The sequence below is a fragment of the Pelmatolapia mariae genome, linkage group LG9, assembly GCF_036321145.2.
Source record: "Pelmatolapia mariae isolate MD_Pm_ZW linkage group LG9, Pm_UMD_F_2, whole genome shotgun sequence".
NCBI lineage: Eukaryota > Metazoa > Chordata > Actinopteri > Cichliformes > Cichlidae > Pelmatolapia > Pelmatolapia mariae.
This window is the reverse complement of record NC_086235.1, coordinates 5,344,331-5,411,984: the sequence shown is the minus strand read 5'-3', so window position 1 is coordinate 5,411,984 and position 67,654 is coordinate 5,344,331. Positions and strand designations below refer to the sequence as shown.

Genomic DNA, 67,654 nt, shown 5'->3' with positions numbered 1-67,654 from the left:
GCTCCTCTCGAGTTAACAATAGCTGAGGCGAGGTCTGTTAACTCAGGTTTTGCAAATACTAAGACTGTGCATCCAATCACTGTTGTTGAGGTTAAGGGCAACAAGTTACTGTCCGTCATGTGTAAACTGCTAGGGGAGCTCAGGTTGCCTGTTCCTGAGTTAGTTTCGCACCCAGTTGCTTCAGACACCACCTGTGTTAACTTCCCTACTCCTGTACCTGCTGAGTATGAGACTGTGAATGGTGTTTCTTGACTCCTGGACTGTGTTGCTCACCAGCCTGCATATATAGAAACAGTCTATGTGAATGCTCCTATCTCTATAACGTCTCCTTCTGAGCCAAGGATTACAGACTCTAACTTTGCTAAGCCTGGATCCATCTGTAGAATGACTGTTTTAAAGACTGCTACTTCTAACATGGACAGATTAAGAACAGCAGAGTTGCTAAAATTGGCCTGCCATAAATCTCTGTTTTCTGAACCTGTGTTTGGCGCCATTAACTTGGTTTTCCCAGTGTCTGTTACTGCTCCTGGGCTCAGCTCTCCAACTCAAGTTCCTGTACCCAGGGCAGCGTGGGCCCAGCTTCCCCTTGCACCCGTATCAGTTCCTCGGGTGAGGGTGGCTGAGGTCCAGCTGGTCCCTGCTTCTGTCCCCAGCCTGACAGAGGCTCCGTTCACCCCGGCACCCGTACCTGCTCCTCGGGTGGGGTTGATGGACACCCAGCCATTGCCTGCACCTGTTCCGGCTCCCCGGGTGAGGTCAGCTGTGACCCTGCCAACTCCTGCACCCGTCTCAGTTCCTCGGGTGTGAGCAGCAGAGGCCCAGCTAGCACCTGCACCTACACCGGCTCCCAGGGTTAAGGCAGCCAGAGCCCAGCTCGTCCCTGCACCCGTATCTGTTCCTCGGGTGGGGATGGCTGGTGTTCGGCCAGGCCCACTACCCGTTCCTATTCCCCGGAGGAGAGCAGCCAAAAGTCAGGCACCTGCTCAGTCACAAGTCCAACCACCTGCTGTTCCACCACCACTACAACTTGCACTTTTGTCCATAGCGCAGTCATTAGCTCAGTTAGTGGCACGGTCTCCTGTTTTGTCACCAGCTCAGTCTCCAGTACAGTTATCAGCTCCATCACCTGCTCGGTCATCCACTCTGTTACCCCCTCAGTCTCTTGCTCCACTGCCTGTTCGGTTATCAGCTCAGTCATTAACTCTGTCACCAGCTCAGTAAGTAGTGCAGCAACCCATTCAGTCACTGCCATCCTCTGCTGGAGGCACTTGTGAGCTCGCTCAGCCAGTTAAGGACAGCGTCGTGCTGGCAAAACTTGGACAGACTGTTTGCACTGCACAGCCCCAGCCGTTGCATTCTGAGCCGTCTGTGTGCCCTGTGCAGCTTCAGTTGGCGTCCCTTCTGCCAGAGATCTCCGTACCAGCTGGCGCTGTGCCTGTCTCGTCCGCTGGAGGGCCCGGGGAGCCCGTCCAGCAACCTCCCTCGTCAGCTGGGGGTTCGGGAGAACCGCACCAGCCTCATGCCCCGTCCGCTGAAGGGCCCGGGGAGCCCGTCCAGCAACCTTCCTCGTCAGCTGGGGGTTCGGGAGAACCGCACCAGCCTCCTGTCTCGTCCACTGGAGGGCCCGGGGAGCCCGTCCAGCAACCTTCCTCGTCAGCTGGGGGTTCGGGAGAACCGCACCAGCCTCCTGTCTCGTCCGCTGGAGGGCCCGAGGAGCCCGTCCAGCAACCTTCCTCGTCAGCTGGGGGTTCGGGAGAACCGCACCAGCCTCCTGTCTCGTCCGCTGGAGGGCCCGGGGAGCCCGTCCAGCCCCGCGCCTCGTCAGCTGGAGGGCCCGAGGAGCCCGTCCAGCCCCGCGCCTCGTCAGCTGGAGGGCCCGAGGAGCCCGTCCAGCCACCACCTGCAGCTTCAGCTTCAGCTACGCCGTCGCCTGGTCCAGCCCCAGCCTCCTCGCCTGCAGCGCCTACACCTTCGCCTGGTCCAGCCTCAGCTTCGCCGTCGCCTGACCCGGCTTGGCCCCCGTCTGGTCCGGCCTCTGCATCGGCTCCGGCTTTGCCTCCGTCTGGTCCAGCTCTGTCGCCTGTGCCCGCCACGCCACCGTCTGGTCTTGCCTCTTCTGGTCCAGTCTGGTCTCAACCGGTGCGCCCGACGCTGGAGGGCCGCCGTCTTCCGCGCGGCCGGCCTCCGGACCCGCTCTGTAGCCGCCGTCTTCCACGCGGCCGGCCCCCGGACCTGTTCTGCCGCCACTGCCACTTTTCAGGTGGCCGGCACCCAGAACAGCCAAGCTGAACTTTTGTGCTGTCGCTCCCCCGGGGTCGACTTTCTGTTATATATGGACATTGCTTCCCTGTCTTGAACTGTTTTGTGTATTTGTGGACTCGGTTTTGGTCCCCTGCTCCTTGTGTTTTTTTTTGGTTTTTGTTCCCTCTGTCCTGGTCCCCCGCCTCCCGCCCTGGGTGGATTGTTTTGTTTTTCTTGTCTTTTGGTTCTTGGGTTTCGGCTGTCAGGAGCCAGCCCTTGAGGGGGGGGGGGTGGTGTCATGGTCCTGGGCTACGTTGGCCCAGTATTCTTAGTTTTTGTGCATTTTGTATTCTGCTCTTTATTTAGGCATTGGTTTCTAGGTTGCTCTGTGAAGATGTCCCTTATTTGATTACCCCCTGTGTGCTCCTCTCTGTATCTATGAACCCTCGTCTCCCCTCGTGTTTTATTCCATGTTTCCCCAGCCCGCTATGCCTGTGCTCTCCTGTCTCTCTCTCCTCCTGTCTGCACCTCTGTACTTCCTGTTTTACTTTGACAGTCTCCCGTCAGTGTCGTGTTTCTCCTGCCATGTCTTGTTACGATTATCTGTGTCAGCTGTGTTCCCCGTGTGTCCCCACTTCCCTCGTTAACCCTCTGTGTATTTATGTGCATGTCTCCCTCAGTTCAGTGTCGCTTCGTCAATGTCTCCTCCCCGAACCTGTGTGTCTCTCTGTGTTCCCTCGGTCCTCGGTTTAGTTTACCCAGTTTAGTTCTGTTACTTTGTACGACCTGCAATAAAGCAGTGTTTTTTGAGTTCAACTTCTGTCTCTGTGAGTTTTGCGTTTGGGTCCTCATCTGCCTCCACACAGCCGGTTCATGACACAGAGTTTGTAACTGCAGAGAAATACTCCATTTATTTTGCACATTTAATTTACAACCTGGAAGCTCAGAAAACCGCTGGGAGCTTAACAAGTTAAATATGTCAGTGAACTTCAAAAAAGTTTCAGTTTCTGATTAAATAACCAATACAGTAAATACAGAGACAAATGTCCCCCACTAAAAGGCAGCAAGATCCTTAATTTAATCTTTGTTTGGTCAGTGACCAACTCTATTATTTACCAGAAAATAATATGCAAGAGAATTATTTGTCCAGTTATATATAAAAAATTAGTGTTGTCAAAATTAATGCGTTAATGCAAATAAATCCATCATAACGGTCAATGCGCTTAAAAATTTTAATGCAATTAACGCATCTGGAGAACAGAATGACTCAAAATCCGTGAAATGTTTCTGTCAACGCATTTCGGGCAGTTTGTCCAAGTAGAGTTACCTTCGCACATGCGGAAATGGGCAGTTAATCTGGTAGTGACGGGCATCTAATTCAATCAACTCAATTTCAAAGATCATAAACGCACACTGGCCTTCTTGATGGAAAATTTTAGTATTAAAAAATAGCAAGACAGAGCAGATGACAGACTTCGGCTACATTCACACTGTAGGCGAAAGCTCATCACCTTGCTTTCAAAAACCCACACTCCTCAGTCTGAACCCACACAACCCAGAGAAGAAAACACACCTGAAGACAGTCGGGAGAAATGGGTAAAGAACTTTTCAGACCAGAATCTCACTGAACCTGAAAAGAGGGTTTTAGCCAAAGGACTCAATTTCGCCATTTCGCCGCAACAGTTGCCCATAGTGGACCTCATCACAGCCACAGAAACCGCCATACGGATTAATAAATTATCACAGACAGAAGCAGAGCAAATCAGGATGAAAGTCTCAGCCACCCTCTCCAGTGCGAAAGTCCCTCCGTCTAACCTTACATTACAAGAAAAGAAGGCCGTCGCGTCCCTGAGCAAAGACCACAACATCACTATATTACCAGCGGATAAGGGATGGTGCACCGTGGTCCTAAACACAACAGATTACCACACAAAGATCACTACTCTCCTCAGTGACAACAACACCTACGAAGCTTTAACGCGAGACCCCACAAGCAGCTACAAAAAGAAAGTTATAGCTTGCCTTCAAGACCTTGAAAAGGACAAAATCATTGACCGCATTACATATCACCGGCTTTATCCAGGGGATGCCATACCCTGCATTTATGGACTTCCTAAAATCCACAAGTAAGGGGTCCCACTCAGACCCATAGTCAGTAGCATAAACTCAGCCACTTATAACATTGCGAAACACCTGGCTACCATCCTTGCACCTCTCGTGGGGAATACCCCACACCACATCAAGAACTCCACCAACTTCTCCGACAAGGTCCAGAAACTTACCCTGGACCCAGATGAAACCATGGTGTCCTTTGCTGTAGTCTCTCTCTTCACTTGCATACCCACCACGGAGGCAGTGGAGACTGTCAGAAAACGACTACAAGAAGACAGCTCCTTGGAAGACAGGACCAACTTCACACCCGATCAGATCTGCACACTGTTAGACCTCTGCCTTACCACAACATACTTCAAATACAACGAAGGCTTCTACAGACAAAAACATGGCTGTGCCATGGGCTCCCCCGTGTCACCTATTGTAGCCAACCTTTACATGGAGGAAGTGGAAAGGAAGGCTCTTGGCTCTTTTAAAGGGAGAGTACCCAGCCACTGGTACAGATATGTAGATGACACCTGGGTCAAAATCAAGACACAAGAAGTGGAATCCTTCACTGCGCACATTAACGCTGTGGATAAGAACATCAAGTTCACCAGGGAAGACACAAAGGATAACTGTTTGCCGTTCCTGGAATGCGCTGTGCACATTGAAGAGAATGGCAACCTCAACATCGAAATTTACCGGAAGCCCACACACACGGACCAGTACCTCCTCTTTGACTCCCATCACCCTCTGGAACACAAACTTGGAGTAATCAGGACCCTACACCACCGGGCAGAACATGTTCCCTCTAAGCCTGAGGGAAAAAAGAAGGAACACACACACGTAAAGGAAGCACTCAAAACATGCGGTTATCCTAACTGGGCATTCATAAAGTCAGCAAAGAGGCACAGAAAAGAAGATCAGACACCAGCGAGGGAGGATAAGAAAGACAGACGCAACAACGTTGTCATCCCCTATGTAGTCGGTGTATCAGAGAAACTCAGGAGAGTTTTCTCCAAGCACGACATCCCAGTGTACTTCAGACCCAGCAACACACTCAGACAGAAACTGGTTCACCCGAAAGACAAAACTCCAAAACACAGACTCAACAACGTGGTGTATGCTGTACAGTGCAGCGAGGAATGCCCAGACCTCTACATTGGAGAGACCAAACAGCCACTTCACAAGCGCGTGGCACAACATAGAAGAGCCACCTCCACAGGACAAGACTCAGCAGTCCATCTGCATCTTAAGGATAAAGGTCACTCTTTCGAGGATGCCAATGTTCACATTTTGGACAGAGAGGACAGATGGTTTGAAAGAGGAGTGAAAGAGGCCATCTATGTCCACTGTGAGCGACCATCTTTGAACAGAGGCGGTGGTTTACGACACCAACTGTCTGCCATTTATAATCCAGTTTTGAGTTCCCTCCCCAGACGCCTTAATGCCCACTCACATCCTGGGCCATCTGACCTCAGGAATTCACATGACAAGGTGGGGCCAGGTTTCACAATGAGCACACCCGAAACCCTGGCTGATTAGGTCCCACATCCACTTTCACACCTTGGCTCATGTGATTAGAGGATCACCAGGGGGTCCTTTGTCCCTCTTTGGGGGGATACTCCCACTTGGTTTAAATCTGGGACTCTCGGCCATTTGACCTTAGAACTGAAGAAGCTTCTCGGATGAGAGGTGAAACGTCTTCAAGCAACTTAAAGAAGTCCAGACGCTTTTCTTTGCAACTCCTTTGACTACGATGACCTGGATGACTGAGAACCTTCACAGACTCATCAGATCCAACTTTTTTGACCCTATGCGACCCATATCCGATCATAGTTTGACAGTTTGAATGGCACAAATCCGATATTTTCAAATCCAACCTGGGTCACTTTGGTATGTGGTACTGAAACCGATACATATCTGATGTTTTAGAAAGCGACTGGTGTTTGAATGGTCATGTCGCATTAAATCCGTCTTTTACGTCACTGACACAAGACAGAAGGCAATTATCAGCGCCAGAGAAGACAAACAAGAAAGCATGGCGGCGGAAACTGGAGATGGATCGAGTCAACGGACAGAAACTGAGGTTTTGGACTTGATTAGCATATGGGAAGAAATTGATAGACTGCTCCAACAACACCTGTAGCCGCCATTTTTACTTCCGTAAACAGAGTGTGTTGTGTGTGACGTCTTCTTTTGGGCATTCGGGGCCCTTTGAGGGCCGTGAACTGTTCACGCTAGAGTGTGTTTGCTGTCATATTTTATTTGTAGTGTGAACAACCAGACTAAAATAAATCAGATTTGATCAAAAAATTGGAATTGAGCATTAAGACCTGCAGTGTGAACGTAGCCATAAAATACTATGCACATTGCATAATACTTGTTTTTTTTTACATTTCAAATATTGTTTTACAAGACAAAACTGTAAATGTGAACACATTTTTCTCACTCTTAACTAACTAAAGCCTTTCATTGAAGTACCAAATAAACACATTGATACTCTCATTTTGGCCAGACATGTAGCAGCACTTCTGCTGCACTACAGGGGTGGCTGTAGCTCAGGTGGTAGAGCAGGTCATCCACTGAGCGGAAGGTTGGTGGTTCGATTCCTGGCTTCCCCTAGTCTACATGCCAAATATCCTTGGGCAAGATACTGTCAGCAATAGTAATATATTATGCTGCTATTATTTGCTGCCATTTTTATAATCATTATTACTATTCCATTAAGTATTAATATTGATATTGCATTTATATGTTTAAACATATTGGCACCCAATTAAGCTTTATTACAGGTCCAGTAAGAACCACTTTAAACTGTAGAGTCGAATCTATAATTCTAAATGCTTTTCAATGCTCCTATCATCTTAAATGTTTCTGTGCAAAAGGAGACAGGAAACGCCATGCTTTGCTAAAGTGAAACTGAAAGCAGAGTCTGAGTGCAAGTATTTTGAGTAGGATATGAACAATCAGGTTATTCTTTAGTATCTTTTATGTATCTATATCTTTTGATTAAGCTTTTAGTAGAGGTTAAGGACGAGGCACACACACACACATATAGTTTCAGTTGTGTACGTGCTGGCCTTCTGTTTGCTGGAAAGGTTACAAGGTCTAGCTGGGGAGCTGAGAGGTGAAACAAAGTGCAAGCAGAAGCTGACACACGCATACACACACATGCACTCACATATTAGATAGACTCAGTTATATAGGTAAAAGTTAATCATGTTTTGCTTGCGACTGCAAAATTGTGCGTGCGTATGTGATAGTTTGTGCAGAACGTGTGCCTGATGTTCCAGACAGATAAGCGAGCGTCCGGGGACAACAGGAAGACACCTGGATGGAGACGAGACGATGTTCTTTTAAACTATGTTAAAAGTCATTGTGGTTTTGATTTGACGTATGCATGTATTGTGTTTATTTGACGCGATGAGGGGGCGTCCCTAAAATATACCCTGATGCATAAATACTGTGTTCTGACTATGGTAAGACAGTTCAATGCTCAATCTTCACAGTGCTGAACTCCATGCATGTAACCAATAAATCTTCGCTTTGATCATACCTCGTGGACCAGAGTTGTTATTACCTGAAAGCCCTCCGTACTCCTTTTCTCCAATTTTTGAATCTTAACAATACTAACCCCAAATTTCTCTCTGATGCGTCCATCGGAGTATGAATGTGTGTGAATGTTAGCTATGAAGCACTTAGAAAGATCTGCTTGTGCGAATGGGTGTGAATGGGTGAATGCACAAGTTGTGTAAAAGCGCTTTGAGTGCTCAGATGAGTAGAAAAGCGCTATATAAGAACCATTCCATTTACTTCTGCTATAATTTTGTTCATATTTAACAAAATAAAAATGCAGACATAAGGGTACACATTAGTGAAAACTGCTAGTGAAAACTTTTCTTTTTGTTTGTACTCTCTTGTTACCTCAGCCAGGTCCGCGCCGTCAAACAGTAGTAAAGGGACCTCTGGCTAATACATTGGGTTCTGTGTCGGGCTCATAGCCAAAAACTAGCTTTATTGTCTGGGTCAACTTTGCTAGTGAGAGACAGAGAGAGGCGTTGAAAGGCTGCTCCATCTGAACCAACCATATGTCGTGGGGTCCTCTCCTAAACTTCTCCCGAACAAATGCAGGCGTAGTCAGGAAGTGTTCAGTGTGGATAGTTTATTCTGCCGGCTTCCCAGGTGCACATAAGATTATTTACAAAGAAAATAAACAACTAACTTAATTTAAAACAAAAACAAAAACATATATGCAAAACACAAGTGGCTGAGCCAGTCTGCATGTTACCCTCACTGTAACATTTCACAGAATGCCCAAGTAGGCCCTGACGGCCTCCTTTTATACCCCACTGCCACTCCCACTAGGCACAATATTAATCCTTTTATCATTTCTTTCTCCAAAACACTCATTTTTCCTCTGCTTATTTCCAGCTGTATTCCTACAATACATATATGGCCACTTCCAGACAGCCTACAGTGTTTCACAATAACAAAAAACACAAACAAAAATAATTCAGTTCATGTGACCTTACCAAGCGCGCAAACCCACTATTTGAACCCCGGAACACCATACCATCAGCTTGCATAACCACTCGCATAATCGGCGATCATGGAGTGTCTTCTCGACCGTCTTTATTAAAGTTAAGCAAAAAAATATATATACACGTTGGCCACCCTCAAAATATACCTCTCACCCCTTTTTGTTTATTTGCCCGGTCGACTAAAAGACACACAGGCACGGTAACCCAGCGCGACAATTATAGAAACTCAATGCTGAATGTCCGGTCAGAGACACGAGATGATGAAGACTTTTATTTATCGCTGCCATGCATTAATCACACACTCTAGCTGACGAGCAGGGATGTGGTTCTGAAATTGATACAATTAGGAAACAATATAAACATCTATCATTCAGCATCACTTTAAAGTATTTAATTCAATAACATAATAAAATATAATATTAATCCTTTCGTGTTCACCTCCCGCCCCTTACTTTAGTGTTCCCGGTCAAAATTGACTGGTCTGTTTTAACTGCTCTTAAATGAGCACAAAAACCATTTTTCACTACCAAATTTTTATTCACCATTCTTTAGCTGTGAAAAATGTCTCAAAGAAGTGTTTAACATGAATTTATAGAATCATACATAAAATAACTGCAGTGAAAATACAAATAGACACTGAAAATGTATTACAAAATGAAAATGTAATTTAAAAATAAATGGAAAACCAAAGACCAAACTCAACATGAAGTGTGTGTGTGTGTGTGTGTGTGTGTGTGTGTGAGACTTCATGCACATGAGTGGCATGTGACACAAGGGGACACAAGCGTGGGAAAGAGATGGGTAAAATGGGGAAAATGCCTGCATTTCTGTAGGACTGTAATATTTTCTGTAATATCAATCTGTGTCACTGAAATTAAGTGACGTGTCTCCCACAGGTCATGCAACACTTTGAAGCTTCGTCCTCTGACTACATGCAGATGCCAACAAAGGAGAGAAACACTCTGACAAAGCACTTCTACCTGTTTCCAGGTTAGTTTACAGCTTATCTTCAATTTTAATTTTGATGTGATGTGTTTTTAGCATATTTTGGGGGGATGTTTTATATATATATATATATATATATATATATATATATATATATATATATATATATATATATAGATATAGATATAGATATATAGATATAGATATAGATATATATATATATAGATATTTATAAGATTGGATTAGTATTTAAGACTGGAATATGCTCTCATGTGCTAAAATATTTTGAATAATATAGCAAGATTTTCTTCTCTCTAAGTCCCATTCTGGGGATGTATTAGTGAATATGATTGTACACAATATTATATAAATCAGGCTTTCTGACACATAAATTAAAGTAAATATTAAGATTAGCAACGTCTTGTATTTGTATTGGTCTCTTTGAACTGCATCAGTAAGATGCATGGTAGTTAACACCACACACTAAGATGACAACAAGATGTAATCCACAACATATAAAGTGTCATAATGGCTTAAAATCTAGTATAGTGGAAGTAGAAAGCAACATGACATACAATAGTAAACGTAAATTAAAACTGCTTAAGTAAATGTCTGACGTTACTGTTCTTATGCACATAATCTTCCACTGTAAGATTAACAGTATAGTGCTCATGGAGCACTCATGGAGTGTTACCAGGGTAATCATATTTCAGGGTTCTATGTGATCTCATACATTCTCTCTGGATTTACATCTGATTGTTTGAACTGTATTAAAATCTTTATTTGGTTTATTTTTTACAGACAGAATTTCAGTCATTATCCTTGGCAAAGGGGAGTTGTTGAAGAAAGCTCTAATAACCAACATCCTGGGCAAAGATTTATCAGAGCTATCCAACAAAAAAATTCTCACAAACGCTGAAATATATGAAAATCATACATATGAGTTCATATGTACCCCAGACATGAACACACAATGTGAATATATACAGTACTTTTCTAAAGTCCCACCCCCTGACATGTGTTTGGTGGTAGTTGCGGATGGGTTTTCAGATAAAGATGTGCGGCAACAGATAGATGATCTGAGCAAGAAAATTGGAAAACCTACAGATGAGTTCACAGTCGTGCTGCCTTTGAGATACAAACCAGGATGTTACTCTTTCAAATCCTGCACCATTCAGCAGGTTTTTAGTGAACTGGACAAACTGGCTGCAGACAGAGGACTGACTCTCATCAGCACGAGGTAAAGATGCAAGTACACACATGCAGAGTTAGAAAGTGACATAATTTTGTACAACATGAAATTATTGTTTAATTGTCATGTTACAGGCCTGCTGATTATTCTCTGTTCCAAAATGAAATGGAGGACAACTCAAAAAAAGAAAACCAAACATATTACTTTGACAATGATGATGACCTGTTCAGTGGTGAATGTGAGCAGATTTCCAGATGGGGAGAGAAACATAATGGAAAAGTTTGAAAAAGCTTTTGGAAACAAAGTTAAAGAACAAATGATCATCCTCTTCACCCGAAGAGATGACCTGCAGCAGACAGGAATGAGCATGAAGGATTTCCTTTAATCCTGTCCACCTGGTCTGATGGAAATAATTAAAAAGTGCTGAAACAGGTGTGTTGTTTTTGAGAACTGCAGGCCAGGTTTAGATGAAGTGGGAATACTGATGGAATCAGTGATGAGAGTCTTAGAATAACTTCATGTATTAGATAAGAGCAGTAAATGGCTTTCAAGTAATTTTTTGGTGTAAACATATAAACTAGTAGAGAATGAAATTATGTCCTGAAGTATAACAGTTAAAATTTAATTACGGTCTGATATATTTGTAAGTGAAGCATGTTGAAGAATGTTGTCTTGTAATTTGTGATGTAATTTGTAACATTGATGTTAGAGTCATCAATAAAAAAAGAAATTTGACAAATTTACTTTGCTTCTTTGTTAATGTCTAAAACAGCACTTAGTTTGTGGTGGACCACTAGAGGGCTCCACTCACACCCAGTGTTGAGGAAGTGTGTTCCTCTGTTTTGTGGCGCGATATGTTCAGTCGATGTTGGAGACGAATAAAGAAGGAGTGAGAACTGAGAGCTCTGTGTCGTTGATGCTTACCTCCACAAGTTCACAAAATAGCTGGGTGATTTGGTAAAAATCAAAAGGTTTTCTTTCACATGTTTGTATAAAACCAAAAACAATACATACACCAAAATAAAAAGAGTAAACTTCAGAACATTTACCCCTCTGTCACGGGCTGTGACGCCAGACCATGGAGTTGCAGTGAAAGTAGGGCCCAAACGTGAGACTCTAGTGAAGGACAGTGGATTTATTGACGGGGGTGGAAAACACACTATATACAAAATCCAGGCACTGTGGTCCTGTGACGATTCTCCCTGAATCCCACACAGTGCAGATGTCCGTGAAAGGTGAAAAGTGGCGACTCCAAAAAACTTCTATTCCCACACCGTGACTTCAAAACACACTCCGCTTCAGATTCCTGGTAACACAAACACATTAAGGTTAGCAGGAAATCTATTATCTCCAAGGTTTATACCAAAGTCCACGGCTGTACTGACGAGTTCTGACAGAAGGATCCAGCCATTATGGACCCAGCGGACTCAATGGAGAAGCTCAAGAGGGAGGTAAATGGCAAAGTTATTAGGTTTGTGACCTATGGATAAATACGCCCGGAGAGGAGTTTCATCGCGCTGTGGAGAAGCGATTGCAGGAGCTGCTTCTTTGCTTCCCCTGGGTTATAGACTCTCTCTACCCGATCGTGGCGGATTTTTTGCTTAATACTCTCCACCTCTATTCTCCTAAACAGGCTGCTTTCCAGCCCGACCAGCTGGTGGAACCTCAGCCTGACACGCGCCGGCCCCTGCATCGTCAAAGAAGCGACCCTCGCGCCGCCGGCGCTCCTCACCGCAGCCGGATTTCCGGACTTTTCACCAGTCGGCTGCGGTGAGTCATATGGACAGTTCATCATCACTCCCCTTATCTGTATGCCCAACCATGGACTGTGTGAGTGCTAACCTTGTAGCACAGCCGGTAGCCGCAGTGTTGCCAACTTAGCGACTTTGTTGCTATATTTAGCGAGTTTTCAGACCCCCTAGTGACTTTTTTCTATAAAAAGTCGCTAAAAAAAGACGTGAAAGCGCGTATCGCTTTTAGTCTCAAAAAGCAGCGGGTGCTGTAACGCAGTCAGTTCTTCTTTTACTCTTATGCTGTTTTGTGGATCACAAGGTTTAAAACTACTTATAAACACACACACACAAAGTAACTCCACCAGAGTGCCTATTTCGGGTCACTTTTGCAGTCCAAGCCCGGGTAAAGGAGCAGGGTTGGAATTGTGACATTAAAAAAAAACAATAATTGCTAAAAGAAATTTAATTTGTAGTTCTAAATAAACTCTAAATGCATTTAGGACGTTTTTTACTCACTTTATGTCTCTTCCACGATTTTATTTCTCCAACAACATAGGTTACAATTATATTAGCGTGACCAATTATGCAAATTAGGTGATGACGTCATTTAGCGACTTCTAGCGACTTTTAGGACAGCCAATAGCGATTTTCCTTACTGAGGAGTTGGCAACACTGGGTAGCCGTAGCACAGTCTGCTGCCCTGCTAGTAACTCAGTCTTTAGTCCAGTCAGCCTCTCATCTTCATCCTCAGTTGGAGGTCGATACGCCTGCTGGACCTACTCTGCCGTCCGTTCACCCGCCTGTTGTTCCTGCATCGCGGTCCAGTCTACCGCAAGTAGCTGCCACACACCTCCGCCCTCTGCAGCTGCTTCTCCACCAGCATCCCATCCAGGGGCGATTCTGGGATCAGAGCTTTGGGGGTGCTGAGCACCCAGAGAGCTGCCCATCCAGGCAAGGTAAACTTTACTCGTCACGATGAGACTTCTTCCTCGTCTCTGTCAGTCCCTGCATCCTTAAATGTCTCCAGTTGTCCCGAGTTCCCTCTGACTGTCTCCTTGGTGCATTTAAACCCCTGTTCCTCCCTGTCCTCATCGTCTGTTGTCTTCATCTCCGTTATCAGTCATAATAATTTTACCCTCTCTGTGGAAGTCTGCAAATTTCTTTATTAAATCATAAGATTCTTAAATTCATTAAGTCTCTCTGTGCCTGGGTCCTCGTCACAAAACATGACATGACTGTTTTGTACATTTTAACACAATTTAATCCCCACATTTGTGAAAGAAAAGCAAAACACTTTTTTGAAAAGTTTGTAACAAAACCATCAAATCTGATAAAGGTTATTTAAATGCTGCTAAAGTCGACTACTGCCAAAGAAGAATGGATTGAAATTTAAAAAAAAATACATATCCTAACCTTAATTACTGGGGGAGAATAATGAATGATGCTCACAGTGAGTAAAAAGTAAACTGAGTGCATTTTTTGGACTGAGATTCACTTTTAAAGTGTGTGTATAATATAATACAGATACATAAAAAATACACTCCAAAAACAGAAGAATCCTCGAATTTACAAAATATTATTAAAAAATTAGAAAACTTGAGACACCTTGGCCTATGGTACAATGTATGAAAAGATCTTTAGTGCAGATACTACTATGGCTCTGCAGATTTTTTCTTTTATTTTAACCTATGTCGCCTCACCTTGAGGTTGGTAAATCTGTCTATCACATTTTGGTGGTCAAGTCTCTCAAGCATCTCTTTCTCAGCTGACATCACAGCCAGGTGCTGGAGTCTGCTTTGACCCATGGTCCTTCTCAGCCAGGTATGGAGCTGACTTAAGACACTAAAAGACCTTTCACAGCTGCAGCTGCTAACTGGGTTTGTTAGGGCAACCTGAACAACAGTTTTCAGTGTGGGGAAGATCTGATTATCCAGAAGATTGTACAATGTTAACATATCTGGAATGGCACCAGCCTCACTCTTGAGCTTCAAAAGGTTTTTGGCAACCGTGACTTCCTCTGACTGAAGTTCAATAAGGTAATGCAGTGCCAGGGCTGACAACCCAGTTTGTTTTGCAGATTCTGTACAGCAGCTTTAATATAGGGAGAACACAACTTCCAGATTGTATGAGTAAAATTAGTTGGTTTTTTTTCTTTGCCAGTTTAACAGTTTCTGTTTTGCCTGTTAGTATTCCCTGTCTGTTTTCTTACCTGGTTCTTCCTGACCTTGTACTTTCTCCTCATGTTCTCCTCTTTCCTCTCTCCCTCTTTGGACTGACAATCATACACAAATAGATTGTATTCAATTAGATTTTTAAAAAAAATACTATTAAGATGACTAATAAAAAAGTCCTCTCTCAGTGTACTTTCAACCAAAGGGCAAATAACCAAACCACATGTACATCTAATAAAGGATATAAATATTGAAACACTGATCCAACATTATCCTTTATTGATGGATTATTTGATCTTACACTTTTACCTGAATGTGGCTCCTGTTTTTTAAAACCTTCCTCATATCCATTATGAACCTGGCTGTCTCTCTGTACACACACACACACACACACACACACACACACACACACAACAGGAGTTATAAGGTTAATGGGCATCCAGTCAGTTAGTACCTTGGGTTCAATATAGACATATGATAAAATAACCAGTTTCTCTCATTACATTTCAATCAGCACAGTGGTAACAACAGCAGGCTACGGACAATGTTAAGTTTTAGATTTTAAATAGGCTATATACATTTCAATGGGAGCAACAGGACGGTCAAATATCGCTGATTTTACTACAGAGCAGGACGGATTGTAGGGTAGCAAACATAGTCGGGAAACACGTTTTCAACCCAGCAGGTTACCTGGATGTAATGTTTTTCAGCTAAAAAGAAACATGGCCTGACTCCTACCTAACTATATAAAGAGTAACTGAAGGTTAAATGCAGCTAATATGTTGTGGCGGACCACCAGATGGCTCCACTCACACCCAAGTTGAAGGGAAGAGCTGGGTGGAGATTTTGGCGCTTACTGTATCTTAAGTTCTGAGAGACAGTGTGTGAATAAACAGTTGGAGTGAGACACAGGGACCTCTCGTGTCGTTATTTCTTACCTCCACATTGGTGACCCCAGTAGCGAACATGCTAAGGCTCGACGACGAAGCCAGCTCCGGCCTGGAAGCATCGGCTGCCGCCGGATTTGCACCTCCGCCGATGGCTGCGTTTGCTGTGGCGCTTAAATTGCCGGATTTTTGGCTTCACGATCCCCCTTCATGGTTCGTGCACGTAGAAGCTCAGTTTGCTCTTCGTGGAGTTTCAGCCGACGATACTAAATACCACCATGTGGTGGCTTCTCTTGACCCGCTGTCAACCCGCCGCGTGATGACTCTCCTCCGGGACCCTCCAGCCCAAGGCAAGTACACCGCTCTCAAGGCGCTGCTGCTGCGGCGTTACTCCCTCTCTGATGCTGAGCGAGCCGAGAAACTCCTTTCCCTCGCGGGCCTGGGCGACGGCACCGCCCTCGAGCTCATGGAGAGCATGCTGTCCTTGCTGGGCGCGGATGATGGAGGATTTCTCTTCACCCACCTCTTTCTCCGACAGTTGCCGGCTCCAGTGCGCGCTGGCCTTGCCAACTCCCCGCTATTGGCCACGAAGGATTACCGCTCTCTGGCGGAAGAGGCAGATCGCATCCTCCTTGCTACCAGGAGTTTCGGCGTCCAGGCGGTTGTTCAGGACTCACCAGCGTTTTCCCCTGCCTCCTCACCGATGCTCCAGGGACCCTCCGACTCGTCCACGGTGGCCGGAATCGCTGCGCGTTCTTACCTCCACAATGTCCTGTTTTAAGCCAGGCACTTATGCCTCCGCTCCGCTGCGTCTCAGCCACCATCTCTCTGGCAGCAACGGAGCTAGAGCCAGAGCAGGGAAGAGCCGAGCTGGAACAAACCATTTTGGGAGGGGGGGGTTTATCTATACTTTTGTTGTTAAAATGTTCCATCTCAATTACGTACTGTATGCTTTTTATAATTTAGGAGTAGTGTGTCCCACAAACAGCAAATATTGTCAAAAAAAGTAAGAAATCTTTGGGGGTGCTTTGATTCATTTTGGGGGTGCTGAAGCCCGCGCCGCAGCCCGAGCCGCCTAGAGAGGAGCTCGGCGAGCCGGAAGAGCCCGCGCCGCCTGCAGATGAGCTCGGCGAGCGGGAGGGACCAGCGCCGCCAGCGAAGGAGCTTGGCGAGCGGGAGGAGCGCGCGTTGCCAGCGGAAGACATCAGCAAGCCGGAGGGACCCGCTCAGCCAGAGCTGGAGGTCGGCATGCCGGAGGGACCTCCACGCCGCCCACGTCCAGCACGCCCTCCACGCCGCCCACCTCCAGCGCGACCTCCACGCCGCCCACGTCCAGCGCGTCCAGCAGCACGGCCGCAACGTTTTCGTCCTGCATGGCCAGCACATCGTGGATCGTGTGTTGTGGTACAGTGTCGCCCGCAGGAGCTGCCACGTCGCCGCCACCGGTGTAGTGGATTTTTGTTTGATATGTATAACTATGTAACTATATACACTATATATCTATGCGCACTGAGCATATATATTTTAACTTTTATGTGGAGTCTTAAGCACAAGACACTTTTGCTTCACCGAGGTTTAATAAGTTGGTACAGTAGCAGGGGAGTTAATGTAAGGGGAGAGTTCTCTTGAATCATTTACTTAATAATTAATTAACACAGATGTTTAAATACTGAACACATAACGATAAAATACCATACAAAATAAACACACACACACACACACTTTGAACCCACACTGAAGTGTTTTTAAACATGTAACCTATGTATTATATGTTATAAGATTGTGCCACTTGCTGTATAAGATTTAATAATTAGGATTAATGTGTGACCTTTGACCGTGTCATGACCTATTGTGATAAGCCAGAGCAGGGGGTAGTCAGTGACTGGCCTTTGGCCAAGACCTTGGCCGCTACCTGACCCCAGCAGCTGTGTTGGGCGTGTGGGAAAGTTACCCAGCAGCAGGGGGCGGGGATACTGGTCCCTATATTAGGGGACCAGAGGACAACCCCAGAGCTCTTTTCCTCCTGCTGCTGCTACCTGTCCGTCTCTGTGTTGCTCTGCTGTCTGTGCTTAAGGCTGTACCCATACGGTAAAAAAATATATTTTAAAATATATTTTGAAATATATTTCAAAATATATTGTAAAATATATTTGTTTTATTTTGAAATATATTTCAAAATATATTTTAAAATACAATTGAAAATTAATTAAAAATCTTTCAAAAATATATTTTACCCCTCATATATTTCAGTCGAAGAAAACACATTCACATGTAACAACTGGAAATCTTTATTTGATATCTAAAACAAACATAGCATATAAATCAAGCTAGGAACATACATTATGTTCTCTTGCTCTTGGCGAAGGCGGTCGCACTTTTTTTCCTCCTCTCCTCTCCCTTAGCTTCCCTGCTTAGCCTCTTGTGTCCTTGTCTAGTCTCGTGTTTTTTGTATTACTTTTCCCTGGAACACTCTCTCACAGTCTGTTCTCTAAAACCTAAAAGAGGAATTATGGATTTGATCAACTGGTCCCTGAATGCAATTGACACCCCTTTCTCAACGAGAAGTCTGGGCTTGGGTGAGCCTGAGTGCTGAAGATTTCTACCTATTCGGAACCATGATAACAGGGTTCTTGCTGATCGGAGCTGGTTTGGCCCTGACTTATCGAAGAATTAAGGAAGCGGAACCGGCTGTTCAAACCCCCACAAGGCTGCCCGCTGGGATTGAAACGATGGGACGAGGCGTGAGTTTCTCAAAATGGGCTCATTGAGTGCAGCACGGATAAGATCTTGGAGAACCACATGGCTGCCGTGAATACTCAGAACAAGACCTCTGAGTGCAAACTGATTACATCTGGAGGGGCTAGCTCGGAATAACACCTCTGAGCGCAAATTGGATCACATCTTGGAGAAGCGCACTGCGGTCGTGTGTTCTCAGAATCGGCTCTTTGAGCACAAGAATGACAACATCACGGAGCGTAAGTCTGATAACATCATGGAGAAGCTCGCGGCTCTCCAACGGGAGATTGAGTGACCAGTGTTGGACTGTTAGAACAGCTTTGAAATTCATTTGAGTTGTTCGCAGTAAAGTTAAAACCACCATCACTTCATGCGGATACCCCTTCGGCGCCAGCTGCGGTCTCAAGGCTGGAGCTGAACAACAACACCCTGATAACGACTGTGTTGAGACTGTTCTTCCCATTCTATGCAAGGCCACCTGGGTTGGCTGGAAGACTGTTTACTTAGCCTGGCAGGACGAAGGACACTGGCTGTGTCCGAATTCAGGGGAAGGATGCTTAAAATGCCATATTTGGAGGCAATGACGTCACAGCGACGCGACGAGGACTGTCCGAATTCAAAGAGCGCTCAAAATATGGCGACAAATGTGTCCTACTTTTCCGTGAATTTGAGGGTTAGTCGTGTCCGAATTCAGAGGAAGGACGCTTCAATGCCATATTTGGAGGCAATGACGTCACGGCGATGAGACGAAGGCTGTCCGAATTCAAAGAGTGCTCAAAATGTGGCGACAAATGTGTCCTACTTTGCCCTGAATTCTAAGGATGGTCCGATGTATCCTTCATGTCCTACTATATCCCAGGATTCATTGCGGGTCATAGAGGAGATTTGTTTCTGATAAGGATGGTGGTCGAAGCGGGAGAGGAAAACACTTTCAAATGTAAGTATATGAAAATCTGGTTGTACAAAAGTTAAATTGTTATAGTGGTCGTTTTGTTAAGCTTTGGGCATCTGCATAGACATGTTTCTTTTCTTTAAAATAACCGTAAACCAGTTTGTATGGGGGGTCCCGCGATTTTTCATGTAATGCCGCTTACATACAGCTAATTTAGATTTTTTCGAATTGGTGATATGTTGTGGGGAACAAAGACCAAACGACTTAATTTATTAAAACGAGGAGAAAACGATCACCTCTTCACTGGGTGAAGAATTGAGCCGCTACGGCGTGGATGTACAAGAATAAATCAGTTTACACATCATATTCATATGAGTATGGTCCTATTAACCCTCATGCTACAGCAGCGGTCCCCAACCTTTTTTGCGCCGCAGACCGGTTTATGTCAGACACGGAGCCTTTAAGGTATCGTGGATAAATACAACCACATAAAATGATCCGACCAAGACAAAAACTGTGGTATTTTTTAAATATAATAATAAACGTGAATGTGCTGTGTAATTGTGTAACTTTATTAGCAGCGTCCTCCTGAAAATGCGCCAATATTGAGAGTAACATCCTCCTCTCTGCCGCTTAATGCTCTCTGGTCGCTATGGTAATGTGTAAATATTTCTTTCAAAATAAGACACGAAACTACAACAAGGGAAAGACCCAGGGAAACCGAGTTAACGATAAAAACCCTGAAAACCATAAATTTCACACCGGAGCCTCAACTCTCGTGGCCCGGTACCAAACGACTCACGGACCGCTGCTGTACAGAACCTGTGATGTCCAGACGGTGTTCCTCTGGTGTTCTGCTGTGAAAAATTTTGGGTTTAGGGATTAACATAGTTGCCATGGTTTCCTTTCTTCTCTTATTTGTTGTGTGTGATCAGGACAATTCTGGAGAAGATGGGCCTGCAGGGGAAAGTCACCCCCTTGCAGGCCAGAAGACATGAGATAACTTTAAAGAATACAAAGTACGTATGTGTGCTATCAAGAAGATAATTCTTAAGAACACAAGTTAATAAATGTGCAATTACTAAGAGTTGTTGTGGTGTTTTTATTTGCCTGCTGTCATTTTTGATTTCCTCTGCCTTTAGGATTGCAAGTATCCAGGCTCAGGAGAGGGGGTCAGTGGGAAGCCCACTGCTGTGCTTGGCCCTGGTTTGCCCTCATGGATGAGGTGATAGGACAGAGGCCTTCCATTAAGCCTCTTGTCCAAATGTCCTCTCTCCCTGAGGACACTCCAGGGCCAAGCACAACAGTGGGTGACCAAAACGACAGCGATGACAAAGCGGCTCAGCCACCTACGACAGGGAGAAAGAGGAAAAGAGATGATGAGCTGCTAGACCTCATCAGAGAGGACATGAGGCAGCAAAGAGAGGCTGAGGAGAGGAGAGCAGGGAGAGGATGGACAGACTGTTTTCACTTCTAGAAAGATTAGTTCCCAAATGAGTTATGTATTGAGAAATTTATTTATTTGAATATATTTGTTACATTGTTATATGTGTTGCATTAGTTTAAAGGTTTTATGTTATTAATAAATTGATTCGAACAAACAGTAATTGTCACTGGACTCAATTTGATTTACAGGCATTTTTAACATGTATGAACATAACGCTAACTTTGAACAATTTTACTTGGATATTTATTTGATAGCAATAAAGTAAATAACAATAACAATTAAACAAGACTATTTCAAATACACAGTATGCAAAGATGAAAAACAGTATTTACAGTTGTTCACACAGGATTAACCTGAGTGACCTGTTCCTGGACCGTTTCTTGAACAACTGTAATAGATTACAGGAAGTCTCTGGCAGTGTTGCTGAATCTGCCCGAGCAAGATCAGACATGGATGGGGTGCTGCAACTGAGGTTTGTCTTTTCTGGTCGGGGAGTGGAGAATCACACAGGGTGGTCTGCAAAGAGCTTTAGGATGCTTCCTCCCACTGTCCACTGCATCGTCCATCCACAGGGTTTGCAGGGCTGGCTCAATCAACGGCTGCCACAGCACTAAAATGTTTTCAGAAATATGCAAGCAGGAGATGGTGGATGCTATATTATTAGTATAATCCTTTTGAACTCTGTAGCAGACAACAAAAGATTAGATTCTATATGTTTCAAAGATATTTAGTTTATATATTTTATATGATACAGTACATGTGTAAGAATGACTGATGTTGTGCCAAAAAATGATCGTCTGCCAAAAACTGATTTCCGGTTTTTGCCCTAAACTGATTGCTCGTATTTAACCTGCTATGAATAACTTGTTGGTCTATAATATGTGAAACATATGTCAAATGTTTCCCTCATCAATGATATCAAGTCACTTTGAGCCACAAGCAACATTCCTGTAACAAGGTAGAAGCTGCAATCAGTTTTTGGCAGTGACTTTTATATATCCTTTATTTATCTAGTTCACAAACAATCTTGTTAGAAATTTATTTTTTAAGAGTAATCTGGTCAAGAGGACAGCAGACAGCGCAACAAATATATCAATTGTACCTATAACCAGAGTTATAAAGATACTTGAACAACAGGTAATTATTGTATATATAAAACCCCTTTGTAAACCATGTTCACCGAAGTCTATTTACCAACATACATAAAGATATTACACATATTACACACGGAAACATTGGAAATCAGTTTTGCCAGGCGAACACTTTTTTGGCACAACGCCGGCAATATTTCAATTATCCGTGTAAATATCTCAGTAATTCCTAAATGCGTGTAGATTAAAGGAAATTATTTTACCTGGATATGATTGTCTCTGATGAGCCTAAGGTACCAAACGTGCGGGCGACGACGATAAGATTTTTCTAGCTCCTCGAGAATTAAAATTGCCCAAACAACGGAGCGACATTTCTGGGTCCATTTTAAAGTTTTCGCGCTGTGGCGCTAGCGACCGGAAAAACACGCAAGTAAGGGCGGAGTTGAAGGCTAGGAGGCTGTCCACAGCCCATCTGTTATGTTTGAATACTCATTGTTTGTTCAATAAAGTTTCTATTTTGAAAAAAAGGGGGCTGTCCACAGCCGCTCACTTCCTGACTACCCGTCTGTCTAAGGACACTACCTTGTGACGTAGGTAGGTAGTGTCCTTATGAGCATCCTTCCCCTGAATTCGGACACAGCCACTGTCTCAGCTAAACTCTGGACACATACACACACGCACACAGACATATATACACATGCTGATGTACACTCATCCCCCCTCCAAATGCCTTCGACGCTTATTCCCCTCCGATGCTGACGGTGGATCAAGGAGACCAGCGCATAGGCTGCAGGCCCGGATGTACTGTCTACATTGGCTGTCTCTCACCCTTTACCCACCCCTGTTGCTTGTCATGTGTTTCTTTGGTGTATTAGAGTTTTTTTTCATGTGCTATGTGCAGAGGTGTTTTTTTCTGTTCTCAAACTGATCTCCCTGTTGGAGCTCAGTCTGGGGGGAGTTATTTTTTCTCCTTATCTTTCCTCATGTTGTGCTTTTCCATGTTATACCCCTCTGACCTGTCTTCCCCATGTGATGTTTGTGTAATGTATGTATGGTCGGAGGGTAAGATGGCGCTGGCACGGCTGGCAGCCTTAACCCAATTTCCCTCGGGATGAATAAAGTATGATCAATCAATCAATCAATCAATCAATCAATTATACAACTTTATTCTCATAACATTATTAAAAATTGTAAAATAATAAAAAAAATACATATCTATATCTATATCTATATATATATATACACACACATATATATATACACACATATACATTTTGCTATACAAAATGCAACTGCAACAAACACTTATAAATAACGATACTGTGAATTAGATGTGAACTGCTATTAACACAATAAAGATGTGATTACTCAAAGATATTTACTGATCAATAACAAGCAGAGGAATACACACACACACACACATATATATATATATATATATATATATATATATATACACATATATGTGTGTGTGGGGGGGGGGTGTATGTGAACATAATACATACTTAAGATGTAACTTTTTTCTTCTCCAACAGTCTGAGTTCCCCTAGCTTTGAATTGACTGCAATCCCCAAAGCCCCTCTGGATACATTGGGGAACCTCTTCCTGACTGCCACTGTAACAAACAAAAGTCACAGTTGTAGTACTTTTATCACAGTTAAAATAAAAACATGATTTAAATTAGCTAGCTTCATTTAGGAAACAGATATTTCCGTTTATAGAGATACAGATATATTTTACACATAATTTTACCTTTTTTTTTTTTCCCCGATGGAAATTCTATCCAGTTCACATTACAGTAATACTAACCCCTTTTGGTCATCTATCCTTACTCTCCAGCATTCAATCTGTTGACCTTCTTCGTCTGAGTCACACTACTTCAATGCATCATCACCTCTTTGTGCAATTTTTATTGTTGCAAAGTGAGTTACTTGTGCAGTATGCAATTTTAGATACACAGTCTTCACTTACTATATATGGCTGTCATGGTTTCTTTATCAAGGGCAGTTCTTCGCTCTGCGCCGATGTCTGTTTTGCTGTGTCCTCCTATAAAAAGCATGAACATTTGAGTGTCTGACTAGTTTTAGATTTCCAAAAATCTGATCTTTGTTCATCTAAACATTTGAACTACAACATTATGCTTTTTGGTAAAGAAACTGGTGACAGAGAAGTAGGCTTTTTAAAATACTGTTAGCTAACCACTGGAACTAAATTTCAAAGCTGTTTACCTTTTAAATTGCTCTGGATCAAAACCTCCAGTGGGAAGGCAGCCATCAGAAGAACACGCACCATTGAAGTGGGTGTTTGGGCCTGAAGAGCAGCAGCCCACTGATGTTTAAGAATTTTTACTCCTGTAGCATGTGCTATCTCCACCTGTGGTTGCAATCACATAAAAAGAGTGTTTCAATATAAATTGTTTTTAAAAAAACACATTTGAGTATGCACCTACCTAAATTCTCAGCAAAAATTACTTACATATTCAGCATCACTGGTACCCTTTAAATAAAAAAAATACATACATACGAAGTCAACAATGTTGTTACAGACAGAGTGTAACTGGTTAAATAAAGGAAAGAAGGAAGAACTCAGAATAACTTAGATGATTGAGTCTTTACACTTTAATGAGAAAGATTGACATTTCTCGGTGGCACAAAGCAGAAGCAAAATACTTACTTTAGCATCACCAGATGTAGAAGCTTTGCATGAAGAGTTGGGCACCTATAAAGGATAATATTTAAAGATTAAAAAAAAAAAGACACATAGCATTGACCGCCATAAAATCACTGAATAAATATCAGAATGTGACAATGTTGCACAACTATCTAAACCTTCTTCTAAGTCATGTGACATATTTTGATGACGTAAATATATCTATACAATTCAAGTAAATAGGTACAGCATACATGTTCTGGAGAAAAAAACAACAAACAAACAAGCAAAAAGCAAAACAATATATAAGAATCCAGTAGGGTAAAAAATCTCTTTTGAAGCAATAGAGTTCATTTTGGGTGAAAAACAAAACATTGCTCTAAAATATATATACTGACACCAGCAATCAACATCCTGATTGAAATTATTTCCCTCCTAGTCAATCTACTGCTCTGTGCATGTGTCAAGCACTACGACTGTATCTATGCATATAAATTCACCATATACATCCTGCAAAAATGTCCCAAAGCGCTTACACATTCAGTCATCAACCCATTCACACACTGGTGATGGCAAGCTATATTGTAGCCACAGCCGCCATGGGACGCACTGACAGAGGTGAGGCTGCCGGACACTGGCGCCACCGGGCCCTCTGACCACCACCAGTAGTAGGTGAAGTGCAAGGTACACAACGACCGAGACCAGCAACCTTCCGACTACAGGTGAACTATTCTTTATGTACTAGCAATCAAGCTTATTTAACTAAGAAGCTTGAGATATTTGAATGTAAAATAAAATAAATAACAATAAAAATAACATGATATAACAACTTACATTAAGGATATCTGCATTTAAATCCACAGGCCAAAAGTAATATAGTAAATGTGTTATTAATATCTCCAAAAGTTGAATCTGTTCATCTTTACGTAGCGTTTTGTGGGAGAAACGTTTCGTCACTCATCCAAGTGACTTCTTCAGTCTCAAATTTACAGTATAGTACTTTGCATGTACAGGTAGCTGTGGTGTGAATTGTAACTGAATATCAGATGAATGTCAGAGAAATGAAATGTATTCATTTTTTGTATTTATCAATCATAAAACCTTCTGTTTTGTGACAACAATAACTACTTTTTGTTGGTCGGTATATTGCCCCATAAAAGATTGCAACAAGTAATGTCATTGTCATTTTAAGACCATTTAATGCCTTTGAGTGTATAATCATAAAATAACACCATAATAATGCAAGATCTTCACACTTTCAATTGACAAACAAACTACTATTTCTTAAAATATTTAGATCATGGATATTAGGTATGAAAATATTAGATACCTTAAAAAACTTGAATAAATAGTAAATTTTTTAACAAATAGAAAACAAAATGCACAAAGAACTTTTATGGAGATTTTTCCATCTACAAATTTTTCCCTTTTTTACTGTGAAAAACAACATATCGTGCTGAAAAACACAATCTTATTAAGCAATGTATAACTAGTAGTACTGGTGTGAATGACGACAAACATAGCTAGTGTTTGGGAAATCTGTTATAAAACAGTTATTATTTCAATAGTTATGCTTAACATGTGACATAATATCACGTGACACAGACACTGCGTAAAAAACCACAACAACTAATACTTACTTTAGGAGAATGAGGGAGGGTAGCATCAGGTTGAGACTTTGACATCTGTAAGAGAAAAACTGATGTATTAGAAACAACTCGCTTAAAAATACATTAATGTGGCAGACTGTTCCCTGTTCCGATGATCCGTACAAGTACAATCAGAGCTATCACAACAATGGGGCGGTGCCAAGTGGCTGCAACCCTAGGTACAATGTACAAGTACATATAACTACATATTATGTGAATAAAGCAAGAATCTGTTTAGGTTACGCACACTGCTGACTGATGCTTGTTAGGTTTATATGATTGTAAACTGCACAAAAACAACAAAGCAACAAAATTAATGATAATGACAAACAAATTGATTAGATTTCACTTACGTCAGGAAGATCTGCATTCATTGTCATGGGCTGAAATAAATAGGCACAAACATTAATGCTAAACAACCAAAAGAACCTCCAGAAGGCCTTAAAATGATTAAAAAGGCAAGGAAATTTGGAACATTGTAATTAGTGATTATTAATGAAGCATAGCTGTGCTTTGTTTCTAACCTTGGTAAGTAAATGATCTGTAGCCTGAAGGAGAGGTGGGATTTCTGTGAAAGTCAAATTAAATGTGAATAGGTTTTGATAGTCTTTGTATATAACAAGTGTAAACACACACATAACACATGCAATAGTACAGTACTTACTTTCAAGTATTTCATTTTTCAGCCTCTCGTTCTCTCTTTTTAGATTCGAGTTCTCTTCTCTCAACTGATTAATGACACGCTGTAGATGTTCAATTTTCTTTTCATTCCATAACCTTAGATCGTTTTGTTGGTCTGTTGGGTATGTAGGTATGCCTAAAAAAATGAAACAAAAAACTCTCTCTTTAAAAGCCACCTTAGTGATTCTGTATGAAGGAATGATCTCAGAGCAGTTGTGGCAAAATGTTGGAAAAATTTTGAATAACAAATTGTTTAACTAATAAATTCTTATTCTCAAAAAGATAAACAATAAGCACAAATGTATGTGTGTGTGTATGTATACAGTCAAGTCACAATTTATTTAGACACCTTCAACTAGGGCTGTGCGATGTGACCAAAATCTCATATCCTGATAACGACATAAATCACAAAAATTTAACATTTTATGTAAATTATGTGAATCTCGGGCAACTCGACTTGCGTGAAGTGTTTCCAGCTGGGCATCGTGTACCTGGAGTCGAGTGTTTTAACCGATGCATGAAATGTTACATAAGTTGTATGTAATAAACAACGTGCTGCGGGGAAAAGTCTGTTCTAACCATACTTGCCAACCTTGAGACCTGAGAATTACAAAGACATTCAAAAGGGCTGTTGGGGGGGGGTTACACATGCATATATATATATATATACAGTTAAGCCCATAATTATTCATACCCCTGGCAAATTTTGACTTAAAGTTACTTTTATTCAACTAGCAAGTTATTTTTTGACTGGAAATGACACAGGCGTCTCACAAAAGATAATAAGATGATGTACAAGACGCATCATTGTGGAAAAAAAATATTTCTCAGCTTTTATTTACATTTGAGCAAAAAGTATCATGTCCAGAAGTATTCATACCCTTCACAAACTGTCACAGTCTCTGGGAAAATCCAAAGTTCCATCCATTCCAAATAGTCAAAGCTGTTCTAAAGCATCCTAATTACCCTGATTAATTGGAAATAGCTGTTTTAATCAACTCAACAGGTGAAAAACAGCAGCTCTCTGCAGGTGGTTTGTAGACAGTCATGGTTAAGACAAAGGAACTCAGTGAGGACCTGCGGCTGCGCATTGTGGCTGCTCACAAGTGAGGAAAGGGCTACAAGGCCATATCCAAATGTTTTCAAGTTCCAGTGGCTACAGTGCAAAGTATTATTAAAAAATACAAGATGTTCCGCACTGTGGAAAATGTCAGAGGACGTTGTCGGAAGCCAAAAGTGACACCTGTGCTGGCCAGGAGGATAGTGAGAGAGGTGAAAAAGAATCCAAGGATCACCACCAAGGCCATTCTGGTGAATCTGGGCTCTGCTGGTGGCAATGTCTCAAGGCAGACAGTCCAACGGACACTGCACACTGCTGGGTTCCACGGATGCAGACCAAGGAAAACGCCACTTCTCAAGATAAGGCACGCAAAAGCTCGTTTGGCCTTTGCAAATGCTCATCTGGACAAAGAAGAAGATTTCTGGTCTTCAGTGTTTTGGTCAGATGAAACAAAAATTGAATTATTTGGTCACAATGATGTTGCCTTCATTTGGCGTAAAAAAGGAGAAGCCTTCAACCCACAGAACACCATCCCCACTGTCAAACATGGTGGTGGGAACCTAATGCTTTGGGGGTGTTTTTCAGCCAATGGACCAGGGAACCTAATCACAGTAAACAGCACCATGAAAAAAGAGCAATACATGAAGATTCTCAACAACAACATCAGGCAGTCTGCAGAAAAACTTGGCCTTGGGAACCAGTGGACATTTCAGCATGACAATGACCCAAAACATACAGCAAAAGTGGTGAAGAAATGGTTAGCAGACAACAACATTAACGTTTTGCAGTGGCCTAGCCAGAGTCCTGACTTGAATCCAATTGAGAATCTGTGGAGGGAGCTAAAGATCAGGGTGATGGCAAGAAGACCCTCCAACCTGAAAGATTTGGAGCTCATTGCTAAAGATGAATGGGCAAAAATGCCTGTGGAGACATGCAAAAAGCTGGTCTGCAATTATAGGAAGCGTTTGATTGCTGTAATAGCCAATAAAGGCTTTTCTATTGATTACTGAGAAGGGTATGGATAATTCTGGACATGATACTTTTTGCTAAAATATAAATAAAACCTGAGAAATATTTTTTTCCACAATGATGCCTCTTGTACATCGTCTTATTATCTTTTGGGAGACACCTGTGTCATTTCTGGTCAAAAAAGAACTTGATGGTTGAACAAAAGTAACTTTAAGTCAAAATTTGTCAGGGGTATGAATAATTATGGGCTTAACTGTATATATATACAAAGCAGGTATACATATATATATATATATATATATGTATATATATATATATATATATATATATATATATATATATATATATATATAAATTAGTATATATGTGTGTGTGTACCTGTGGCAAAACACTCACCTTTTTCTTAGCTGCTGGTTCGTCTACCTCTGTGGCCTCAAGGAGTTTCATAGAAGGTTTACTTTTTCTCTTAAGCACCTCTGGCTTGGGTAGTTGTTCCTCAATTTCCTTAAGTTTTGTTTGCAAGGTTTTTTCCCTTTCTGAGGAGGCAGAATAATAAAAAAAAAGGCTAAAGTACATCATAATAAAATTGATTAAGTTACATATTTTGATTAACAAATAAGCGACAATAAAGTAATATTATATTGGAGAAAAGGCACCTGCTAGCTTGATGATGGAGGCTTCATAGACCGGCCACCCGCCTTTTGGCTCCTTGGCGCCTTGTCGCCACTCCACCAAATAAACATCCTTTTCCTCCAAACCGTCCAAGTATTCCTCCTCATCAAAATCCCGAATGTGTTCAGTTGGCAGAATTGAGAACTTTCCATCTTCCGACCACTTAATTAACGCGAACATTATCCGCTTGTGTCTTCCCGTCTGTATCGCGGCAATTCCACTCACTGTCGGAAATTGCGCCTCAGAGGTCGGTTATATTTAAAAAAAAAAAAAGGAAAAAAAAAGAAACAACAACTAACAAACAGATTTTTTTGCGCGTTGTTGTGTTGTTGTTTGGGAATATTTAAATATTTACTTTTTACGTATTACTTTTTATTTTATCTTAATTTATAAAAAGCACAATGGCAACGCACATGCGCATACTCTGCTCCGCACATTAACCTACAGATCTAGAACGAATACGCTGCATTTTTTGAATAATCTCTGGTGAGCATAGATTTCATAGAAAAAAAAACATACTATATTGTTTTAAGTGTTTACCTTTTTTCGATTAATCCTGTGACGTACAAAGACTGACGCTTTTAGGACTTTACGTTTAAGTTTTTAAAGTTTTTCTTAAGGTGTGCATTGCGCGTGCAGACCCTCTCGGAAGCAAACGCTACAATTTTGCGAACTCCCTGGAAAACTGCTCGGTAAGCATATATTTCACAGTAACATGCTACATTTATTTTATATGTTGCAGTTTCTGTTTTACAATCCTCGATGTTTTCTTCAATATAATTTTAATTTCATCAATAGGTCACATGTGAGTCAAAATGAGCGAGCCTCCTGAAAGGATTTCGTATAAACGTTATCTAACTGATCCTGAAGAGGAAATTCCTTCAAGAACCAAACGGAGATGGGCACAAAAAGAAAGGTGTGTTGGTAATGTAATATCCCTCACTCTTTAACATTAACGAATGCCATAGGGCCGCACAATCAATTAATCTAGTGGCAATCACTAAGGATGCCACAATTATGTAATCGTTCAAAGTGGCAAATAATCGTCCACTGCATGCTTAAGACGTTTGTTTGTTTTTTATCAAGAATAAACAAAGCCAATGTGTAACAGACATTTGGGGTTTAATACTCCAGAATAGCATTGAAGGATTTACAATTAGTGTTTTCAGCTTATGTTCTTGTAAAAATAGGACATGCAGTTGCTTAAAACAACATCATTCTAAGTAATTTTTATATAATGTAATTAATAACCACAATGAAAATATTAAGGAAAAAATGACAATCTTTATAAATTACCATAGCATAAGGTACGATAAATGTACTCTGGCTCCCAAATGAATGATCTGGAGTTTTAAACAGCGAGGCTATGTCTAATCTGCTTATTACTGATCAATAAACATCTTTATAAGTGATCACATCTTTATCGTTTTAATAGCAGTTAACTTAGAGTTCAAATATAGCAATAAGCAATTTAGATTTTCTTTCTTGTATATTTTCTTTTTCAGAATTAAGGTTGCAGAAGAAGAACTTCAGAATGTTATCAAGGAATGTCAAAAGGTATGCCTTATGATATAATTGGTGGTTCAATTTGCATTTTTGTAAATTCATATATATATAAGTTGTTCTAAACCTTTATGAATTTCCTTTTAACATAAAATAATGTTGATAATCAAACAGTTGCTGGTCCATCTTGACATAGTATGGACATAGTATGAAATAACAATACTATGGAAGTCAGTAGGGACAAGAAACTGGTTACCAGCATTCTTGAAAATATCTTTTTTTGTGTTCAACAGAACAAAGAAACAGGTTTGGAACAACTTGAGGGTGATGATTACCAAAATAAAGTTTTATTCCTTTTTCCTTTTTATCTTATCATCCATTTTATCATATCCCTTAGCATTTAATTACTTCAGTTATACCAAATAATAAATGATTGATTAATATTACTATTAATAAATGATCTTATTGGTCTCTTTTTAAGGTTAGTATTGGAATACAAACATTTTGGGTTAACTGTAATGAAAACACTTTTAATGCATAAATCTAAATTGGATTTATCATGAATATTGGACTATAGATTTGTTGAAATAAGTACACCATAGTTAGTTGAATTTTCAAGTCAAGAAATGAAATCAAAAAGATCATTAAATTTCTAGACATTATTTTTTAAAGAATATTCATGAATTAGTGCATTGATAGAAAAAAATAAAACAAGTAATCATTGTTCTAATTATTATTTTTACAGTAATTTCTACTTTCTACTGCAATCATATATTCTTACAGAATTTATCATGAAAGAAAGCACTAAGCATTCATTTTGAGAGTTAATCTTGGACAGCCAAAGCCCACTTAAATTTTGGCAAGACTGAATGGACATGTCAAATAGTGCACAATTAGTGAATAAGACCAATTTCAAATGTCTGCTGTAATGTTAAAAAAAGAGATGCATAAATACAGTATATATATATCGGTGAGATATAATGTCTATATCTCACCGATATAGACATAAATGCGTCTATGAGTCCACTAGGCTGATGCTCTTACACTGAAGATTTGTAATGTGATGTTTACAGGACCCATAATTCTCACTCTCTCTCTTCTCTTTTCAAGGAAATCCCAGACACCCTTCCAGAAGACAGAACTCTGCCGATGACTAATGATGAAGAGTGCACTGCAGGTCCTGTTCAGATAGAGGTCCCAGTGGATTCAGGTCAAACTAAAGAGCAAAATCAACTACTACTTCTGGCACTTAAGCTCAAACACAGTTTGACCAATGACTGTCTTGAAGATATCATGAAAATCCTTAATGTTGTTGGTGGCAGTGATTCAGCGTGCAGGACAAAATATTCATTTTACAAAGCTTTTGATGATACAAAAGACATCATGAAAATCTGTTATGTGTGTGAGCAGTGTAGTAATATAATGTCAGCTGAGCTGGACCAAGTTCATTGTGTTCAATGCAACATCACCTATGACAAAGCAAGTAGGTTTACCAATAACTTTTTCATATACCTCTCCTTGGAAGATCAAATCAAAAATCTCTTGAGAATGCCAGGAATTACAGATGAATTAATAGGAAGGCAAACAGAAACATCTACTTCTCTCAGTGACATTTGTGATGGTTTTTTGTATCAGAAAGCTTTAAGTGGTTCAGAAACGGCCCTTCAAACCCTCAGCTTAACATTTATCTGTGATGGTGTCCCAGTTTTTAAAAAGTCCCCTTGTAGTATTTGGCCCCTTTTATGCACCATTAATGAATTGCCATTGAAAACAAGACAGGATAATGTGCTCCTTTGTGGACTATGGTTCGGGGATGAGAAGCCTCACATGAGAAGTTTCTTAAAACCTTTCATTGATGAGTGTGTGGACCTACAGGACAGTGGTTTCACATGGGAAAATGACAAAGGCGTTTCTGTCAATACAAAAGTAATCCCTCTAATTCTAATGAGTGACTCAGTTGCCAGACCTCTGATCCAGAATTTTAAACAGTTTAATGGTGAATATGGATGCTCCTACTGCCTTCATGAAGGAAAGGTAGTTGAAAAAGGCAGAGGATTCACTCGTGTATATCATTTTCAGAAGGACATTCAACTCCGCAATCAGGAACAAACTAATGAATTTGTAGAAGCTGCGCTACAGTCTGGTAAAGCTGTTATGGGTGTTAAAGGGCCAAGTATGTTGTGTAGACTTCCCAGTTTTGATATTATCGAAGGGTCTGTCCCAGACTACATGCATTCAGTACTTCTGGGTGTTGCAAGAAGTGTAACAGGGCTGTGGTTAAACAGTGAAAACCATGAAAAGCACTGGTATATAGGTAGGTCTACAAAACTGTTAGATGAAATGCTTTTAAAGATTAAACCGCCATGTAATGTACCTCGTGTGCCAAGGTCTGTCACATTGAGGAAATTTTGGAAAGCCCATGAGTGGTATATGTGGCTCTTTTATTATAGCTTACCTGTACTAAAAGGTGTATTGCCAGAACCACTACTGAATCACTGGTCTAAACTAGTCAAGGGAGTATCCCTTCTGTTGGGCGAAAATATAACCAGAGAGCAGATTACTGAGTCTGAGGCACTTCTAACAGATTTTGTGAAAGACATGGAGGTATTCTATGGGGAAGCTAATCTGTCTTATAATGTCCATCTTTGCCTCCATTTACCAAGAAGTGTAGTTAACTGGGGGCCTTTGTGGGCTCATTCCGCCTTTGTGTTTGAGTCTTACAATGCTAAACTACTAGACATGATCAAAAGCACTCAAGGGGTTGCGCTACAGATTGTAAAAATGTTCTGGCTACAGAAGGCTTTACCATTTTATGGCCAGACTTTACTTAAAGATGCCTGAATGCAAGGAGATATTTGAATCTCTAACAAGACCTAAACAGTTAAAACATGTAACTCGCACACATGGTATCACTGCACTTAATCTTCCTAAAGTGCGATTAATTAGGAGGGATGACTATATGGCACTGAGTCGTTTTGGGGTACAAAGGAGCAGAGTACAGTACTTTCAACGAATCATTACAAATGGCGAGGTGTTTCACTCAGAAGATTACAGTCGTGTACTCAAACGTAATTCATTCACTGTTATGTTGAATGATGATGATCAAAATTTCTTTAACATTAAACGATTTGTATTATGTCAAAATGAAAGTGGAGAGACGTGTTATGCCATTGGAAGATTCTATGAACGAGCAAAGCATAGTCTCTGTGCCTCAAATCCAAGTTATTTTGAACCAGTATCAAAACGTCTTGGGCATCTGACAGGTATTCTTGCTGCAGAGATCAAATGCAAATTAATGATCATTCACACTGAAAAACTAAAAGTTAATTACATTTTTAGAAGCATTAATCAGTGTGAATTCCTTAAATAAGGTTAAACATGAGAAAACATGATTTTTTTCAGTGCCATGTGGTATTTTTCTGAAGTGATTTTGAACCAGTTCATTAAAAAAAAACATACATAATTAAACATTAAATGGTAAAACGTCAGATATACATTACATTAAGTCATTAAGTGCTATATATTGCATCATTAAAGGAACACTCCCTCAGAGTTAATACGTTGAGTCTGACCATTTTGGAATCCATATAGTTGATTTGTATGGTGATAACACTTTTAACATAGCTTAGCATACATCATTGAATCCGAAGGGACCGTGAGCATTGCATTGAAAAATGACCAAAGACTTAATGGTCAAACTCAATTTTTTTTTATTTCTGAGGGAGATGGAGAATGAGCTTATTTCCAAAAAAAAGTGGACTGTTTCTTTAAGTACTATATTGTATATAATGTCAAAAACTAAAGTGTACATAGCAGTTGTTGTGTTTTGTGTACTGTATCACTGATAAATAATTTCAAAGTCAAGTGAATGCTAATATTGTGTGAAATACTGTAAGCAAATGAATAAATAACCTAATTCTTGCTAGACCTTTGACTCTGTTTTGTTTGAATCCAACTGTTTTTGTAGATGTGATTAGATGCAGATGTTGTTACTTTTATTATTTTTATTATTATTGCACTAAATACATTTGAAATAAGGGATACTTTGATATACATTCTACTGTAAGGTTGGAAATGTATTTTCTTGAACGCAAATATATTTTGAAATGTATTTTGGTTAGAAAGAAATATATTTTCAATTTCAAAAATATATTTTTTTGGAGCATCACAAATACAAAATATATTTACCATATATTTTAAATATATTTTGGCCGGGAAAAATGTATTTTTTTACCGTATGGGTACACCCCGGGGTTTTGCTTTGCTTGTTTTCTGCTCTGTAATTTTCTTGCTAAATGTCTGTATGTATTTTTCCTGCTGTTCATATGATTCAGTGTATTAAACTCTGTTCCAAGAATTCTACTCTTTTACAGAGAATCTTTTTGAGTGTCTTGATTTTAATTGGATTTGGATCTCCACATCGTTGGTGGGAGAAGGTTATCAGGATGGCTTCAAAATTTGCGACCACATTTGGCGACCACGAAGGGCCAAGGAATTAAGGTGATTGCTGGGAGCCTTGGGGAATGTCAAAGCCTTGCACATCAGAGAACACCAAGCGGCCGCTACAATGAGGTAATGTTGTGGAAGTTTTTCCACTTAAATAAAGCCTGCAGACGAGCGGTGAGTTGTAGCTAACATTCTTTAATCCAAACACACAAAGACAACAGACAACCAAGCTTGGTGGAGAGCCTGCATGACGCGGAGCAGGGTCAGCAGAGTCTCACTGAGCCTAGCATGGCTCTCAGTTTAAATACCTTCTTCAGGAACAAAAGGCAGTACACAGCTGTTTCACACCTTAAGGTTCACACTCCCTTGCTACCTCCCAGAGTCCTTGAAGAGACAAAAGACTCTTCCTGTGGAGTGGTCTGCTCCCCCCCAACTTCCCTCTTACAGTATGGGTGTCAGACATGGCATTATACAATAAAATAATGTGATTAGTACATAAGGGAAAGAAATTCCATTACAATCCCACCCTTTGATTCTTAAATCAAGAATCACATTAAAACCAGAATTTCTTTCCTGACTTTCTGTATATCACATCAACATTATTTTACACTTAAAGGAGTTTCACACTGTGTATCCTCACTTCACTGTTCTCCCACCACCCTTTGTTCATCTTTAATCCTCCCCACAATCTAAGCTCTCACATGCAAATGGCTACAACAATGATACAGAGGAAAGGTCTTCTCCAGAGTATCAAAGTACTTTGCATGGCAAAGTGAAACAGCATTGGGTGGTCATTCTCAGTCACAGTCATGGCTCCTGGTGTCTGTGCCATTTACAGAGTCATAATTCCAACGCTGGTCTCCCTCTGTGCTGTCACTTTTGGAGCTTGGCATGCTCTCTTCATCCCTCGATTTCTGTTCCAACGCGGCTGTAGATTTAAGGCAGAGCACGTCGTACACCTTAGTTGTCTTCCTCAACGTCAACGGCGAAACTCTTTCATTTATTTTAAGATTTTGCTGTTCAAAATCTCCTCGTGACAATCTTTTGGAAGCCCAGTGGTGCAGCCCACTGTCGTTTGTCTGCTGTCCTGTAGATGGTCCCTGCTTCTCACTGGTCCTCTTGAAGCGTTCTCTCCCAGTCATTGACTGTATCTGCATCAATCCTTCCATATCTCTCAAGTCACGGTCTCTGCAATTTAAAAATGAAAGCTTCCACGGAAAACCCTCTTTTGCCCTATGTCAGCTTAGCACACTTAGACATGCACAATAAAGTTGTGCATTGTCACTTAAAAATTCCCAGGGCTTCTCCCCTGGAGTAGTTTCACTCCAGGCCCTGTCATACGAAAACATTAGCCAGTGGTGTGTCCTGCTGTAAATCATGTGATTAGATCATATGATTAGCCCTCTGCTGTGGAAAAATAGATGTTAGCGCAGTGCATCTGTATGCACACTTTTCCACAGTGACCTCTGCACTGTAAACAATACAAGGTCATGAATAACACACCGCTGGTAAATTCAAAGACACAGAAAGTGGCGATTAAAAGGTTAAGTCAGCACGGCCCAAAAGCCCATGCAACCTGTTGCTGTCACCTTTCTGCTCCTGTAAAAAGAAACATACATACATCCACCCTTTGTCACTGTCTGGGTGGAGGTGCAATCTTGCATACTGGTGTCAAGTCAGTCAAGCTTTTGTCAGTCCAGTCAGTCCCCATTTTTTATTTGCTGACAGTAGAACCTTTTGTGACGCAATAAGTTTCTACTGCCAGCAATGATGTCATTTCAAAAAAGAAAAAATGATTTAGACTGGATTACCTCGCTGAATCCTTTTTGGCAGGGACTTGTTTTCTGATTGTCCCAAATAAGTGGCTTTCTCCCGAGCCCATTTTAATTTTTTGGAGAAACTCACTTGCGATTGTTCAACATGTTGTGTAGCGCTTTCGATCCCGATCTTGCAGGCCTGCCTGAAAAAAAGAAAACTGCCAAACAAAAATCTCAGTGCACTGTTAAAAATCAAAAAATATGAAGGCCTCTTTTAGAAGTTGTCTAAGCATACTCTCTTAGAATGATAGATCAAAACAACTAATTGGCAGTTTCAAAGTGGTACCAAAAGAAAATGCAAAATCCCCAAAACTTTCATCCACCAGTCACACACCTCACACAACAATATTCTATTAAATGATGAGTTTTGTTTCCCCCATGTAACCAGATGTGTGTTATGATAAGACCTCCCCCACACATCAGAAACAAGAAACTCAATAATCTATTAGTCTCCACTCATCTGACCCCCCTGCAGCATTCTGTTCACCCCTGCAATGATTCAGTCATCCTTCCCCAAAATAATACTAGTTCACTAGTCTATGTATCACTTCTTAACCCACTAAGTGAACCGGACAAGATGATGGTGACAGCAATGCATGCTTAAAATACTATTTGGTCTTCATGAGCTTCATTGTGTGTGTGTTTGTGTTAGTAGGATTAATGCATTTTTCTGTTTGTGTAATTTTTGTGTACCTCTCCTCTTTGCGGTGCTCCAGACACTTTTCAATTCTCCACGCAAGGCAGTCGTTCTCTCTTCCCAGTTTCCTAAACCCAAATTTCATTTCCCACACTAAAACAGCCATGTTCTCCCCTGCTCCTTCCACTGTGGTCTCATCTCATCTCTCCCCCTTGCAGAAGTCCAGTGAGTCAGTTGTCTTTCAGCGTCGTCCTGTGTTTTCCACTGTCTCATTTTGCTCCAACAGTGGCAAATGTCCAACTCAGGCAGTCTTTTCAAAAGTCCATTCACACGCAGTGAAGTTGCAGCTCGTTGGAAATGCACATCCATCCATCCAGTCATGATGATGCCATTTTTCTCCTTGCTGTCGCTGTCTTGCACAGCTGTTGCTGCTGCTGCTGGACCTTTTCTTCACTGCTCAGGGTGCTGCTGTGAGCTCTTGATATCCATCTCGTTGTTCTGGAACTGAATTTCTTGTCTTCAGGGAGAGATTCTTGGAGCTTGTGTTCTCAGGGTGACAAACACATGGAAGTTAAGCTGTAAAACAATTCAGCCAGAACTTGGCTTGAGTGTTTCTAATGGTGTTGACCTATAATTTTTCCCGACTGCTGAACGTGGAAAATTGATCCGGGTCTGCTCTTCACCTGCAAGTGACACACTGAGACATTTTGATCATTGTTCTCATTGCTTAAAACAACACGTCTCCCCTCTCTGGTTCTGAACTCCCCTTTTTTCACATTTCATTTCATTTTTCACACACATTTTTGTGTGTTCACCCTAGGGAAGCTGGTGGTCTGCAGTACCTCCCTCTCCCGCTAGTTGGAAACAACTTTTACACACATTTCTACACTCCTCTCTTTTTTTTTTCTTTTTTTTTTTTTGTTTTCCTTGTTTTTGTTCCCCATTTTCAACATTTTTTTTAACCCCATTTTCACTGTTTTTACACACACAATCTTTTCCCACACAACCATTCTCTGCAATCTTACACACCACACATTTACTCAGTTCTTACCATACAGTCACGCATTGAGTTTTGTCTCTGGCCGCTCGGCGCAACGTCTGCTGCTACTGGATCTAGATCCCATAATTACATTCAGAGCGTCCTCTGCAATGGCCTTCTTCCCTTACCGGCAGAAAAGTGCTAAAATACCGTCACTCCACACACTCTATTGTGCAGACGTGATTATCAACGGTGGACTCGAACCACCGTTCCCTGTGATGGACCGGTGTTTCTGCAATTACTCTGGCAGACAACTGCTTTTCTTTTGCACAACACCGGAACCGAACACAAGCCTGGGGACTCGAACCCCAGGATTTTCCCTCCGGAGACTCGAACTCCGGAGAAGCAGGCACTTCACCACTCGGCCAGACAAAAAACTCTCCATGACTGTATACAAAGTTAGCTACAACTCACCCATCTGCAGGAGTCCCCTCAAAATCGATGGTCTCGGTGGTGACTGAAACACACGGCTCCGTGACTCCTCCATTTCCTTTGCTTCAACAGCTGGTAGGACAAAGGTACCTTTTTCCTCAGGGGTGATCAGCCCATCCACGGAACCGTTGTTCAGCGACCACACGGACCACCCTGCTCGCAGCGCCATTCTGTTGTGGAAGTTTTTCCACTTAAATAAAGCCTGCAGACGAGCGGTGAGTTGTAGCTAACATTCTTTAATCCAAACACACAAAGACAACAGACAACCAAGCTTGGTGGAGAGCCTGCATGACGCGGGGCAGGGTCAGCAGAGTCTCCCTGAGCCTAGCATGGCTCTCAGTTTAAATACCTTCTTCAGGAACAAAAGGCAGTACACAGCTGTTTCACACCTTAAGGTTCACACTCCCTTGCTACCTCCCAGAGTCCTTGAAGAGACAAAAGACTCTTCCTGTGGAGTGGTCTGCTCCCCCCCAACTTCCCTCTTACAGTATGGGTGTCAGACATGGCATTATACAATAAAATAATGTGATTAGTACATAAGGGAAAGAAATTCCATTACAGTAAGCAGAGTTTTTTTTCCTGCTCAATGTTGGTGTTGTCTGAGTGCAGAAGGGGGGTTCCACCTTGGCTCCTAGTAGATTTCACCTAACCTTGAAAAGGACTTTAATCAAATGGTCGCTGTTATTCTAAGTGATAAAATGTTACACTGTAAAAATAATGTTAGTTGCGGATGCTGAAGGAATGGAGTTTAATACTGCATCATATGTGTGTGTGTTATTCCTGTAACTTGTGTGACCCGCGGGGGGAGTGTGAGTGAGCGCTGTGTGTGTGCGTATTTGGGGTTTTTGTGTGTGAGAGGCTGCTCTGCCCTGTGCTGGAGTATGACTCCAGGGCTGTGTTGGGGGAGTTTGGGTTTATCTTTCCGCTATTCTTTAGTGCATCTGAAGAATAGGCATAAGTTGCGCAGAAGTAAAAAGTTGAAGTGATGAAAAGTGATAAAAGTGATAAAAAGTGATGAAAAGTGATGAAAAGTGAAATATATGTCGGTACCCCCAAGGTGGTTACCGCTGGAAACCTAGTTATCCATTTAGGTAGATAAGGTGACACAGGCTAACTAGGTTAACCATTTAATTGGTTAACCTGGTTAACCCAAGTGAATTGCTAGGTAGTCAGGTCTGCTCGGGCTTTGGGGGATTTTTGGAGATAAGAACTCAGCACGTAACGCGGGGGCTTGGGGCTCGCAGTGGGATTCTGAGGGCCTTCGAGTCCACCGGTCTGGACACGCTGGGTAACTGCGCGCGTCGCTGTATGAAAGGCGACACCTTCGGCCAAAGTGTAAATATGTAAATAGCTGTTACTAACCCTTAAGTATAATCGCTGCTGTAAATATTGCTAAGTAGTAGTCTAGAGTATAACCATGTATTGCTGTAAATATTGCTTAAAATAACTCTTGCCGTAAATAAGAGTTAGAGGAATACGCGTAAGGGGTGGGTTTTGATAAATAAATACGGAAAAGGGAAGTTAGTAGGTAGATGAATAAAAGTTGTAGAGGGACTGATTTGAGAGACTTAAAAAAAACTGAGCTCTCTGTGCTGCAGAGTGCTGTGTCTGCAGGCAGTTTGTGAATCATCCCTACGGTATGTGGAGGAGTGAGAGGAGCATCAGAGCAGTGAAGAGAGATAAGTCGGCAAAAATTAAGAGTTGTTGAATATAAAGAGGAAAATAGACACTGCTGCTGAAATATAATGCTGTTGTTTAAGGAATTTAAACAGAAAGATCTGTAGAAATAATATTTGTCAAGCAGCAATATGAAGTAAGGTGGAAAATTTGTGGGTAAATTTGAGTAAAAGAAGATATTAATTACCAAAATAGGGATAATGAGTAAATAGGGATAGCAGGCACTTTTTTGGATTATTAACTTAATGAAGGTATGACCAAAAGTTAAATAAATTGGAAATAGAGCTGCTTGACTAAAGTAAAAAAATAAAAAAGGATAACCTAAACTAGAGCTAAATTGTAACATATCCAAACTAATAACAGTAAGAATGAGAACTATAAACCAATTCTAATAATAAAACATAGCTGGGATAAAACCCAGGCCTAAAATAATTAAAGGAAAAGTAAATAAATCACACAAACAAATAATAAATGAAAATAGGGAGGTTTGTGTTGTGTTTGGAGAAATATAGAAGGTAGTGGTGATGATTTAAGACCATCTGAACATCTTAGTAAGGAATGAGAGATAGAGAGCAAATAAAAAGAACATGTTTGGGCTACAACGGAAATAAGAGAGTCAAAAGAGCTTCCATAAATCGATCTCAGTAAAATGCAGGAGTTGTAGAAGAATCTAATAATGTCTCAGAGTTTGCATGTGAAATGTATATGAGGGTTTGTTATTACTCACCAAAGAATAGTAAATAATGAAGTTTTGTCTGTTGTTGAGAGTTCTGCCGAGGGGTCATAAACTCACCCAAAAGCATACAGAGAGTGGAAAAGATTCCTGAGTATTTTGATGTGAAATGAATGATTGTTGGAAATAAATTGTGTGACGCTTAGAGGAGTTCAGAATAAACAGGCTGACATGTTGGGTGAAGTGGTAATGGGGACAAATAATGAACAAATTAACAAAAAGAGACACCTGCTAGAGATCTGTTTAAAATGCTGCCATCACAAATAAGTAGTTGGGAAGAGAAAAGAAGGTAGACAGGGTTTAAATGCAACTAACTGATGTATTAAACCCAGAGTATAAGAGCTAAAATCACTGGATGCAAAATAGTGAAGTGAAATAGAAAGGTTTGTTGGAAATGGTGGTTTAAGTCAGAGATTGTGACTTAACAATTTCAAGTAAAGTTTAGCGCCTGTTGAGTGTGGCAGAGGGAGACAGTAAAAAAAAAAAGGAAAAGTGTTGTACTGAGAGAGCTCACATCAGCTCAGCCACTGCTGCAGGAGGCGGCCTGTAAACAGTGTCACAGGGTGTAGTTGGCTCAAATTGCTCTGGCTGTGGAGTGTGTGGGGTGGGCCCCAACATCCTGCCAAGAGTGTCCTTGACCAGTGCGCAGGCTTTCAAGTGATCTAAGCCAAATGCAAGTGTGTGAGAAGAAGAGTAAAAGACTGACCTGCATGTCTCAAAGAGGTTATTGTTATGGTGAGCTTGTGCAAGCTCAGAGGAGTCACCTGAGACAGGAAGCAAAATAATTTGCTTTAAAAAAAGAAAAAAAAAAAAAAGAAAAAGATGTAACTTGTTTGTAAAGTTTAAGGCCCACATCAGTGAAGATGCTTAAACAAGTGATCAAATGCTGAGTACTATGAACAAAAAAACAAAATGTAAAAAAGAATAGTGTCCATTAGAGTGAGGAACAGGAAGAAAGAAGCTCTAAATTTGAGAATAAAATATAAGAAGAAACACCTGGGAGGAAAATGATAAGGCCAGTAAACTGGTTCTCAGGTAAATTAAAATAAATATAACAAACTATTAAAATAAGAACAGGGAAGTAAGACAGAACTGAATGGGAGAGGGGCATAAGACATAACAGTAGAGAAGTAGTGGAAAGAATTGAGAATAATATAATTCAGTGAGTAAACAAAAAGCCTAAATACAATGACAGCTGATTAGAGTGTAATGGTAACGATAACAAGACAGTAATTAGAAAGATGTAATAAATAATGCCATTAAGTGTAATAGTAAAGTAAGAGAAAGAGTAGGTATGAATGAAAAGTGATTACACTCGAGCACTGTAGAGAAAAAAAAAGTGTAAATTTAAAGAAAAAGAATATTTGGCTGGGAAAAGAAACAATAGAAATAAAGTTGTGGGGTGCATGGCTGGTTAACCTGCAGCTGTGGATCATTAGAAATGCTGATCAATAAATAAAAAGCATGATTAGATATTGTGTTGGGGAAGGGATTAATAAAGGGATCATTGGGATCTAAAACACTCGCCTTGATGCTGGTCAGACTGTGTGTAATCCTTCTCCTATAGCTATAAGAGAAATAATATTTAGAAAAGTATCAGAGGTGCGTGACATAAGAGGGCCTTAACCCTTTAAGGCCTCGAGTGTCAGTCTTGAATCAGGAAATATTTAAGTTTTAAGAGTCCCAAAACATCAGAGTGATTGTTACCATCCAAGAAAGTAAATAAAGAAATAAATTGCACTTTATACATTTAAGGAATAACTTGCAAAATGCTGTCTTTAGCAAATGCAATATGGTAATTCTTACATATGCAAAATTACTATTGCTTTTAATTTGTCAAGTTTAATAGGTATTGTGACAAAATTTGGGGGTAATTGTTTCAGGAATCAGGGTTTTGAATAGTGACAGGGTTAATCCCACAGCTGCATCTTGTTACTACAGGAAAGTTGGGCAGAAAAACATAAAACTGTTGTGTATGATAATAAAGCCCCTATGATCTTGTTTTAGTTTTACAAGGAAAATAAAAGCAAATATAGATATATCTCTGCTGCCAATAGGAAACAGAAAGCTCCCTAAATAAGCAGTGTGCATCATGCAGGTGGAAATACACAGGAGCAGGGTTTGGAGGGGATGACAGAGCCTTTGTTCCAGCAAAAGCTGGTAATTAGAAAGAAAACCTCAAATGCAATAAGGAGAAATCAAAAGTTGAACCTTTGGACTAAAAATACAAAACAAAAAACAAAAACCATGACAAAAGTGATTATGGCTTAGAAGAGGAGAAGTAAACATGAGGAAGTTTGAAATGTAGGAAGTTAGATAAAGGAGCTGAAGAGTGAAGAGTGATTAGACAGGTGGGACAAAGAAAGTTGTGAGTCAGAGGAAAGGAAGCTAAATAGGAGAATTCAAAGACCAGGAGTAAGATAATGGAGAGTAACATGAGGTCGAGCTCACAGGCAAAAGAAAAAAAGTGGAGCAAATGAAAACAGTTACTAACTAACTGATGTATGCTCATACTCGAAACAACGACTCTCCTGCTATGAAAAAAAAAGAAATACCTCCTTACAGATGAAGGAGCACACCAACTGAAGGGGAGAAACCCAGATCACCAGTGAAAGACACCAGGCCATGAGCCTGTGAAGAAGAGTAACACTGGCACTGCGAAGGCCTACGTCACTAATGAGGCCTGTACAAAGGTGGAGGGGAGGAGTCAGCTGTATGACGACATCCAATGGCTGGCACATGTGAAAGCCCAGTAACTCCAGAGAGGAGTGTCCAAGTGAAGATCCACAATTCATGAAACCGAGTCTCCTTGAGTCTAATGAAAGACTGTATCTGCAGATGGCTGAAAAAGTGTATTAAAACACACTTTTAGTCAGCTGACATTCTCATCAATATGCTGAGGACTGACAATCGGTGGCCTCTAAGAACCAACATCGTCTGCATCTGGGATGTTCTCTGTGTGGATGTTCCTGGAGAACTCCGAGAGGAATATGGGCAGCACCGTAACAACAAGGAAGTTACTGCCGAGAGAAATCTTCAGTACATGGATTGTGACTGATACCAGAGTACCTAACTATCCATGATATCTGCAGTGAACAACATGAAGCAGCTGCATCAGCAATGCTCCCAACAAACTAATAAGTTTAAAGCCCTGGGCTCCACTCCTTGTGTGACTCTCCCAGTAAAAAAGAACACAAATAATAAGAACTAGGCCACATGAAAGCATTAGATAGGAGATTATTAAAAATATATTCATTACTAACACTCTTACATTAGAATATTATTGAAGGTTAGGAAAGTTTAATACATAAAGGGTGCAGACATGACTCCCAATGACACTAGAACAGATACACACAGAGCATTAGAACCTCAGTAGAGCATGGGCTAGATAAGTAAACTTAGGGAAGTTATTAATCACCTTATAAGCATTGCAGTATTGAAGGGATGAAACGTACACATGGGGATTTACTAAAAGCTGGTGTACTGATGAAACTCAGGATCCCTGGTAACACGAAATGAGAAATTTAAACATCTGCTATTTCTGACCCTGGCACACTGCTCTTGGGTATCCTCCTGACATGTATGTAACTGTGTGGGTGCAAATGTGTACATATGTGCAAATCTGTATGCAGATATGACAAATAATCTGTCTTTTATCTTTTTCAGTGCGACTACATATAGACCAGTGGCAGCTACCTCTGTTCATGTATTGAAGCTAATAGTACGTGCAGCACTAAACTATCCACAGTGCTATAATTCTGTGTGTGTGCAATTTGTAGTTCCTTTCAAACGGAAGAAAGATAAAAATGAATGCAGTGTGGAGGGAAAGAGGCTAAAGCCTGATCCCCTATAAATGATCAAACCTCAATTTAGAAACATGGGGCATAAATTTTCTTTCCTGTGTGTGACGGGGTCCAGTTGTCTGTGGATTGACATATTTAAATTACTTAAACGCATATTCTAGCAAAAAACTGGAGAGCTAAATGACTTTATTCTAGTTATATTCTAGTTATAGTGTGCAAAGGTAGAGTTTGAAGCACTGAGGAGGGACATGCAGTCTGACCAGGCACTTGGCAACCAAAAGGAAAGAGAAGAACATTTCATTGGTATGGGGCAAACTGAGAAGATTAAGGTAAGGCACAGTTAATGCAGCATGAGCAAAACCTGTATGGGTGAGCAACTATTGACCTGGTACAATTCAAATTTACAAGCTGTTGAAGTAGACCTTTTACCCTGCAACTAGTACTGTTTGTTTCTCAGGAGGTCTCAATGTTCATCATGGCCATCCAGGTGTATTGTAAACATAATACCAGTTACGTGTATTATTTACGGTCCAAAATTTACTTTTATTTAAGTTAAGGAAAATGGGGTGTGAAGTAACTGTCTGCCTCAGAGTCCACCACCAAAATGTGTAATAGGATTACAGTTAGGGAATTTCTTATGATTACTGCCTATAAACAATCCATGCATGAAAATTTGTATGAATAGTCTAATACAGCTGTTTTAGCTTTCCAATGGCTATTTTTCTATAAGAACAAAGGCTGTCATGCTGTATAGTATTCAACTCAAGGTTGAACAGGCATGAAATTATGATACCAGTCATTTAAAGGCACATTATTATCTAAGGATAAACTGCAAAAATAAAAACATTACAAAACAATTATTTATCTGAACCCGCTTTTAGCAAGAAATTTGGAGAGGAGGAACTCCCTTTTTAACAGGAATAGATGCCCAGTAGAACTGGGCACAGGGGGGAGTGGTCATCTGTTGCGACCAGCTGAGTAAGAAGAAGGAGACAGGACTAAAAACATGCTGTGTAGGAGAACCAGAGATTGATAATAACTAATAATAACTCCTAAAAAAGACCTAAAAACTGGAGGCCTGGCTTCCCATTCTACTTTTAAATATTGTAGTAAGCTTAAAGTTTGAGAGTGAAGTGGGGAGATACAGTACTATAGGAGCAGGATGGTATAAGTGAAGTCAATAGGAGAAATCTACTCTGTCATTCTAGTCCCTTTCAGTATTCATGTGCAACATTTTGATGTAGTTGAATGCTTTTTAAGGAGTTTTCACCACAACCTGATAATGATAAAAGCTCAGCTAGAAGTAGTGAATGCGTGAACTTGTCTTCCAGCATCACTCTGGGACAGGACTTTAGAGATATTGCAGAAATTGAAGAAAGCAGTCCTTAATATTCGCATATTAGCATATATTGGGATAAAAAAAAATGACTCCAAGAAACCTCACAGTGTTGGTGGAGACCAAGGTAATGCCATTCATAGCATTCCTTTGGGTTGACTGATAGGTGTGTGTGTGTTGCCTGGCTTCATGGATGGATGAGAGAGAGGGTGTCAACAGCACGGCATGGTATGTTGTGTCTTTTGTAGTGTTACCTGAAGGAGGCATGTGTTATGCAAACAGAGACAAATCCTGGTGTGAAGCTATACTGTGATGTGTTCTGAAACCTGACTGAAACTCTTTGAATAAGGCATTCCTCTGTGACTATTTTACAGCATCTCCTGTGGGATTTTTTTTTAATAAAGGAAAGTTGGAGGCCTATAATTGGCTAGGACAGCTGGGTCAAGTGATGATTTTTGAGTGATGGTTTAACTACTGTCAACATGAAGAACTGTGTGGTCAATGTGGCATTGTCTAACTTAGCTTTGAAAATTCCAGTTCAGCGGCTATAGAGGTGTGGGAAGTTTGATCAGCCATATAGCCAGCAACACTAAGTCTACGGCTAAAAGCACTAATAATGAATTGTGAATTGGCAGCTGGTAAAAGAGTTAATGTTTATCTAAATTCAGCATATAAATGTAACATGTGCTCAAATAGTGTTGAAGAACAAAGAGGATCTTAGAGAAGCCAACAGATCCCCAATAGTGTATGAAGAGGCAATAACCCAGCTAGTAGTCGCCCTAAAGCTCCCTGGTGCTGTGGCTGTGATTAGATGACTTGGTCACCAGAAAACAGACACATGAATAACTAAATGAAACAACTTGTGGCAGCTTTACTATGCGCTTCCTAAATTGATAGCTAGGTCTTTATAACAGCATTTGAGACAAACATTTCAAAGTACTCCACAAAATAAAGCAATGAATTGGAATTTGTTAAGGAAGAGGTCAACTGGGTACAAATATTAACTCTAGTACTAAGGTGCATGCAGTTGTGAACTAACAAGACTAAAACAACTAACATTGCATGGCGCACTCACAAAGGTCCATAGATAAGTCCTCATAAAGGGCCTGTATTGGTAACTGTGAACACAACTAATGCACTCTGCAAAGCTATCTTTCTGCAGGAGATGGCTTCTGGATGGCAGATGGAGATGCAGAGGTCCTGAAGCAGGTGCTGGCGATGCGAGTGCGAGGGGACAATGGAGTGAAACAGGCTGCTCCAGACAGCTGAGCCATGACCCATCCAGTAGCTGTTGAACCTGCTGCAGAGCCTACAGCCCAGGTGGAGCCATACAGTGCCCAAACCAGCTTCCGAATGATGAATGTGCAAGATCAACTACTACCCATCAGAGAGGGATATTATACCCCTTATGTCAAACTGAGTGATTTATGGCCCCCCAATAAAATATTCATGAGCTCAGGAAGTAAAGGAATTAATAAAGTAATAAAGGAAGTAATAAAAATATGATATTCATAAAATTATGATATTCATAAAAAATATGATTTTCATAAAAATTATGATATTCATCCAAAATATGCTAGTTCATAGCTCATTGCTTTTTCTTCCCTCAAAAACCTACTAATTGATTATTTAGAAAGATTTATTTTATATCAAATAGCATTCTGTTATTTTTAAGCTATTAAAAAAGTTTTTCCTTTTTTTATGCTTAAAAAACGCCATCTACTGGTGGGTCAGCGCATGAGCGCACAGGGCGCGCGCCCGCGCCTGCGTCTCTAGGCGCGCGCGTGAGCGCGCCTCTCTCTGCATCGGGCCTGTGTGTTTCTGGGACCGTGTTTATGGGTGAAAATGTGTTAAACCAGTATAAATGTGCTTAGTTAAACTTGTGCTTTGTAACGTTCAGTATGGCTAGACATACAGGGTGCATGCCTTTGGGGAAAACTTTATTTCATTTTATATGCATTTGTTTAATCCGAACAAGGAGATTTAAAATCAAACTCAGAATCGCAAAAAACTCTCGCAATCCCCGTTGCTCCCACCCCGAGCATAAACGCACCGCTGCTCCCAACATAAAAAACTTTCTCAAAAAACTATTTTCTCCCAAAAAACGCACCACAAAAACCCCATAGAATTACTCGATAAAACTCTCCCCGCTCCCAAACCCCGATCCTTAGGCAAATAAGCAGGAAACCTCCTGAAAAACCCTCCGCGTTTTTTCTCCAAAACCCCTAGAATAACTTGTAGGGAACCCCTCCGTATACCCAAACCCTTATATTCGTTAACAGGGCAAAAATCCTGAAAAACCCTTAGTCTTTTTTCTTCAAAAAACCAGCCCTCTCACTAGCTCCGTGTAAAATTCAGCGCAAAACTCTAAGTTCTACCTTGCTCTTACTCTCACCGAACTACAGCCAGAGCACAGTTTTTCCCTTGTTACTCGTTCTGTCTCAGTATCCCAAATGATTCTCTGTCTTCGTTCGAAATTTTGCGCCGGAGACCAACTCCGCCTCCCAGGTGTACCTAACTTCGCCCGCTGCCAATCACATATCAAATGGGCTGCTCCTGCGGCACCCCGGTTAGCCAATAGCGCTCAGCTCGGATTTACCTGCTCAGTGATAGGTTCACTGGCTGGCTCTCACTCGCACCCCGGTTAGCCAATAGCGCTCAGCTTTGATTTTTGTGATCCCCGCTGAGGTTAAGACTGGCTTCGCTCTCTCACAAACCAATTGACTTCGGAAGCGTGGACAACTGGCGCCGCTCAGACTGAGTTCACAATAAGACTCCTTTCTCGGGACCGTCTCAACAACCGGCGCCGCTTTTCCCTGTGTGCATATCAATCGGTAAGTGTTACTCTTGCTTTCTAACTACATTTTTGTTCTTTCTAATAGGTTTTCTAACACTTCTAATACACTTTAAAAAAATATATATAAGCTCACATTTAACACTCAGAGCTAAAAACTGTTTGAGTACACTAAACTATAACAGCGAACATGACCTCATCAGGTACCTAATTTTCCTACTCTTGTTCATGTAATGCTTATAATTTACTGCAGTCCAGCAGTCAAGAAGTACCAAGAGAGACTTTTCTCAGACTCATAAATTGGTTGAAATATGGGACTGAAAAAGGGACACAAGTTGAGTAAAGGTTGAAGCTGCTGCAGAGAAATGTCAACCTTGAAGCTATCAAAGGACACTTCAAGCTCACACTGAGAAGTCTGTTCAGAAAAAGAAGATGCACCTGACCAAGATGAAATCCAAATTGGGAATTAATTGTTTAATTGTATTATTTTTAATTTCACATAAGGTGTTGTGTAATCCATGTATGTATTATGTGTCTCTGCTGATGTGTTTTATGCCTTACTTTCATTTTCCTGTAATTAGGCTGGTTTTTAAGTTTCTTGAGTATTCTGTTAAGGATACTGTGTAGCATGATTTGCAAATTAAGAGGAATCAATTTGTCTTAAATTGGTTAACCAAGAGAATTGGAGACTTGGAAAATGTTATGTTGATAACTATGAGGTTTTTGGTAAAAGGAAGGGCTTATTCATTTGAGCAACAACTGTGTGGGATCTTTATACAAATTCTTATGTTCTATGTAGAGCTTGCTTTTAAGTATGTTAGCAAAAAAACAGCGCACGCATTAGTTTTCACGTTTTTTGTTGTTCTTTAGTCGTGGGGTCTTTTTAGGTGGTACCTCTAGGTACCACAGGGGGGAATGTAATGGATTTTTGTTTGATATGTATAACTATGTAACTATATACACTATATATCTATGCGCACTGAGCATATATATTTTAACTTTTATGTGGAGTCTTAAGCACAAGACACTTTTGCTTCACCGAGGTTTAATAAGTTGGTACAGTAGCAGGGGAGTTAATGTAAGGGGAGAGTTCTCTTGAATCATTTACTTAATAATTAATTAACACAGATGTTTAAATACTGAACACATAACGATAAAATACCATACAAAATAAACACACACACTCACACTCACACAGCCCCGGACACCAAGAACCACCAATGCACCGACCCCTGAGTGCATCAGTTACCGGCAGGGAGTGTGGTGAGGGGAGATAGGCCTCCACACTTTGGAGGGCCTGGGTGTTCCCAGGGAGGTGGAGTCTAAGACCCGACCTGACATATAAACACAGACAAACAGGCACACACAGACACAAACATGCATTCCCACCCTCATGCACACATATACAAACACTCAGCACTCATCCAACGTAGGTATAGACATATATGCACATGTACACACAATCGCACCCCCCAAACATACTCTATACCCCGGGTCCAGGTACCCTCGCCCCCAGAGGGGGAAACGGCACCCAGACCCAAGAGATGTGACCCTTTCCCCCGGGGTGGAGGCAAGCAGACCGCCCCAGGCCTCGCAGAAGCAGGGAGGCCAATCTGTCAGCCAACACCTCCTCCCAGCCCCCCGCCCCGATGGCTGGCAGAGAACGGGGGTGTGTGAAGACCCCATACCTCCCTCCTCCCGCTCATGTGTAGTGTTGCTGCGTGTTGTTCTAAAGTGCATTTAAAACAGGGGAGGGCATGGTGCTGCTGCCGGAGAGCAGCAGGTGTTAGCACGGCCCCTCCCGAGAACCCTCAATGTCTACATGGATTTAAAATTGAGAGGTGGGCACCGGCGCCAGAGGTAGGGTTGAATACTCAGACCATTCACTGGACGCCGTTGGCGAGGTCACCCTCAAGGCCCTATATATATGTGTGTGTTATGACAGTGTGAATAATGTGGATGTCTAAGTTGTGGAATAAAATTGCGGCACAGGTGGCCAGAAGGGGACAGAGGGGGGGGATGTCTCCCCTGCACCCTGGGGACACACCCACACCCCAAGGCCCTACCTGTGTGGGTGGGTGTGGTGGAGTGGGAAGAGGGAGGCAGCCGGGGATGGGGAGGAAAAGAAAGGAGGGGCAAGATGCTCCTCCCTAGGGCCAGCTCCCCCGCTGACCCCAGTAGGCACCCCCGTCCTCTGGCACCCACCAAGGCAGGGAGTCCAGGCCCATCCAGACCGGGGCCTACGGCAGCAGCACCGCCAAGCCCCACAGGACCCAGGGAAGCCCACCCTACCCCACCGCAGAGGAAACTGTACCCACCCTAACATTCAATCATCTCCCAGACTACACAAGACAACAGACACCCAGGTTAGGTTTATTCTCCACCTCTCCTATGTCTCTCCCCCACCTGCAGAGTGGACTTCTGCAAGGATGGAACAACCTCCCCGCCAGTTAAAGAGCCCCCCAGTTAGGCCGATGCACCAGAGGCCCCGTGCGCCAGGGCTGAGCCCCCGTGCACCCACCCGCCCACAACCTCGGCGACACACCGACTAGGACCGAAGCCCCCAAGGCCCAGCCAGAGCCCCATCACGGAGACGAAGCACCCCCGAACCCCAAGCCCCCCCGCCTGTCCCGGATCCACTCAGGGCCAGCCAGGCCACCAGGCCAGTAACCTACGTCCGCCAGCACAGACCATCCCCCAACCCCCGCTGCACGCAGCCACGAGGAGAACACCCTCTAAGAGCGACCAGAGCCACTGACCAGGTTATGACCACAGCCCGCCGGGTTGAGCCCTCCCGGGATAACGTCTCTAGGGGTCCTCCAGGCGCCCTAAGGCCGTCCCAACCTCCACATCAACCACAATAGCTAAGACGGGACCAAACCACGACCCCCCACCCCCTCTAGGTGACGGAGCCGATCAAAGGAGCCCAGAGGGATTGATCTAATGTGGTGGCAGAGGCTGTATCAAGACTAATGTGATCTATTAGATGGTTTCTATATTGGCTAGAATTAAGATTATTTTTATTTTTCCAGTTCATGAGGATCGTTTTCTTGGCGATGCATAGGGCAGTAAAAACCTTTTTGAGTGTCTTGATTTTAATTGGATTTGGATCTCCACATCGTTGGTGGGAGAAGGTTATCAGGATGGCTTCAAAATTTGCGACCACACCGGGTGTGTGGCAGGGCGCCGGAACTGTTTCAACGCTGCTGCCTGACCCACAGTGGGCTTTGCCTGTTTTGCCGTCCACTGGGTTGGCCGCCAGAACTGTTGCTGCCACTATGGCAGTGGTTGGACTATTGAACTGGGTTTTTCTTTTTTGTTGTCTAGTGTTGACGGAGAGGTTTTGCAAAGATAACTGAAGTGAATAAAAACTTAGTTGTTCCATACATCTAGTGCTCAGTGTCTTAATTCAAAGTTCCTTCACCGACTTTGCCACTCACAGTCTCTCCATCTATGAATTGTTGAATTCATATATGATCTATGAACTGACATCAATCTATTGTTGTGACTCAGTGATTACACAAGACGCAAAAATGCTGAAGACAAATGAAGATTGAACTGTGGAGTTTGTCTTTGTAAATTCTAAATCATGGCAGTTTAAGGTGCTTGGAAAGAAACCTGGACTTTTCATGAAGATGTTCGGCTTGACGTACTTTCAGCTGTATGGTCATACTTCCAAGATCACCACCACAGGTGAAGAGCACAATCATGTGCTGATTTGCTGCAGGGGCAAACACCTTCTGCCGTTCTTCTCTTTTATAGTAAATCGACTGACTTGGTTAAGCAGCAGGAACACATGAGGCCCAGGACAGGAGACTGTAACACATTTCACAATCTCTTTTTTGATGAAGTCCTTTGATTTTCTAGTCTCCAGGATACCTGGTGTGTCTGCAAAACTAACTTCTCTGTTACCCCACCGTGTCACCTGTTTTTCACAGGCTTCTGTTATCAATGATGAAGAGGGGCAGGATTTGAAACATTTCTCTCCCAGGATGGTGTTTCCAACAGCAGCCTTGCCCACACCAGTTCTTGCAGTCATCACTATCCTTAAATCAGGACCTGAAACAAAACATACAAGTTTGATTCAGCCTATCTGAAAATGTTTAACATAAGTGATCATGAACATATATTGACACTTTTCACAGGAAATTAATTATACACACAGGATTTAAGTCACTGCTTACCTGGTGGGAATGAAGCTATATTTTGTCTTCACTGTTGTCACTGCATAGGTGAGACAGATGAATGCTAAAGCTACTTTTCAACTTGTTGTTTGTAGATTCACAGCTGACACACCCCCATTATTTGCATAACAGCTCCATAATAGGCAGAGAGCAGACACCACACAGTGTTTCACTGCTCTGGTCTGAACACTCATATCTCAATGTTAAGTTTGAAAACTCAGGAGAGTTTTCTCCAAGCACGACATCCCAGTGCATTTCAGACTCAGCAACACACTCAGACACAAACTTCACTAAAGACCTAAAGACAAAACTCCAAAACACAAACTCAACAACGTGGTGTATGCTGTACAGTGCAGCGAGGAATGCCCAGACCTCTACATTGGAGAGACCAAACAGCCACTTCACAAGCGCATGGCACAACATAGAAGAGCCACCTCCACGGGACAAGACTCAGCAGTTCATCTGCATCTAAAGGACAAAGGTCACTCTTTCGAGGATGCCAATATTGACATTTTGGACAGAGAAGACAGATGGTTTGAAAAAGGAGTGAAAGAAGCCATCTATGTCCACTATGAGCGACCATCTTTGAACAGAGGCGGTGGTTTACGACACCAACTGTCTGCCATCTATAATCCAGTTTTTTTTTTTTTTTTTCTTTTTTTTAACCTGTCCCGTTTGGTTCTTTTGCCATCAGAATTATTGTCTAAAGGCGAAGAAAGATGCCCAACGGATTTACTTTACCAAATGGACCATCCCAGCCTTGCCGTAATGGTCCATTTGATTCAACTTTTTATTGTTTATTTTATTTTCACTTGCTGAATACGGGACAGACTTGACTGGAGGAGAGAATGTGGAGAAAGAAAGAGGGAAAGAAAAAAACCTGAGAAGAGGGACGGGGAAAAAGGGCAAAAAACAAAAACCAACAGAATAAGCAGACAAAAAATACATATATCGATCACCTGGATCACCTGTTGAGAAAGAAAAAAGAAAGCAAGCAGAAGAAAACGAGAGTAATAAACAAGATCACAATGATATATGAGAATATGACAGTAAATACTAAATATTAAACATTATTGTGCAGCACGTGAGATCGACAGCGCACAGTGTGCTTTGAGGTAGGAGCCAAAAAGGGTGTAATTTGTGTGTGTGATCACCCGTGTGTACACCTGTGAGCATGAACGCGCTTGTTTTTAAAAGGTTCCTTCATGTAATGATCTGCTAGAGGGTGTGGGGGGCCACTGCCCCGACCTCCAGGGCATGAAGCAGGTATGGAGGAGATCAAGACTCCAGACATCCAGAGGCCCCCAGAACACAAGAGACCAAGGAAGACCAACAGAGGGGCAGCCGCGCCACTGTCCCAGAAAGAGCTGAGGAGAGTCCCAGATGAGGGGTCACTCAGCAGCCGCGGAGCAGAAGCCAGGGGGGGTTGCAGTGACGTGCCCGTGAGCTCCGCCGGCAGCCAGCTGTGCCTGAGTGGCCGAGCCCCGGGCCGTGAGGCCGAGGGCACCCCATCCCCAAAGTGGCCCGAGCGAGCCCCAGGCTCCAGGCCCCAATAAGCAGCCGCCAAGGAGTGAGCCGGTGGGTACCTGGGCGCCCACCCCCGGAGACAGAGAACCACCAACGCACCGATGTCTGAGGGCGTCCGCCACCGGCAGGGGAAGTGGTGGGGGGAGATGGGCCTCCAAACCTTGGAGGGCCTGAGATGTCCTCAGAGAGGTGGCGTCTGATACCCAACCTGACATATAGACACAGACAAACAGGCACACACAGATACAAACATCTATTCCCACCCTCATGCTCTCATATACAATTGCTCAACACTCACCCAACGTGGAGACAGACATAGAGAGACGCTGTACACACAATCACACTCCCCAAGCGTACTCTAAGCCCCGAGTCTAGAAAAATTAATGAACCTAGCAATCGCTTTGTCACAACAGTAGAACGTATCATTGAAAATCGTATCAAAAAACATTAGATCTGTTATTTTGAATATAAATATGAATAAACAAGACCTTGAGAGGATTTTATCTCATTAGTCATACATTCAAAGTTAGCGCTGCTTTTTTAATCCTTTTTTCAGCATTAAATCGGAGATGGTTATAGTTGTAATACAATATACAATAATACACAATATTTGTTATTGTGAACTGCTGTAAAATATTTGTGTGAGAGTGATCAATAAAAAATGGTTGAAATTTGTTGTTTATTAATGAAAATGTGATCAAAATATGGCTTTTTGCTACATTCAGTGGATTTTTGCATCTTTTTAAAAAGAAAAAAACACCAGAAACAATAATTTATTAAAGTATGACTTATGACTAGAGACGTTGTTAAATGGTTGTAACCAGGAAGTCATGTATACAAGCACAGTTACACTCACACATGCATACACAGGGCCTTTAACTTGACACACCATAGGGGTTTTACAATGAGGTGCTTGTGTGTTCACTCAACAAAAGACTGCGTGGGAAGGCTGGAATTTGAAGTTGGCTGGGGTCAGGTGGGGAGCTTGTACCTTCAAGATGCTAAATAGACTGGCTTCCCTTGCAAGTTAAAATGGATTGAGCTCCGAGTGTCTTGCTTCATTCATGGGGATAAGTGTCTGAGTCAGTGAGGCCTGTGAGAGCAGACCTAACAGGAGAAGTCTACGCCGAGCAGGGATGTGGAAGAGGGAATGATCCCGGCAGCCAGTGACTCGATAATGTATTGTTCTATGGCTTCTCTCTCTACAGCAGATCTATATCACAGTAGGGTCAATGAGCAGGAGACAGAGCTACGTCTTTGCTACATACCTTAGTTCAGTCAGGTGGTTCTGCAGGGTTCAGTTCTCGTGACACCAAAGTCTCCACGTTGGACCAGTCTATTTGAGGTTTTTGTGTTCTCAACCACAGAAAATTAAGGACCAATTTTTTCACTATGGTTGCCTGATAATGAGAGTGAAATGGGTTTTGTACAGTGGGTTATGTCAGAGAGCCTGGTGCCGTTTAAGGCGGACTTCCAATGGCTCTCTCAGGGAAATTAAGGGAAGGATGTCTTTCTGTTCCAATTAAACTATGACTAGTGTGAGTATGAGTATTAAGAATTAATTTAGCCATGCACTGCAACCAGGTTTCTTACAAAAGAGATATGTAATATTTGTCCTTTCATTTAGAGTTTGTACTAAGTGTTTTAGCATTCATCATTAGTTTATTTTGGGTGATTTGACAAAATTACTAAAATCTGGGAACATTTTGTGTTCATAAAGAAACTCTGTCAGTGTTCTGCTCTGTCGTGCACTTAGCTGCAAAGCTGCCTTATTGGCTATCCTCTGATTGTCCATCCAATCATGCAAAGCTTGTAAACCTTGAACATAAGGTTTGATTCAACACTGCTTTGAAAATCTGCAAACTCACGCAGATCTTTAGTGTCTTTGGTGTTAATTTTAAGCCATGACTGTATTTTGTCACAGTGTGATTTGCATATAACAAAAGATCAGTGAAGGTCGTTTCAGTCATGCTGGCTTCTACACAGAAACAAAAGAGTTCTTCTTTACTGGTGTTTTCTTAACATGACAGGTACACCATAGAACTGGTGAACACAAATGTACAATAAAATTCTATTTTAACATTAAAACCTATGTTGTGGAAGCTTTCCATTAAATAAAGCCTGCAGACAAGCGGTGAGCGGTAGCTAACATTCTTTAATCAAAACAAAAAACAGAAAACCAAGCTTGGTGGAGAGCCTGCATGATCGCGGGGCAGACGGTCAGCAGAGTCTCCCTGAGCCTAGCATGGCTCCCAGTCAAATACCTTCTCCAGGAACAAAAGGCAGTGCACAGCTGTTTCATACCTTAAGGTTCGCACTCCCTTGCTACCTCCCAGAGTCCTCAAAGAGATGGACTTTCTATGGAGTTGTCTGCTTCCCCCAACTTTCTTACCAGACCCCCGACATCTGTCTAACTGCATGAGTGTGAGACATGCTAAAATCTAGTGGCACCAAGGCATTATACAATAAAATAATGTAAATAATACATAAATGAAAGAAATTCTTATACACTTATTACAATATAAAATTCACAAAATATAAACAAACTTGCCACTTTGGCCTGCGTTGGACAAACCGGCATACTTGGAGACTTTTGACAAGAGCTCTACCTGGTGGTGAAACACTAGTGTTTCAGCAGCTGTTGCATCCGTTTCACATTTCATTGTGTTCAGTTAAACAGATAGTGAGGAGGTGATGTTATCTTGGGAACTGGAGGAGCATTCAACTTTACTGCAGACAGAGTGGGGGAGAATCCACAGGTAGTGAAGTCTTTTGTTTGTCTTTGAGGACTTTGAGACTTGTAAGAGGCGCTAAGGTGGAATGTAAACTGTCCTGGTCCTGGGTCTTTTGACCCGGTGTTTTGAGTTTTCCTGTGTTTTTGTCATTATGTATTGTGATTTATGTATACAGTTTACATTGTTAGTCTTAGTTTATTCTAGAGAGTCTAGTTATCCTGTTTTGAGTTTCTTGTAAACTGAAAAAAGAACATGTAGGATTTACTTAATTCAATAGTAGACATTGGTTGCACACAATTGTTATGCTTTGGCAGAAACTTAAAGAACTGAGTTAAATCAACACAACTTATTCATATTCAATAAAGCTGTGCATTTTATGTTAAAACATGTTTAGATGAAGTAAGTTGAGCTCTTATAATATTTTAATCTTTCACAATTTTGTCACTTTATTCGAACACTATTCAATAACTTTTATCACAATACTACTTGGTCACTTAAATGCTACATGCTGTCTTCTATTACAATGTTCAACACAGTCTAGAGTCCTATTAACATAAAAACTGAATTGATTTACAGCGATTTCCATCCTCCAAGATTTCAGTCATCGTCTTCAGCAGTGGGAAGTCTTTGATAAAAGCTGTAATAACATCATCCTGGGCAAAGATTTATCATTTCCTGCTCATGATCATCCTCAGGATCACATCATGTCTGGCCAAACACTTCCTGTAATTCCTGCATCTTTTCAACAGCTTAAATCACACACAGTCAAGTTGTTTGAGAGAAAACAGGCCTAGTTTATCTTTGGTCACCTGATCCCGAAGAACAACATGAGCCCTGACACAGGCTTAATTTGGACACGCACCTTTGCTCGGGGCTTCAGTGTTACCATTTTTACAGTGGTCAAAATCAAGACAATAAATATTGTTTTTTGCATAAAGTTTTACTAGTTTCTTATGTTATCCTTTTTGGCTTCTTACTCATCATATGTCACGGCGGCAGATGCAGACGTATGAACTGGTGAGTGAATGGACCCAACCAACTGCCGGCATTGACAACTGACTTAAGTGTGAGTGAGCTTTATTTACAGTGGGGGACGAAATACAAACAAAAGCAGACCATGGCAATGACTAAACTTAAACAAAACCTGAACTGGGAGCAACTGCAAAATAATATAAAGGAATAAAAAGCCTGGGCAAGAAACCTGGACATGAAACATAAAAACCTGGAAGGTTTTTAAAACCGGTAAGGCAAAGTAACAGAAAATAAGGAACTAAGAAATTAACACAAGCACAACTATAATGCAAACAAAAACCATCTACAACAATAATCAAAGAATATAAATGAAACAAACACAAAACACTGGGTCACAGACCCAGTACCAATACAATGAAATGTTTAAAATGGTAATGTCTGTGATACTTTTTTTTCACTGGTGGACAAGTCATATGAAATATTTTTTTGTTAAAATAAATTTCAGATTAATTCATTTTTATAATTAAAGGGATGGGACTGCTTTTTCAGATTGTTCTAGACCTGGTGTCCTGATAAGTTTAATTACAGTGCAAAAATATTTATAGACAAGTGCCTGACCGAATTGTTTTAGTAAAATAGAAAGACTACAGAAACACTATTTTACTAAAAGATTTAGTGTTCAAACATTATCAGAAAGAAAATGTTAATTTATTTGGCAAATGTATATGTACAATACAGCACTCCTCACTGCAGATGTGTTTGCAGTGCGTTCAGACTTATTTATTGTTTATTCTAGTGCTAATGAGTGTAGCAAATATTTAGTGCTTGTACTCAAGGATCACGTACAGCAGAGAAACATTTTGGGATATCGTAAAAGTTCATAATGGGCTCAGACCAGACCCTTTGGAATGCAGCTTTCTTCTGTGCTTTGATCCTACTGACTCCAGCTGGCAGGCTGCAACACCCTCGGGCTCAAGAACTCAAACAATCCCAGTACGGCATCAAACGCAAGCATTTGCAGCACCGCAAAACGTTCATTCTCCGGTTCCAATACCTTCTTGGTTTTTCTTTGCCCCCCAAAAAAGGAATGTACTAAACAAAGGAGAACAATGCCGGTACAAAGACTCGATGAAAAGTCAAAGAAAAGATACGAGGAAAAAAATCAAAGGAGTGAAAGGGTCAGACCCTTACGAGCACACAGAGTGGACGTCAGCGTGCTGCCCAACTTTCACCACGCTCATATTTATAATTATACGGTTCTTGGAGTGAGTGCATACACTCATGAAGTTTTTAGTAACTTCAGGTCACTGCAACAAGCCCAGGTACAGTTTACCGACGGATGGGTACAGGACCTTGAAATGCACCGTGTAGAACGAAAGACCATCGTACGAACAAAGGTAAGTTTACCAGTCTCACAAATCGTCTTCATAAATACACATTCGTTAACCGTTTATTAATAGGACCTTTGAGCTGAACGGTAATTATTTCGTAGTGGAAATAATTTCTGGTACGCCTTACAGAAATGTAGCAGTGACAAAAGGAAAATGAGTGTGCTGTGAAGGTGCAATAAAACTTGGGCCCCACTTGTGATCGCATTCTACATGCATGCAAACTTGTGACAGAATTGCTGTTACTATACTAAAGTAATATGGTTAAAATATGTGATCAATATATGAGAAAAGAAATCTGCCATTACAGTGGTAAGAGGGGCAGGCTACATGTTAGAACCACACGACCACCTCTGCCTAGCGTTTTGTTAGCCAATGTCCACTCTCTCAAAAACCACACGGACAAGCTAAGAACCAGGAGAACATCTCAACGTGAGATCAGAGAGTGCTGTACTCCGATTTTTACACAAACATTCCAACTACAGAGGGATAACACTCCTCAGCCTCCCTTGGAAAGTCTATGCCGGGGTGCCAAAAAGGAGAGTGTGTCTCTTGATTGAACCATGGATACCAGAGGAACACTGGACCAGCACTTTACCCTCTCAAGGATACTAAAGGGTGCATGGGAGTTGGCCAACCAGTCTACATGTGCTTTGTGGACTTGGAGAATGCATTTGACCGTGTCCCACAGGGGGTCCTTTGGAGGGTGCTTGTTCCTGGTAGGTGATGGTCTCTGCCCTTTGTTACCGATTCTGTTCATAACTTTTATGTACAGAATTTCCAGGCGTTCCAGGCCAAGTTAGCAGTTAAGTGTGAAGCAGCGTGAATGAGAATCATGGCCTCCAAATCTGAGTCTCACTAAAGTTGATTCTGTTCAACTGCATGTAGTGTTTTAATTGGGAGAAACATTTCGTCACTCATCCAAGTGACTTCTTCAGTCTCAGCTGACTGCAGGTTTCCCCAATCTTATAAACAGTACATCTGCATAATGACTGAAACCAGCCCACTGAAGGAACAAAGGGCTGGGAGGTCAGTTCCTTTATCATAATGATGCAAATTCTCACAACCATTGATCAACAACCACTGATCGCCACTGGTAGAATATGTTTGGGACGTTGGTCAATGTCTTCATTAAACAGGAGACTTCCCAAGATAACGAAGGATTCAATACAAAGTTCAAGCAAGTCTTCTATTAAATTTAATTCATTATGATCAGTATTCAATTCATTTCAGTTTTATTTATATAGCACCAAATCACAACAGCAGTTGTCTCAAGGTGCTTTGTAGACCCTAAAATATTATAGTGAAAACAATCAAATGACCCAAATGCTTTGGCGACAGTGAGAAAGAAAAAGTCCCTTTTAAAAGGAAGAAACCTCCAGCAGAAACAGGCTGCAGCTAGACATTAGTAATAACTAATGGCAGCAAGGTGGCACAGTGGTTAGCACTGTTGCCACACAGCAAGAAGGTCCTGAGTTCAGGCCGGGGTCTTTCTGTGTGGAGTCTGCATGTTCTCCCTGTGTTTGCGTGGGTTCTCCCCAGCTACTGCGGCTTCCTACCACAGTCCAAAAACATGCAGTAGTGGGGATAGGTTAATTGGTCAATCTAAATTGCCCATAGGTGTGAGTGGTTGTCTGTGTCTTTATGTGTTAGCCCTGCGACACACCGACGACCTGTCCAGGGTGTACCCCGCCTCTCGCCCTATGACAGCTTGTATAGGCTCCAGCGCCCCCCGCGACCCTGGAAAGGATCAGCGGAAGAACGGTGTATTACCATATTGTAGAAAAAACCAGAACGTAAGCGAAGAAGAGGAGGGGCCTGAAAGCTGAAGGCTCTGCTTCTCATTCTACTTTAGGAACCACATGTAGGCCTGCAGTCTGAGAAGTGAATCTAATGGGGTGAAACAGCATTATGAGGTCATTAAGAAGAGGCTGACTATAATGGGGTGAAAGCAGGAATATGGTTTCTCTTTCTAATCCCTGTCAGTACTATTGCTGCAGCATTTTGGATTAACTGAAGGATTTTCAGGAAGTTAATGATCCTGATGACAATGAATTATAGTAATCCAGCCTAGAAGTAATAAATGCATGAAATAGTGTCTAATTTTGGAGAAATTGTGAAAATGAAAGAAAGCTGACGTACGTAGCTTTCATATGTGCATTGAAGGACATGTCCTGGTCAAATATTCCTCCAAAATTCCTCACTGTGTTACTGGAGGACAAGAGAATAATGTCATAGCAACCCAAGATTTCTGCAGAGGAAGGAATCGAGCTCACAAAGGGACTCGGTCATTTCTAAAATGGCATCTTCACCTTTCCTCCTCACAGTATCGAAAACAAAACGAGCTATTTTGCTTCTCTTTTTCTTTGCATCTGCTGCCTCCCTCTCAGCATCAGTTATCACATTTTTCTCCAACAGTTTGTCGAGCAGACTGCTGAGAACAGGTTCTGATATCTTATCGATGAACAAGCTCCGTACTTTTAACAGCTTCTTATTTGAAGAGAGAATCATGCTTCTCATTCTGTTGGGCAAAAGACAAACCTCACTTTCCCAGACACAGCTGGAGCTGCTCTGGTGTGTCAGACTCAGGTTAATATTGCTAATGAGTCTATTAAAAATGACTTGGAATGATGGGACAGAATTGTCAAGGGACACGTCATCAAACACTGTTTCATTTGGTTGAACTACAATCAGGCCATCATCAGGAACGGTGGAAAGAGTGTAAAGCTGGTTTGGATGCAGATTGCATTTAGAGGGTATGTCTATGTATGTCTCTTCTCCAATTAATTCCCTCCTCTTCTCTTTTACATTTTGGATCTTGATGTTCCTCGGCACCAACAACACACTGAGGACAGACCTGGGATCAGGATCAACTGGGGGTTTGTAGAAGAGCAGAACCAATGCTTGGACTGGGTCAGGGGGAGAGTCTTCATTATTGACAATGCCGTAATAAGAAAAGCCTGTGATGTTTATAACAACATGAGTTTTTGTTATCTGGTGAGGGGGGATGAACTCGACGCCCTCATCATTCACCTCAGTGACTTGCAAAGACTGACCTCCACCTGTGGAGATGAGCTCACAGTGTGGGAGATGAAGCTGACACACAGACTGCTGCTCACATTTGATGTCATACAGGGGTCCTGCAGGCTTCTTGTGGTGTTGGGTCAGCAGCCTCATGTACCAAGGGACAGTCCTGTAAATCACGTCTCCTTCTCCCTTCATGACAAACACCAGACCAGTCACACTGCACTGGTACAGACCTGGACAGGAGCACTGGAACAGGTAGGTTTTATCATCAGACCCATCAGCAGTGATGTCAGGGGTAAACTCCTTTAACCTCATGTCAGGTAAGCTTGCTGCTAATGGTTTTGATCGCCATATAACAGTTTCTTTCTCCATTACTTCATCATCACCGATATTGCAGTGATGACTATTTAATTTAATGCGTGGAGACAGCCTAGAAGAGGACCATGTTCTGTATGGGAAGACGCGTGATCCCAAGACAGGAGAGCTGTCCAGTAGGATTTGAGATGGGCATCTGGTAACGGAGGAGCAGTCTCCTCCTACAGGATCCTCCATGTCTTCACCATGTGAGCTTTTTCCTTCTCCTGCTTCTGCAGATATTTTACTGTGTGGTTCATCTTTAACTTTATGCAGTTTTTTCACTTTTCTTTTCTTCACTGAAAAAAGTTTCTTAAACATCTTCTCTTATGTTTAATGTATTCCTGTTGAACCTTCTTTAAAGATGCTTCTTTATGGTCTTCTGTTCAGGTCCGCTTGTACTCATCAGTTTCCTGTTTCCAAAAATATACATTTGAATTAAGTTTTATCTTTAATGTTTAAAAAGACAATTAAAAAAAGGTAAAAAAAAAAAAAAAAAAAAGAAAGAAAAAAAAGGTTTTTAATACATTTAGTATTAATACTTTCATGCATGAATTATGACAACATCAATCAGGATTTCTTTTAAGTGTTTTTATTCATATTTAGGCGTAAAAAATTTTTTTTTGAACTTTGAAAACATGTAGTTTTCAATGAGTTTTTTTTTACTTATCCATTATGTGAACAACATACATTTTGACTTATGAATTTGACAAACAAATAAACAATATATACTGTGTAAAAATTATAACATCACAAAAATATTTTTGTAACCACATATGTAACAAATATAAGAAATATAACGGCATCAGTTTCTATTGTAGTGGTTTATGTGCAATACAATACAACTTTATTTATATAGCACATTTAAAAAACCAACGGTATACCAAAGTGCCTCACAATAAACTAGTGCAAGTAAACCATCAACACTGAAACAAATATAAGAAAACAGTCCACTGTACTGACCACTACTGAAAGGGTTAAATAAGGAAAATATTAGATGTTCTTGACAATATCCCCCCCCCCGTTTTTAGCTTTTTAAAGGAAGTTTGCATATAATGTGCAGGTGTGGGTTTTGATGTCCAAAGTGCAGCTGAGATCCGTGAATGAGTAAGTGTAGCACTGTAATAGTATGCCACTGAGGCAAATGATCAGGGAACCTAAATCTTCCACAATCAACTGAAAGGTAATGGTAATCAACTGTTACCATGAGAAAACCAACCCTAACCATTTTCTTGGTTAGGGTTAGGTTTAATAATTACTTTCACAATTTGTGTAACCGCCATAAATACGTGTTTAAAAGGTGACCCTGGCCTTTAATAACAGGCAAATATTAAGTAACCATTTCTTCACATTGTTCTGTTGCCATTTCATTTGCCACAAAGGAGGGAAATTTGAACATAACCTGCTCACCAACAGGTGACGTATACATAAGTTACCGTGGTAAATCAGGTCACAAAAGAGCCACTGTTGTGACACTAAAAACAAAGTTTATTCTCAGAAGCCTCACTAAGCCTACTCTTACTGTTCATATTTAAATTGTAATTGTGAAGTCGTAGGCTATTCTAATGAGAATGCTGTAAAATTGAATCTGAAAGCTAAAATGATCATACTCTGGCTGTTTCTATCAAATCCTTACCTGGTGTTTACCTTTGTTGTACAGATTCAGTCCTGCTTTTCTTCCTTCACTGGGATGTTCTGCTGCAGTCAGTCTGACGTTAGCGACATCAGACTTGTAAAATATAATCTACAAGATGGAAACTTGGTTTTGTTTCCTCTGTTTATTACAGACTCAATGGACCCACCCACACCTTTCTGACGTATCTTCAGACAGATGGGCAGACAGACACTGATGATAACGTAAAGAATGAGCAGGGCTGCAGTGAGTCACATTGAGGACCTACAGACTCATAACCTTCATACCTTACTAACACCATGGAATGAAGCCCTGCTGTGATCTGTAAGAGTCACATTGTAACTGGAATGTCTTCAGTGTCTGTAGAAGTACAAGCTTATTACAAAGAAAGAGCTCCCCTAGTATCTTTTATTATTTTCATCATCTGTTTAAAATTAGTTAATATCATCCAAGTGGCTGGGAAAGCTGGATTTACAGTTGGTCATTATGGTTGAATGATTTTTAAATTGTGAGCAGAGGAAGCAAAAGAGACAGAAAAACAAACAACATTAGTAGAGCAAATCTATTCAAATCTATTTCTATTCACAAAGCTGATAAAACCGAAAGACACGTGAATCTCAAACTGCAGTGCGTGTGTGCTGTTGTGTGAAGGAATGCAACTATTTTGTAACTTGTAGTCAAACAGGTCTGATACTGAGAACAAACAGTACTTAGTAGGAGCTTTGGAATCCCTCCCACCCTCCGTGTGATAATAATAAATAATATATGATAATAAATAATAATAAATAACTCTGAATAATAGTGAATAATAAAATAAGTTTGATTCGGTTTACAATACACAAATTAGTTCATCTGAGGTTTTTATACAGAAGGATATAAAAATCTAAACTCAGTCTTCCTGTAAAACAAATTCATGTGAAGTCCATCAGTTCAGCATCAGAGAAATGCGAAATAATCACAAATATCAAACAACAAGTCCCTCTAAAAGTGGACACTAAATTACAACATACCCAGGTTCTCTGTGTTATCTGGATTAATTTACCCTAACATTGGCGATGAAGATCAACTTGTTAAACCAGGGTTAACAACATATTGTTGGAGGCCCATTTGATTATGCCCAAATCCATAAGGGGCTTTATCAAATGGTTATCAAAAATCTATAAAGAGTATGAAACATATCAACACATCAGTAAAAGGAGATTTGGAAATCCCTTTAGTTTCTGAACAGATGTTATACCGTATATATAACTTAATATATTTAACTTTTATAAACTTTCTAAAATCAGTTAATAGATGCACTTTGGTACGATATGGCTTAACAACTGTCACATGTAAAATGTATTGCACTAGCAGATAAACTATAATATACTTAAAAGATGCTGTGAAGAAAAGACTCCACATTAAAACTGATCATAAATCAAAACTCTGAACATAACCTGCTTTACCCAGGTTTAGTTTTGTTTCTGTCACATGCAGACTCAGTGCTGTTTAAGGGTTTGAAAGTTAAGAATAAATATAAACAATAAACGTGTTATAAATTATTTGCTGACAACAGAAAACACTATTATAAGTAGTAATAAAGAAATAAAGTTGCGTGCAAGAATGTATGTTTATTGTTGATTCTCAGCAGGGAAACACAAAGATTTTAGAGCCTATTTAAAACTTTAGACTCTCCTGTTTGTGCACAGAGGTATGAGGGATCTTCCAGGAATGATGGTCAGGCAGTAATTTCATATTTCATCCCTAATTTGGGACCAGAGTACGTTAAGTTTCACTAATCTCAGCCACTTGCTCTCTCAGCTCACTCATAGATGAGGGCTCTTACATCCATACCACAGATTGACTATTACTAGTATGTTAGTAAACAGAGTCCAGCAATGTTTTCACATTTAAGTAAAAATGACAGGTTTCTGATCTCCAAATTCCAACTACGAGAGGCATTTTTCCATCAGTGTGACTAATTA

General features: G+C 41.3%; 1 protein-coding gene and 1 long non-coding RNA gene across 2 annotated transcripts; one reads left to right on the top strand and one right to left on the bottom strand.

The window, feature by feature from the left end:
* Positions 1 to 19,323: 19,323 nt before the first annotated feature.
* On the top strand, positions 19,324 to 20,768 carry LOC134634994 (uncharacterized). The gene is made up of 3 exons (XR_010094910.1): positions 19,324 to 19,480; positions 20,371 to 20,454; positions 20,578 to 20,768. It is a non-coding gene; the product is annotated as an uncharacterized LOC134634994 (long non-coding RNA).
* A 42,140-nt stretch (positions 20,769 to 62,908) lies between these two features.
* LOC134635074 (NACHT, LRR and PYD domains-containing protein 1b allele 3-like) lies at positions 62,909 to 64,018 on the bottom strand. The gene has a single exon (XM_063484588.1). The coding sequence runs from the start codon at positions 64,016 to 64,018 to the stop codon at positions 62,909 to 62,911; it is 1,110 nt and encodes a 369-aa protein (XP_063340658.1).
* Between the last annotated feature and the right edge of the window lie 3,636 nt (positions 64,019 to 67,654).

What these genes read in the sequence shown, in the direction of transcription:
- LOC134635074 (XM_063484588.1), bottom strand. Translation starts at nt 64,018, where the DNA reads ATGAGGTTAAAGGAGTTTACCCCTGACATCACTGCTGATGGGTCTGAT.